The sequence below is a fragment of the Sorghum bicolor genome, chromosome 3 (genome assembly GCF_000003195.3).
Source record: "Sorghum bicolor cultivar BTx623 chromosome 3, Sorghum_bicolor_NCBIv3, whole genome shotgun sequence".
Lineage (NCBI taxonomy): Eukaryota > Viridiplantae > Streptophyta > Magnoliopsida > Poales > Poaceae > Sorghum > Sorghum bicolor.
In genome coordinates this window covers 67,138,775-67,208,864 of record NC_012872.2, presented here as the reverse complement: position 1 = coordinate 67,208,864, position 70,090 = coordinate 67,138,775, and the positions used below count along the sequence as shown (strand labels likewise).

Here is a 70,090-nt window from a genome sequence, read left to right as displayed (position 1 = left end):
ATCCTGACGATCCAAACAAACTCTAGACTTTACGGTTGCCTAACAGAATCACCGTACCTAAAATAACAGATCGTGTTGGGCTTCCTCAACAAGGGAAGTCCTGATGGTCATGGACCAATAGCGAGCATGCAACACAGTTGAATGAGCACAGCATCCAATGTTTGAGGTGTGCCAACCTGATGAAAAGTTAAGCTATAAGATACCGTGATCCATAACTAATTGTCTAATTCAATACTTAGATCACGATGGTAGCGTTATACAGCTAGGCTAGTATGGTTACGTGCACTGTAAAGTTATAGATATGCACAATATCTTGATATTTAGTTGTCCTAGCTACATTTGGTTTGGTTGCTTACATCATGTTGTTGAATCATAGCTGCCTATATGTTCTAGTACAGGGGAGATAAAAAGATTGCACTTTTTTCTGTGCCCATCTCGATCTGTGCAAATCTGTACTACATAATACAATTAAATCTAGCGTACTGATTTAATTGTATTATGTTGTATTATATATGTTTTTGAGCACTATGTAAGTAGCTGGTAAACTATCTTGCACAAGTCTAGACTCTGACATAGGGTCTGTTTGGTTTTCTTTACTAAATTAGCTAAAATTATTTTAGCTACTTGTGGGTGACTAATGGAACTAAACTATTTTAGTTCATTTTAGTCAATGTGTTTGAAACTTTAGCTACTAAAGTGATTAAAGTTTAGCTAGCTAAAATTTAGTAAGTGAAACCAAACAGGGCCATAATCTAATGCAGGCAACTAGTCGGATCTGTATATACTCGGTGGTTAATTGTAAAAGTAAGCATTACACAAACGCCTGCTGTTCCTGTGCTTGCGTCCGCCGTCCGGCACAGCGGCATATTGTGGGACAGAGCCTCAGCCGATTTGGCATCTGAGGCTTCCATCCAATCAACTTTATTTAACAGGCCGTGCTCGTTCTAATATTTTTTTTCATAGGGTCCCTTGAGTCCTGAACAATGTACTTTGGAATCAAAATTTTCCTAAAGAGAACAACCATTAGGTGCTCGAGTTTTGTTGGGAGGTAAGTCAAATTTTGCCCATCAAATCAACAACTAGCAACTGCATCACATGCAATTCCAACCACATATAATTTGAATAACAGTAAGTTTCCGGTGGATTCAAAGGTATTAGCCAATAGCCGCCTGATGATTAGCATTTAGAAAGACCAATATCTGTACCAGTAGTACAATTCTAAAATGCCATGCAAGCCGTTTGTCGAATATTTTGATCTGTCTATTCTGCAGGCTATATTACAGGCCGACGTACGTTGTCCGGATTTGGGCAGCAGTCAGTACCTGAATGTTAAACAAAATTATGTTGTAAGTGAAGGATATACAATTTTTTTTTTAAAAAAAGACTGAAAATAGTTCTTCCATCGGCGACAGCAAAAATGCAAGTTTTTATATATTAATTTAGCTAACAAGCTGATCACTTGTAAATGGAAATGTGAGCATAAGCATAATTAATTTAGTGCTCCTCCATTTTTTTCGACAATTTCCTCCTCCATTTGTTGTTCCCAAATATGTCAATAGTAACTATCTCTAATGGCCTGCATGTCGATTATTGTGGCTTCTGTTGTCTCTTCATATCGCGGTCACGTTCAAACTTGAAATGCACAATAGTTAGGCCTTGTTTAGTTCACCGCAAAAACAAAAAAGTTTTCACATCAAATCTTGCGGCACATGCATTAAGTATTAAATATAGACGAAAACAAAAATAATTACACAGTTTACCTATAAATTATGAGACAAATCTTTTGATCCTAGTTAGTTCATAATTGGACAATATTTGCCACAAACAAACAAAATGCTACAGTAACCAAATCCAAAAAAAATTCACATCTAAACAAGGCCTATGTTTCTCTGAAGTGGAAAAAATGCAGTCGACTTGGTGCAGAAAACTTTCTGACATTGCGAGGAGGCAGATTCATCCAGGACCAAGAACATGTTAGCCATCGTTTGTTGTCCCTTACATATAAAGCAAGTAAAATCCAATTATACGAATAAAAAACCAGAGAGAATGCAACGACTTGCCTCCGATTGTGCATCTCTTCTGCCTGAGTCCATTCCCTGAACTACTCCTACCAAACATGTGTCACCTCTGCACCCTTGTAAGCGAGGCCTAAACCTTTGTGTATGCCTATATATGGAACTAGGCAGATTGCTATACTTATTCAACATTAACGAGAGGAACTGGAAAGGCGTATGGTATGCTACCCACTGTGACCTTTTTTTTTGATTTGCGACGAGTACGACTAGATTAGCACGAATCAGTGTTGGTTGCGATGGGACAAAAAGCTCTAGTGGTTTTTGTGTCGCCAGATTAGAATTCAGATGTGATGCTGCCAACAAACTGTGTTGTGTGATGTCTGGCTTCAGAACAAAGGATCTGACTGAACTACTGAGGTCTCGTCTCTCCCGGGTCTCGCAGTTTGGCGTCGTGCAGTAGTTGGGTACCGACGCACCCAACGGGAAACGCTTTGCTTGAGTTGCAGAATACTATATTATCAGCATTAATCAAAAACCAAATTGCATGGGCTAATTGGCCGGTGCCATGTTGCCGTCAGGACGGATGCTCCCTCGTAGAAGAAGCCGACAGACATGTAAGTGTTGGTCGTTGAGGAAAGGAGAACCGCGAAAGTTACCTGGCAACCTATCGCAAACATGTGTATGGATAGCATCCAACCATCGTGCCTAGGCACAGCAAAATCTTTCGACATGTAAGTGTAAATTAATTGAAGTGGACCTAAAATCTCACTTGCAGCAGGAGCATCACAACAGAACAGAGTGTGGTGTGCCGCACACTGTAAACAATGTAAGGAGAGTACGCGTTCCACCGTCCTCACGCTGCCCTGCTGGTCCCTCCCTCCGCGTGCCACAGGCCTCACTAGTCACCACGGGCGCGGCACGGGACACGGGGGCCGGCAAGCGCCCGGTGCCCTCGAGGCACAACACATGCTCGCACCGGTCACCACCAAGCAACAGCCACCCCCACCCCCACCCCCACCCGGCGAGCAGCGTGTAGTTATCCTGTCGGCTCGTCGTTCACAGCATCTGGAACTGGAAGCCGTCCGCGTCACCCCGGCCTCGCGATGATGGACGGATTCAGGACCACAGAAGCGAGCTCTCTGAAGCCGCCTCTGACGCTAGTCACACACTCACACACACGGGCCGGCCACATACATTGCATGCGATGCGATGCGCCAAGGCCAGGAGGCAGGGGAATACAAAGCCCACATCGCGCTGCAGGGCTCCCGCAGGCAGCCACAATAAGTGCGGCCGGGTTCAAGAGCACAGCTTCCCTCTCGACTGTGTTTTAATGCCTTCCAGTTCATGTACGTACTACCAGATGGGAGGAACAGCACTGAACATCACTTCATCTGCACGGATTACTGCTTCTAACCATCCGTTGAAAACACTATTTTTTTTCCGGATAACACCGATTAAATGGGAGAATAGATTGCAGCAGTAGCAATGAAGCATACTGGACTACTGGAGAGGCCTTTTTCGAAGCTTCAAGCTGCAACCTGGCCACCGATCACCATCATCAGCAGTATCCTAGGTAGATCACCATCATCAGCAGTATCCTAGGTAGATGCTGCGCATACAAGTGAAGCAAACAACGCAGCCGCCCGCAATCACCGTCGCGGCAACCGCAGCCCACAGGTAGTATTATGAACATCTACTGCAACATCTCAATCGCATAGTGACATCAATATGCAGAAGTGACAAGAAACATATAAGGATTTCATCATATGAAGTTCAGAACAAAACAGTATGCTTATATGAGTTCTCATCTCAAGCATCCACCACCTACCTACCTACCTACTGCTCCCTAAAACCCTCCTACTGCCTCCCTAATCGACCTGCTACTAAACCCTACTAGAGTGAGTACAACAGAAGAGACCGGAAACCTATCTACAACTCCCAAAATCAATCTGGAGCAGAGTCCTCTGCCCACCGCCGGTCCGCCGCCGAAGTCACGCGCAGGAGGAGGCCTGGCGGCGCGGCGCGAGCGCGAAGAGCGCCTCCAGGTCCGGCGGCTGGAAGTAGCCGTTCTTGGGCGGGCTGCGCCGCTTCCCGAAGTCCGGCACGGCCTTCCTCGGCGCCGCGGGGCAGGGCAGCGTCGCCGGGATGCGGCACTCCTCCCGCTTCGGCGTCTCCCACCCGCAGCAGCCGTACCCTCCTCCGCCGCCCTTAGCTCCAGCCGCCGCCGCCGCCGCCGCCGCCTTCGTCTCTACGCTCTCCATTGCGAGTAGATTGATTTTTCGAGGGGAAGAAGAAATTTGCTTTCCTTTTTTTGAAACGCGGGATTTGGGAGGGAAGAGACGCGGCCGGCGGAGCATATAAAGGAAAAGGGCAGCTGCGGCGGGAGGATCAGGCTTCGCAAGGATGGAACTGGACGGCTCCGTGCTGAGCAAGGCGGGCTGGAATCGATGACGTGGCGGATCCCGCGCCGTCGGATCCGGGGAGTGGGAATTTAAGCGGGAAAAGGGTGCGCGGAGGGGCGGGAAGCCGCGATGCGCTGTTTCGATTTAAAACTTCTTTCGATGGAGGGCCTGTGTTCTGTGATATCACGGATCGGTCCTTTCTGTACCACAAAGACGAGGGCGTTTCTACGAGTTAGCCCCGTGCGCGAGGGGTCTTTGTGTGAGATTGGACTGGAAGGATATGCCGCATTGGATTCCACTGCGTTACGTGGTCTGTTAGGCGTGCCAGGTGTGTACGGGTAGTGATGGGCGACCGAATACGGTGGGGTCCCCGACTTCGGCGCCGCCCCCCCCCCCCATACCCCATGACCCCACCGCACGCCGTGCGTGGTCTCGGTCTTGGTGGACCGCGGTGCGCAGGCCGGAGGGCCATCGCCCATCAGCGGACGGTCCACGTGAGCCGGGTGCGGGGGCGTGGGTTGGAGCTGCTGGAATGATCCCTTCCGCCTCGGATTCCTGGGCAGCTGGGTCCCGCATCGGGAGATCGAGTGGTGTCTCGTCTCGTCCGTGTGGAAAACTGCGGCGCGGCGCGTTGCTTTGCGTTGACTTGTCGTACTACGCCGCCAACGGCCAGATTACGTGGGCCTTGTAGGCCGTAAATGGACCCTTTCTGCTGTTCGGCCTCTGCGCCATGAATTTCTAAATGGACTAGCCCAGCTTTACAACGATCTCAGGCCATATGCCGCTCGTTCTTCTTGTTTTTTAAAAGCAAACAACAATGCGTCTGTCCCCAAATAAATGTGAAGGAAATACTGTATCTTCCTGTCTGTCCATATATTAAAAAATTTTTACACGAGGCTATATCTACACTGCGCATAGTTTTAGTTTCAGGAATGACAAGCAAAGGTCGAACAGATTTATTTAATCCTTTTGGTCTAACCATAGTTTGCAAGCAGTCATGTCCATGTAGGCTCGACCATATATAGTACTAGTTCATATTATCGTCTGGTCCTAACAAAAAATGTCATGTCGTGGTCCTTCAACTGCGAAAACGATATGTCAAATGCCATGTGCTATCCGTCCTAAAATAACTATCATTTTGGATTTTCGTATCACCAATTTAACTATATTTTATATAAAAAATATGTGTAATATTTATATCTTTAAATCAATTTATTAAAAAACTAAACTCAAAGGTATCATAAATATTAATTTTTTTAATATATATACATAATAAAAATTATTTTTTAAAAATTGAAAATGATAGTTATTTTTGAGACGGAGAGTAGGTTAGTTAATGTCAGTCCTCTAGATCCTGATTCCTGAAGAGTTGAAGTGTGCGGACTCGCATTGACACGCGCCCAGACAAAAAGAAAAAAACGTCAATTTCAGGTCCTGCCGGCATCCAATCGCCTCCATCGATCTTTCCAATGTCTTGCTATTTTTGTCAACCTAGTTCTAAAAAAAATGTATAATATTTTTCAGATTCCTAGTCATATGGATTCGTGCAGCATATGTATGAAATATTAAATATACATAAAAATAACTAATTGTACAGATTATCTGTAATTTATAAGACAAATTTTTTAAATATAGTTAGTTTATGATTAGATAATATTTGTTAAATATAAACAAAAGTGCTACCGTGTCTATTTTATAAAATCTTTTAGAACTAAACAGGGCCCTAATAAAACAAGAAGGCGATAAACAGCCGTAGTTATCCTATGATAAGTTGGAAATAGTTTACTTTTACAGGGACGCACCTGTCAACGGCGTAACGGTGAGACGCCGACGGGACGGACTGGAACCAGCTGCTCTCTCTCTCTCTCTCTTTCTCTGCCTGTCCATCTCGCGGCTCGGTGGTTGACCCGTGGGCGCGCTCGCGCTGATCTCGACCCGACGTGGAGGCTGTGGATCCGTCATCCGTCGGTATCTGCTGAGCCTGAACGGCCGCGACTTCCGGCCACACGTGAGAACACACTAAGCCTGGTTTAGTTTCTCAAAAGTTTTTAAATTTGGTTATAGTAGTATTTTCGTTTTAATTGTTATTTAATTTATAATTATAAATAAATTATATTTAAAAAATCCAGTTTACGTAATTAATTTTTATTTTATTTATATTTAATACTTTATATATGTGCTTAAAGATTCGATATAATGAATGAAAATTTTTAGATGTACAACTAAACAAGGCCTGAGAAGAAAACAACTGACGACTAATGAAGCTGCGCGAGGTGTTGGGGGATGGCTGCATCCTTCCCCCTGGTAACGTCTAAGGATGCCCTTCACCCGAAGAACCTCCGATCTCTAGGGCGTCGGAGGATATCCTCCGCCCAGAGAACCTCCGTGGGGGAGCATGCGGAGGATCCTGGAAAAAGGCTAACGTTGATGACTCGTCTTATCGTGCTAAGTGTGTGCAGGAACAAACAATCGGCGAAGGCCCTCAAGCGGAGAAAGGTGGAACCTCCGATCCTCCCAAGTCCGAGGATGGCTGAGGACGCGGCGGAGGTAAGAAACCCCCGACGCGCCCAGCCTGGGGGGACCTCCGACGAAGAACCGTCGAAGGATCGGCAACCGAGCGAGCCGAGGAACCTCCAGGATAGCTGAGCTGAGGGACCCCCGACGCGCCTGAGCCAAGGAACCTCCGGCACCTGAAGTGCCGAAGGATACGCGACCGGGCGGAGGATCCAAGCCTCCGACAGGCTGAGACCCTAGACAGGGGACACGTGCAGGGTTTGTAATGCAAAATTACACGAGTGACTTGGAGTCGGTAGACTGTAATTGGAGAATATGCTAGGATATTCCCCCACCGTCACGGGGCGTTTTTGTAAATGTCATTAGGTCGGTTTCTGAGCCCTATATAAAGGGTGATGCCGTTATTAATAAAGAGAGAGAGGGCATTCACTGTATTCACCTACTGTTGAGCCTACCGTCCGTTGGAGCTCAAACCTCTCACGGCACCGAGAAGGTTCACAATTCACCGTACTGCTGGGGAGTGCGGAGAGCATCTTCCCAACACGAGGGAACCCGGTGGTATATAGTCCTATGCACGGCTGTCAAATCGGTATGGGCATCACCATCAGGCATGCTTGCGGTTCGATGCACCCGTGCAGCACGGTCAAGAACCAGTCTCAGATGACGGGTGGCCAGTGGTGGCAACGAAAATCGATCCATGGGAGTAGTGATGGGACGACGACGAGCTGAGACGACCCGGCCCGTCGGCTGGCTGAAACGACCCACTTGCTTGAAAAGATTAAATCCTCAAAATTCGAAAGTGAAATTAGGAGGAAATCACAATTTACGCAGAGCTGTGTCATGTGCTACCGTGGGAGACAGTGTTTTGTTTACGCCGGCCGGACAAGGTTCAGCTTCTTCTTCTTTTTTTACGTCCCGAAGACAGTATTTGCAGTTCGTGGTGGCTGTTTCGAACACGTATGTTTGTTTGTGTTTGTTGAGCAAGAATCGCTGTTCACTGATGCAGGGGTTCGTAGGATATATAGTAGGTGTTCCGTGTTCAGGGAGCCCTCTTTGGCGCTGTATAAAAACGACAGGGACTAAATGCGCGCACTTGTCAGCCAAATTGTTCATGTGATGTGTACTTATGGCCTTGTTTAGTTCGTCCTGAAAACCAAAAAATTTTTAAGATTCTCCATCACATCGAATCTTCTGACACATGCATGAAACATTAAACATAGACGAAAATAAAAACTAATTACACAGTTTAGCTGTAAATCACGAGACGAATGTTTTGATCCTAGTTAATCTATGATTGGATAATATCTGTCACAAACAAACGAAAGTGCTACAATATCGAAAACTTTTCACTTTTCGAAACTAAAACAAGCCGCATGTATCCTTCCGGCGGTTGAGCCGATGATGGGTAGAGTTATTAGGGGCACAAAGACCTCACGGTCGTCCTTTTCTGACATTCTCTGTTCACGCTCCACTTGGTCTTCTCTCTTTCTCCTGATCCTGCTGGGTGGACTGCAGGAAGACGGAATTGGCCACCACTGTCCTATTACTTCCCTTGAATTGACCTCCACGCTGACGAAGATGTCTGAAGACGCCCTTGACGAGGAACAAGCCCTATCGATGCATTTGTTCGACTGTAGACTGCAGTCATCTCATTTGTTCCACTGTTAGTGCCGGTTGGTTAAATAAAAAAAACAACAGGTTAGCTGACTTACTATGTAAACGCATGCGTGAACAAGTTGCGGTATGGCCTTCAACCAAATGAAGCGTGCATCTCCAATTGCGCCAGCGCGAGGTGGTGACGCTCGACCTCGCCTGTCTCCTGCCGGCCGCGGCTGTCACCGTCGACGAAGCTGTTGGGTGTTGGCACTTCCCCGGCTGCGGAGGAAGAAGCTGCGGCTGCGGCTGAGAAAGGCCGGGCGGGGGGGCTGCTAGTTTTTGTTTGAGAGATGGTCGTGGTCCGCGCCTCCCCGGCGGGTTGGTTGTCTGGTGAGACCGTGAGAGATGGGACGCGCGGGAACTGGGAAAGGTATATACGGCACGCTGACGCGCGGTCCTGCTCCGAGTTCAGCACATCCACATTCTCTGGATGTCTTTCTATACTGGTACTCAGAATTCAGATTGCTGTGATACTGGTACGGTGTTCTTGTCTTGGGGATCCAACTTGCGTTTTAAATACAGTCGAGTAAAACTTCCGCCTGCCATTCATCGTTAAATGACACTGCAGATTAATTACGTAGAGACTATAGCCTGGCGTTTTAAGATTTCATCATACTCCTATATGCGATTTTGATTTCATAATCCTCAACTCAATGGTACAATCATAGGTTCTCTGCAGAAGGACATTGCATTTCCTGCGGTGTGTCCCACCAGTACGGATCCGCGCATTCAGTGGAGGACGACAGTGATCGTTCCTTTTCGCCTAACTTTAAACTAATCAAATTATTAGTTGGCACTTGCCACATGTTATCAGGAGTGAATGCACGGTGTTGCAGTGTACGGTGGCACTAGTGTACGGTGGCACTTATCATCTGCTAGCGATTGATTTGAGAATTTAGCAGCTTATAATAACACAATCTATACAATAACTGATCGATGCAGACACCAGGGGGGGCAAAAGGGCTGGCGCACCGGTTATTCAAACTTTTTTTTTATTTAAGACATGATAAATTTTAATCACCATTTACAACTCCGTCTGCATTTTTTTTGTCGACCATCCAATCATCCATTGCTGGGGGCAGGGGTGAACGAAAACTGGTCGCTTTTCAATTCTTGTACAACTTGGTTGAATGAAGCAAAATTGCTGACTTGGCAGGGTCATTAAATAAAGGAGTTTTATCAGATGAGAGAGAAGTTTCATCCCCATAAAACTCATATGGCTCGGTTACCTAGTTTATAGTCTTGGTAACAGTATCATGAAACTATACATTGAGACTGAGCTTAGTTCTCTTTGAATTAGCAAAGGAAAAGAGTTGCAATTAACAAATTGATCGTACCTGTCCCCTGCACGTACTGCACTCCAGTCTCCACACCCCCCACCACGAGAGACTGGGCCTTGTTTAGTTGAAATCGACACTGTAGCATTTTCGTTTGTATTTGACAAATATTGTCTAATTATGGACTAATTAGGCTCAAAAGATTCGTCTCGTCAATTCCAACCAAACTGTGCAATTAGTTTTTATTTTCGTCTATATTTAATACTCCATACATACGTCTAAAGATTCGATGTGACGGGAAATGTGAAACATTTTGCAAAATTTTCTGGGAACTAAACAAGGCCCTGGTCCAGAGTGCCGATTTGAACTTTGGGACACGCACGCACCTCGTATCTCAGACAGAAGAATTGCCCTTCCACGTTTCTATATAAAAGGGACTTCCGTCGTCCCATTACTGTGTTACCTTAGATGAGTTGTTAGCTTCCAACCTGTACTTGATGGGAGATGGGGACTATGGGCTGCACCCTGAACCCGGCGCCGCCGACGTGGCCGTCTGGCCCGGCGAGCTCGACGAGCAGCTCATAACCGAGCTCCTCAGCGACGACAGCCTCCTCCTGGGCACCCTGCCGCCGCCGCAGCAGGTCCCCGCCGGCGACGACCCGGAGGAGCAGCACTGCTCGCGTGACACAGGCGGCGCGTCATCTGCTCCCGCCGCGCCGTGCATCAGCGGCGGCGGCACCGCTGCCGAGCACCGGGAGCTGCTTCCGCAGCCGGAGGCGGTGAGCAGGGCCCTGTGCTCGGTGTACACCGGCCCGACGATCCGGGACATCGAGAAAGCGCTGTCGACAACCAGGCCGTACCCTTGGAGTTGGAGCAGCAGCCGCTACAGCCCAACAATGCATCTGTAGGTGCATGCATCTCATGGCTTTTTTGATGAAATCAGGAGGGGTTTCCCCCTACTGCATCGATCCGTGCATGGGTTGAACAAAATCTTGGTGGTAGCTAGATGGCTGATGACGACACATGCATGGTTTTGGTTGAAAATTGAAGTGGCAGGTTGGGAGCGCTGAGTCGAGCGCCGGAGAAGTACACTACGAAGGTGAGGAGCTGCGGCGGCAAGACGCCGAGCGACGGGTACAAGTGGAGGAAGTACGGGCAGAAGTCCATCAAGAACAACCCCCATCCCAGGTGCAGTACCACGATCCACGAGTCTACTAGCTCTACTTCTAAGAGTTTTAGTACACGTTCTTTGTTAAATTTGACCCTTAATCTTTTTTCCCCTTATAAACTACAGCATTTTTCAAAATTGCTCGTGTTGTTCTTGACATATATTCATTGGATCGCAAATAGACCGTCTAATTCGGGGTCATGTATGCACATGCGTGATCTCGCAGGAACATACATATGCAATCATGCCATATAAGTTATGATTTTGTCAAATTGGTCATACCTACCATATGATTGCATCGCTTGTAGTACTGTTACGTACTGCACATCTAGATTTTGTCAACTTATGGCATGATCGTCGATGCAATCATGCAATATGCACGCGATTTTAAACAATGCCGCCGCGCGCAGGTGAACAATACCCGGCACGACCCCAGGGGCGTGTGCGCTCGGCCGCCGGCCGGAGCGGTGCGGCCATACGCTTGCCATGAACTAGCAGTTTCGATGCAGCTGGAGAGCAGAATCGCTGCAGCAGCACACGTTGCGTTGGTCGTGTAGTGTCGGCTTGTGTCACGGTCGATGCATGGAGTACGTGTGTGTGCTAGATATCTCCGATGGTAGACCAGACATGGACACGTTTCTGGATTCTACCGGCCGGTAGCTAGTGCCGGATGCAGACCCTCTCACAGCGGCTGTTCAAGTCATGTCATGCATGAGCTGAGCTGATGACTGGAGATGGCAGATGAGGCCATGAAGGCCTTTGGCAGGGAACCGGGGTATAGACCAAAGTACTGACACGTACGAGAGCAAGAAGAGAAGGACTATACTTGTTGTATATGTCATGGAGTGAAAAGAGGTTGGCAAAAGGAGTAATTATTAGTTAGAGAGAAAGCATTTGTGTGACCGACTCCGATCTATAGTAACTTCTGTTTTTTCAAAGACTCATTTTGTACCAGCTCTTACTCGTTTCACCGGTTAGCTAACTATACTATATACGTCATTAATAGGCTGCTCCTCTATAGTAGTACCTTTTTGTGTGTGACAAACAAATCAGTGTGCTCGCCGCTCATGCATTCATATTGTTCTGCATGATAACAGTATATACGACATGCATGTATACCTTGATATAGCTTATTTCTATATTGGAAGATAGAACTGCACCCTTTGAAGAACCCATCCACACACAAGTCTTTAAGTCGACAAGTATCCTCTTAAACCTCACTTATTCTCGTTTGCATAATAATTCTCTTACCAAACTGCATGCGAAGATTAGTCCTCTCTGCCTCTGCCTTGACTTACCTATTATTTCTTCTATATTTCTTATTCCATCCCAAAAACATATAGTATATATGACAACTTTATACTATACTTATCTAACTCCTTAAGTGCAGAAGCACCTATTGTATGGTCCTCCCTTAGCAGATCAACGACCCTGTCCAAAACACATAATGTAATTCACTGCAAATTGCTTAACATAGACCATATGTAAAGAGAACACATATTACATTCAAACAATGAAGGAGTATACATGGCCAAATCAAGGTGTGGCATGAACCATACCTTGCCATACCGAGCCCTCCACCCTTGAACCCTTAGATCAAGGTATGGCACGCACCATATATGGTACCTTGCCCTCTCGAGCCCTCCGGCCTTGAACCCATGTCTCTTCATCATCACTAAGAGATTTTGCTTCTTTGAATGTCTTTGCATTCTTTGACTCCTTTGTCCCAACTTGTGCACTTGCTCTAGAAGATGCCCTATAGATCAACAGATGCTTTCTGATCAACATTGGTATATGAATCTTGTATTGGCTCAGTAGATTAGCTAGCCTACTGTTGGCTAAGTTACTGCCACTAGCCACAGTCACATATATAGCCTTCTAATGCCCAATAGGAGTAGATTAGCTAGCCTACTGTTGGCTAAGTTACTGCCACTAGTCACAGTCACATATATAGCCTTCTAATGCCCAATAGCAGTAGATGTCAGTTGCATTTCTCAGTCGCAAGCTAGTAATTAAGAAGTTAGAGTGGACTACCCTTCTATATCAAACTGATAGATCCTTGAAATTGGTTATATCCATATAGAGAAAACTAGTTGAAAATATGCGGTTTCAATTCGTAGTACACGTGCCTACCGTCATAGCAAATCTCATAATAAATTGGAATGTGCACAGTAATCTTGCAAACAGAGTAACCAATCCATCCGAAAATCAGGTCAAGAGAAATAGGAACAAATCACTACCATCTGTGAAAATCAAGGCAAACAAACTCATAGTTTTGACAACATCGAGTGACACCATCTTCATCCTTTCCTTGACAAAATGCAGTAGCAGCACCCTTGGGAGGCTAACTGGGATAGGGTTCGAGTTGGGTGCACAGAAACCCTAGCTCGAGTCGATTTATGCTAAAGGGTAGTTAAAATCAGACTATGGGCATCATGTGTCATTTTGAAAAGTTTCTCATTCGGTCGATTAGAAATAGTGTTTTATTAGAAATAGCCATGATTTTTTAATAGTTGGCATCTAGTAAATTTCTATGTTTGCAGTATAAGCTGGCCGACTCCACCTATGTTCAGTGCACTTGAGCAAAATTTGTAAAATAGAAAAAAAGAAGAAAAAAAGAGAAAGAGCTCCGTTTTGGTGGCGAGGCAGCCATGGCGGCATATAATAGCCAGTGCCGGCCCTAAGGGGAGGGCAGCAGGTGCGACGGCTGAGAGCCCTCGCGGGATGGGGGCCTAAGCTTTAGTATATAATACTATATACCTTTTAACTATAGTCCTTATTTATTAGTACATACATATATCTGGAGCAGTGATCTATTACCCAAAAAATTGTGAGCCAAGGAGACGAGCCACCAATACCCGTACACACGCTGCCACACATAGTGATCACGAGTCGCGACTTCTGGACTTCTACTGAGACGGCGAAACAGCGAGGAGAGACGCAGCAACATCGACGATACAATCACCAGTTCACCACACGATCACAAGCTAGTGAATAATACCAAAACCTCTGCGCCCGAACTCTCTTCTTCCAAAATCCAAACGATAGTGGCGACCAACCGATATGGCTCGACGAGGACTACGACATGTGATCTTGGTTATTTCCTTCTACCCTTTTATTTTTTTTATGATTTATGAATCTTGGTTCTGATTCTGAATTAGTTCACGTCCTAATTGTCTAGGCACTAGGTTTTTTGTTTAATTTTTGTCTAGAACTTTGTACTCATATAGTCATATTTTTCTTGTAGTTTAGGTCAGGTGTTAGAATTTTTAAATATTGCCTAAGAAACATTTGGCCGGGACTGTGAAAAGAAATAAAAAAGACAAGAAAAGTAGTTTATCTATATATGATTGAATTGTCTTTCCCTTTATGAATAAAATTAGCTTATATTATTATAAGATTTTATAGTTTTAAAGCGTTGTTGCGATAAATCCGCCAAAGAGGCCTCAAATTTGTAGGATCGGCGCTGATAACAGCCCCCTGGAAACATTGCCTCGTTGATAGAACGTGAGTACTATATGTAGGGCCACTAATAATTCAGAGCACCATCTCGTGGATTATTGGTTATACCAGTGCCTTTGCTAGCAGTAAAGAGAGTACGGAGACACATACTATAAACCATCTCGCCGTTCTGTGGTGCCACTGTGTAAAGACAGTGCAAACTTACTCCATACACAGTAAGACTACTAACAAAGAAAGGTGCTACACTTTCCTGCTGGACCTGCCAAGACCTGGCTTGTCAAATGTTTATTGTTAGATTAGAGAAACAGGCCAGCTGATAGCGACATTCGCGTCGCTTACCGCCTAGAAGCAGAAATAACTGTTCTAGCAGGAGTTCATCATATAGTCCCTCCTTGTCACTGGATCTATCATTATTCAACCCGTTGGACTGACTATCCTCAGGATCAAGCCTTATTTAGTTCCTAAAAATTTTCACCGTCACGTCAAATCTTACGACACAGGGACAAAGTATTAAATATAGATAAAATAAATAAATAATTATACAGTTTATCTGTAATTTACAAGACAAATTTTTTAAGCCTAGTTAGTTCATAGTTAGATAATAATTACCAAATACAAACAAAAGTGTTACATACCTAAAATAAAAAAAAATGCTAACTAAACAAGGCCACCGAACAATAAATAAAGATGTGCACGGCACGGCAACCACTAACAACCATCTACGTCTCATTAACTGGCTCTAAATTAACTAAAAAGGGTTGGTTTCAGTCTTTCAGGATGACCTGTCTTTTCAGGTCCAGGAAACCTGAATGCGTGATGCGTACCACCTGTTTAGCGAGAATAGATTTTGTTTCGGTCACGTTGACGACCGATACTTCCTCCGTTTTCAGAACAAACTCTGATCATTTATAGTTTTATCCTAAGTTAAAAAATATGTAAATCTTTCAGTCATCATCAGTTCCTATAAATTATTGGTAGTATGATTTAACAACATGTAAATTTTCTTGTGAAAGTAATTCTCATGGTGAGTCTAATAAAAGACAGTATTTTTTGATTCCATATTATTCTAAAAAAGCGATGTAAACTACTCGCTGGTCATAAATCTGTGTGCACGCCTGTCTGTGACGCAGGAGCTACTACAAGTGCACGAGCTCCCGGTGCGGCGCGAAGAAGCACGTGGAGAAATCCACGGAAGACCCGGAGATGCTGATGGTCACCTACGAGGGTCCGCACCTGCACGGCCCGCAGCCGCTCTTCCCGCGCCGGCAGTGGCTGTCGATTGACCTGTCCGGCGCTGCGGCGGCGGCGGCTGCGGCCTCGAAGACGAAGCAGCAGCAGGCCAGGGTCTCCTCCTCCTCCTCCCCGGCCGCGTCAGCCGCGCTCGCAACAAGCGACGACGGGGGCGGCGGCTGGCCACCGAGCCAGCAAACGACGACGCGCGGGCGCGACACCGAGGCAGCGCGAGGAGGGCCCACGGCTGCTGCAGGCGAGACGGCGACGCCCGGGCCGCCTCAGATCGGACGCGCGGGTGACGCTGTGTCGACGCAGCCGCGCCTGGTGCTGACCGCGGACTCGTGCGACGACGGCTCGGCCGCCTCCGTGCCGCCGCCGTGGGCTTCTGCGGCGTTTCCTCACTGTGACTCGCCGCCTATGATGACCTGGTCGTGCCCTGACTTCCCCTTCGCCTGGTCCCCTGATGAAGCTCCTCTGCTTCTGTAGAAGCCGGTAACCAAAACCAGCTCAAAAGTCTAGGAATAGGATATATAAAATGGCGATGCATACGTACGTAGATATCTCAAAAGGGATCAAAAGATCAGAGACCCCAGCGGTTTTAGTATATGTATATATATACTGCATGCAAAAATAACCCAAGTGACTCAAGCCCACAGAACACTGACGTGAAGCTACCAAAGTTGGTGCAGCGACAGTGACAAAAGGGCTTACCACTTCTCTAGTTAACCAGACGACGACTATTACTACTAGCTATATTTGTACAGTAAGCTGGGCATCACAAGTGCCAATGTGTGCCTTATCACCAGAAGAAAAGGTTACTTTCCTCTTTTACCCAGACGTTAATCGTAAAACCTCACTGGTTATTCAGGTAACAATTGGTTGGCCGTGCGCCGTGGTTCAACCATCTCCATCAAGCATGTCACCGATCGTTGCTCTCACGGTTACATACCTCTCTACAGTATTTCTTTTGAAAGAAGATTCACTACTCTGTTGTTGTGAAGGAACATATATAATTACGAGTATTAAAGCTGGGTCTTTATTATCCCTGACTAACAAGAGCACAACAAAAAGAGCAGAAGATCCCGCTAAAGAAAGCTGTCCTACTATATTACAAAAGTTAGAGCTTAGAGACATCGATAGCATGTTCCTTGTAGTTAGTAGGTCTCTTCACCTTGTTCACCACCTTTGCAACAGTCTCGTGATCACTCTCCTTGAGTAGATGTATCTAATTTTTGCAGCGTTTAGTTGCAGTTGCTTTGCAACAATTGGCGCAACCATCTACGATGTTTTTCTTCTAGACACATGGGTCATGATTTAGTCTCAGGTTCTCCTTTTTGTTTTTTAGGCTGCGTGCTTTTGCAGGGGCTAGGAGTGAATTCATAATTACTGTATCAATTCGTAATAACTATAAACTAATAAAATTCTTCCTAAAAAAAATCTAATTTCTACAACAAAGACGAAAATATCACCTTAGTTGAGCTATTAGGAAATATCTTTTCCATTGCCATTTTATTCATGGTCTCCAAATTGACCAAGTGAGACCTGCAAAAATAGAAATTCCTAAGCCTTGAGAGAGGTCCCTAACTTTGGGTAGAAAACTCTCAAAATACTACATCCATCCCAAATAATTCAATTTCTAGAGTTGTCTTAATCAAACTTTTATAACTATGAAGAAATTTATATAGAGAAAAACACAAATATCTATGACAAAAAATCATTATTATCATAGCCACTACAGAATATGTTTAAAGTGTATATCCAGTGTCATAGATATTGATATTTTATTTTATTTCATTTTATATAAAAAGTAGGTCAAACTTATAACTAAGATATTTATAAGGGTAGAGTTTGTGTACGTGTGTTCATAGGGGTGAGTGTGCATGTGTTATGAGTGTCTTACTTTGTGTACTGTGTAATTCTAAAAAAAAGATGTTGATTTATTTGGGGACAGAGGAAGTAGTCATTAAACGAGAGAGCAAATCCTTTCTTGTTTAAATCTCCCTTAGTGCATCGGTGATGTTGATCTAAGGTCAGAGCGTGGGCCCAAAGACTAGATGGAAGAAGTGATGCATCCAGCTCACAATGTTGATCCAGAAGCAAAGTGAGGTCGGACACATGCAGAGCAGTAACATATTATGGAGAGAGAACAAAAGAGAAGTAAGCCTGCTGCCCACATCTTAGTTTTCTATTCCTTCCTACCTTGTAGTAAGGCCTTGCTTAGTTCCCAAAAATTTTAGCTTTGGCTACTATAGCATTTTCGTTTGTATTTGGTAATTATTGTCTAATCATTCAAAAGATTCGTCTCGCAAATTATAGATAAATTATACAATTAATTATTTTTATCTATATTTATTGCTCCATGCATGCGTCTAGAGATTTGATATATGACGGAGAATCTTAAAAAAAAAATTAGGAACTAAACCAGGCCTAAGACTACATCCCGGTAAAGGCTTTGTTTATTCCTTCTTACCTCTTCTTACCTCCCATTGAGAGGTCCTTAGGCATGACCAACTAAGAAATATTTGGAAGAGTATAATTAATAAAAGTATATTGCTACGTACAGTAAAGAGAAGAAAGAATGAAAGATGTCATTTTTTGTGACATGCAGTAAAGAGAGGAGGTAGAAGAAATATGTCATTTTTTTGTGTGACAACTACTACCTCATAAGCTACATGAAACCGTCCATAAAACAACTTCATTATACCTGAAAAGTACGGATAATTGCCGTAAAGGCAACATATGATCGCTAGCCGCGCTATGAATGAAAATCAACATCCTCCACAAAGGAAACATCTGGCCCCCCTCCAGTTCACAGTCGCTATAGACGCGCCATGAATCGACTGCTCGCTGCCAACTAACAATGGTACCGTACCAGGTATGAATCCGATAGCTCAGACCAATATACATTACCACTAATCCGTCAACTGTTGGACGCTCATGATGAAACTTGTCCACGTGCTGGTTGTAATACCCAATTTGACGAAACCAGATATGCACTATATATGAGTTTTAGAAGTCAAATCTCACATATAGCTACAAATAAAGGGTAATATCAAAAGACAATGCATAAATTATATAACGTACATAGTATAAAAGAGACAACCTTGATAGCAAACAGCGGATAGACAACTCCGAACTTCGAGTATTAACTTCTCTCTACAGGATCCAACTGTCTGGTTGATCACAAGCCTAAACTTCTCCCGAGGTTTGGGGAAAATAGCAAGAGTGAGTCCATGTCGAACTCCACAAGTATAGCAACTAGATTATATAGATCCCACAATCTCATGATCAATGTGACATAAATAATGTAAAGCATTAAATAATAAATAATGAGCATATTAACACACAAGAATCATCACCCTTAATGTAGATGTCCCCACCGCTCCTGACCGTGAGCTCGGCTAGTATACTAGTTTTAACACTCTGCAGAGGTTGTACATCTTTACCCATGAGTCATGATTTACCCTTTCGCCCGAGGTGATCAGCCTCTTAACCCACTTCCAAGGAAGGTCGGCAGGGATCACTATGAAGCCTTTCAAAAGTTCGTCTAACATGTTAGGGCCGCAAAGTTTCCTTTGCACGCAGATATAGAGCCCCCTTCCGATGGCACAATGACTCGCAGCCTATACACATACAGACAGAGGCCACACTATACCCAAAACGGTTCAGCCCCTCCGCCCTTTCGGGTAACCTCTAACAAGCTAGAAAAGGTCTTCATACTGAGCTAAAGCCAGAGCCATTATAGCCCTCATGGTTGCACTGTTATCCCGGGTGATCACGTACAGACAAATCATCAAGTTGTTAAAAAGTCATTTTTAACATTTATTACTTAACATTAATCTAGTCACAGGATCATGGTCACAGAACATAAAACCCAAATACTATACTTGCCTTAATCCAAATGCTCTTGCATCTCACTGGTCTTACTAGTTGTCCAAGGCTCTAATCTTGATCACTGGAGCACTGTTGATCACCACGAATTGCTCACCGTCTAACGATCATCGATCACACAAACAATCGAAGAAACATACACGAAGCAAACAAGGCTACAATTAGAACAGTACACCAATCATATAAAAACAGTATGAAAAGTTTATAAAATGATTCTACTCATCGCTACGAACTCACAGACGTAAAGATCACGAAAATCGAAGTTAAAACGGAGAAGATATGGCCTAAACAAGCTAGTGTATTTTCTTTGTATTCTAGATTTGTTTTTCTAAAGAAAAACGACAAATATGTATGTGTAACATCATGATGAAATCATCGAGCTAGCAAAGATGACATGGCCGGCTGCTACTTCTGAACTGCATGGAGAATTAGTAGGCAGCGCCATATTGTTCAGTACGTATAAACAGATATCATTTTAAATTACAAAGCAAGTTGCATATTAACCTTAATCAAGTTAATATTTAAGTGTAAATAAAATATGCGACATATAATTAACGTCAACAATCACACATACACTATATATATAACCATTCACCTACACCCTACGGGTGATTCCGTACAGAATTTAATAGGCATACCAAATGAAAGAATATAGATTTAAATAATTAAATGGATAAATCATCGTTAGCTGGAGGTAGGTGATCAGAAGAAAATCGACAATGGATGCAGGCACTAGATAGACGTGCGTGCTGACCTGCTGCTGTTAGATGCCTTTGCTTGCTCGGACATAGATGATGATCGCACATACACATCAGCAAACTGGAGTTCTCTCCGATCAAGTCTGATGACGATTTTGACAATACATGGTGCCAAGGTAATGTCAACGAGACGAGGACTGGAGAAAAATTTAATTTACTACACTAGAGATTTCCCAAACTAGGGGCTTCTCATATGGTAGTTTTGGTGTGTTCAACCTAAGAGGTTGGTATATATATATATATATATATATATAGGGAGAAAAACTCTCCACATCTACATCAAATAACAATATGGTACTAACTGATGTTGCACCATCCACCTCCACTAATAGGTCTAATTAATTATTAAAGCCTATTAGTAAATAAAGGTATAGGCCTGAGAGAGTCCGTGGAAAATTTATGCTCAGATTTTTTTTCTATTTTCGAAATCAATTAATTTCATAGATAAAATAACTATAGAAAAGTCCATAATTATTATTTAAGGCGCAAAAAATACTCTGGAAGCTCCAAAAATTCAGGGAAAATTATCAGAGACATTACGGAATATGAAGAACCCAAATAAAGTATTTGAAGCTCATGATGAGGTAATTTGGGGCATCTAAAAAGGCCAGAAAAAATACCCGAGAAGTTTATAAAGATTGCTTGATGGACGAGAAACTCAAATGAGTGACTTAGGTTTTGAAAGAAAAGATTCTGAGAGATTCTGACCGAAATCTTGAGCTAAGAGACAAGGAATTTGATTGTAGAAAAAGATAAATACGTGCCGAATAAGAAAGGTCGATCTACTAAACGTATTTTAAAATATTTTCTTACTATCAACACACAAAGGAGCAATAAGCAGACATCACCCGAAATCATATGCACCAGCATGTATGCACAACCATGTTGCTAAGCCTTATGATAAATTTTAATCTAATGAAAAATATTAAATACAAAACTAAATTAATTTTCATCTATTTTGAAAGGAGCAAAATTTTAGGATGTTAGACTGGTCTTGTTGCTGCGGCCTGCAGGGATGATCCTTCTGCTCTCCCCATCGATTGTAACTAACCTGTTCGTACACGTGCACATTTCCTTTGCGTACAATGATAATTGTGTGTACTGTAGGCTAAAAGTTGAGAGATGCCGTACCAATAAATTTTCTCAAGTGTTAATCAATCAACTAATCAACTGTAACTCTGACTGTGTTGGATTGCTGCGTCAGCGTCCTGGAACTGAAGCAGAGCAACAAATTCAACAAGGGTCCTTCACTTCAATGATAAACGGTGAATCCACAATCCCAAAAGAACATTGCTATTCCCGTCAACCGCTTGTTCTACATTGATGCTCCAGCTCCATGCTTGCTCTTGCTCACGAAGATCATAGATGTTGGTTAGGTTTCTATGGTGGAACCTACTTATTCATATTCAGGTTTAAGTCTTCGACTTAGCACAAGTGTTTGTATTTTGCTAGATTTATTCTAGAAGTTAACGATGCTATGCTTTTCTTAGTAGACGATATCCTCATCAACAGCGAGCCACCTCTAGTGACTTCGTAAATCTCGAAATTTGTCGACTGGGTCATTCGGAGATGCTTATATGAGTAGGATTTGCGTACATGTGTTTATAGGGATGAGTGTGCGTATGTGTTATGAGTGTTTGCGTTGTACTGTGTAATTCTTTAAAAAGATACTTGCTCTTGCTCATGAGAGTAAAATAATCAAGGCATGCCTATAAAATATAAAAGTATTAAAAGCAAATGTAACTTGCGTCAGAGAGCTGTTACGGATTTGTAGCAGGTTTTGGGCCTCGGTTATCAATGTCTGATGCACAATGGAGGAGCAGGATTGTACGGAGAGGCCCAATTCTCTTGGAACGGGCGTACTGTCGTGTTTGGTCCACGTACGTTGACTTACGCCTCATGGGCTTACGGGCCCAAAACCGAGTCTTATAAGAGCCAGGTCCACGTCCTCTGTCTGAATATTCTCTCTCAAAAAAACCATTCTCTGTCTGAAGCTAATCGCAGCTTAACACCAGCTCGAATCCGATTTTAGTTTAATTTAACCCACGCAATAATCCAAGAGGGTGTTTGATTGGGGATTAAAGTTTAAGTAATACTATAGTATTTTCTTTTTATTTATCAATGTTTAATTATGGACTAACTATATTTAAAGATTTATCTCGTAAATTACTTTCTATCTGTATTGTTAATTTTATAAATAATTTATATTTAATATTTTATATATGGGTGTAAATATTTGATTTGACAGAAGTTAAATTTTACCGTGACAGAAGTTAAACTTTTTTTTGAACATAATGACAGAAGTTAAACTTTACCAAAATCATCCACGCATCCCTGTCAATACGCTCGAGATTGGCGGTGAACCCTTCAACGTGTCCGTTAAACGCGAACAAAATCAAGCGGGGAGCCGCGCCGCGTCCGCCTCCGCCGCCACCATTCCGCCACCCATCCGCCGTCTCGTCGGCTCGTCGCTCTCCCACGCGATCGTCGGAGGATCGGGGGCCGAACCCTAGGACAAACCCTGCCTCCCTTCCAATGCCCTGCGCGCCATCGCCGCCATGAGCCTCTCCTCCCTCTCCCGTGCCCTCCTCGCTCGGTCCGCGCGCTCCTCCCGGCCGCTGCGGCAGGTAGTTCACACGGTTCGCGCCGCACCCCCTCCGTACAGCCATGTTTTTTATGGCGTGTCATCTCTGGTGTTACCCTAGGGTTCTCTGCTCGAGGGGTATGCCGGGCTCCGCGCGGCGCCGGCGCCGCGGTCGACGATCCCTGGTGGCGATGAACGTGGCTTGGGGTTTGCGCGCAGCTACTTGACGTCAGCACTAGGGAGCCGGGCGGCCGCGCCCACCGGGGCGGGAAAGGTCGGAGATTGGAGGTTCCTGCTCGCCAGCTCGCAGTTCCGGCGGTTATTCTCTGATGGGTCCAACAAGGGTGAGCTTTCTTTCTGGGTTTGGGTTGTCATTTGGTCGGCTTATGTTCTGTATATACAATATATAATGTTTTCCTTTCTGCTTTGTTTAGATTATGAGAAGTACCATCCAAAGGAGAAGGAGCAGAAGCCCGAGGGGGACGGGAGTGACAAGTCTGACTCCAAAAGTAAGTAGGGCCAATTTAGTTCGTTCAATTATTGTAGAGCAAGAAAAAAAGTTGTTCTGCGTTTTTGTATTTATTCATTGGTAGCAATTGACCTTACCGAATTCTGAATCTACAATGAGGATTCATACACATATTACGTGTGGTTTGGCGGATTATTTATCATGAAAATGAAAACACAGCAAACATATGGAGAGCTAGATAATGCTGAAATTTCACAATGTTGTTCTACCATAATTACCTGATTGGAAATTGGATAGATATACAAACTGTACTGCAATCAGAAAATTCTTATATTGCTCGCTCACTGCGCACCTCACTCTGGTACCTATGTACAACAGAGGGCGATAACAGTAGCACAAATAGGTATTTTGGTTTTCTTGGGAGGTGATGGTACTTTGCATCCCTTTAGTCTGACATGTTTATCCATTTTGCACCTTGTATACGTACGGGCAGTGCAAGCCATGCACATAACTTGGTTGCATTTTTTTTTATGTTCAGAGGATTCAAATTCAAACAATCAATGGAATTTCCAGGAGGATGTCATGAAAAAATTCCAGGAATTCCTTGCTCCTATACTTCTTCTTGGGCTAATGTTGGCAACCTTACCCAAGGGGTCATCTGTGCAGGAGGTATGATGCTTATTGGCAGACTACTATTTTTCTCGAACACGTAACAGAGTTGCGCATCATTTCATTAAGAGAGAAAGAGGAATAGTACAAAGGAGGGAGAAGAATCCCCCTCCTCAAGGGAAACACTAGACCAGAGCAACTAGCGGCAGACCTACTATTAAACACACTTATAAGTTGCAAGCCATTCTTGATTGTCTGTGGGCGCGTTCTTGTTTGTCCAACCATTCTTTCCAGAAAAAGTTTAGACAAAGTTGTTATCGATTTTGGTGTATAGCTTCTATGATAACAGATAATTAGTTTGAATTCAATTTGAGTGGTGACAGACAGATGCCACTCCCACCTTGAAGTTCAAATATTGAAACTATATCACCTTAGATTCCACTTTTCAAAAAAAAAAAAATCACCTTAGATTCCATAGTTCATACATATGAACTGGATTGTGATTAATTCGCAGTTTGTGATGCTATAGACGATTGAAAAGGGTAAGTGCAATATAAGCCTGTGGAAATGATCTCATCGCATGCTATTGCTTGAAAGCATCATGTGCACAACAGCACAAGTACCTATAAGTATAAGTAAAAAACTGATGACATTCCCATACGGCCATACATAAAATCATTATGACCCAGGCAGCATATCCAGGTGCTTTATTTAGTCTCATATTAATGTGGATTAGTATGATGTTAATTTACTTCTTTATTTCTTGTTAACCAATTGTTAATTTACTTCTTTATTTCTTGTTAACCAATTTATTTGATCAAACTACTGCAGGCTGCTGGCTGCCTTTTCCTGCCTGTTTCCATTACTATGGCTCACAGTTCCTCTAGCTTATTAAACCAACATGAGGATCATTTCTTTTAACTTTTGCAGATAAGCTTCCAAGAATTTAAGAACAAGTTATTGGAACCTGGTTTAGTTGATCACATTGTTGTTGCAAAGAAATCAGTTGCAAAAGTTTATGTCAGGAGTTCACCCTCAAGCAACCAAAGCCAGGATGGTAATATCCATATCACAACCAGTCATCTCCCTGGTACAGGCTCTCCTAGCAAATACAAGTACTACTTCAATATTGGAAGTGTTGACTCCTTTGAAGAGAAGTTAGAAGAGGCCCAACAAGCATTGGGGAGAGATCCGCATGTCTATGTTCCAGTAACTTACACTTCTGAAGTCAATTGGTTCCAGGAGTTGATGAGGTTTGCCCCAACAATTTTGCTTGTTGGATTAGTTTATGTGGCGGGGAAAAAGATGAAAGGCGGAATTAGTATTGGTGGTCCTGGGGGAGGAGCTCGTGGTATTTTTAATATTGGAAAAGCCCAAGTGACAAAGATGGACAAAAATTCAAAAAACAAGGTAGTTTTTGTTTGCTGTTCATTCCATGGCTATTTCAAACTGGCACCTGATACTGCCGTTTTTTGGTAAAGTTTGCACTTTTATAGTGCTAAATCAGGGGTGCAGTTGTTCAGGAGTCATGGCTTGGCTCATCATCATCATCAATGATGCAGAATCACGTATCTGCTAATCCTTATATTTGTTGAATGTTGCAGGTGTTCTTTAAGGACGTAGCTGGCTGTGATGAAGCTAAACAAGAAATAATGGAATTTGTGCATTTCCTGAAAAATCCCAAGAAATATGAAGATCTGGGAGCTAAAATACCAAAGGGTGCTCTTCTTGTGGGCCCCCCTGGTACAGGGAAAACACTCCTTGCTAAAGCTACTGCAGGAGAGTCCGATGTGCCCTTCTTGTCTATTTCTGGCTCAGACTTCATGGAGATGTTTGTTGGTGTCGGACCATCCAGGGTGCGGAATTTATTTCAAGAAGCTCGACAATGTGCACCGAGCATTGTATTCATTGATGAAATTGATGCAATTGGTCGTGCAAGGGATCGTGGTGGATTTTCTGGGGGAAACCATGAGCGTGAAAGCACATTGAACCAGTTGCTTGTAGAGATGGATGGATTTGGAACAACATCTGGAGTTGTTGTTCTTGCTGGTACCAACAGACCTGACATTCTAGATAAGGCTTTGCTCAGACCTGGGAGATTTGACCGTCAGATAAGCATTGATAAACCAGACATAAATGGCCGTGATCAAATATTTCGCATTTATCTTAAAAAACTTAAACTGGACAAGGAGCCATCATTTTATTCTCAAAGATTAGCAGCTTTGACACCTGGGTTTGCGGGGGCAGATATTGCTAATGTTTGTAATGAGGCTGCTTTAATTGCTGCAAGAAGTGAGGATGCCCAAATTACAATTCAGCATTTTGAAGCTGCAATTGACAGGGTCATCGGAGGACTAGAGAAGAAAAATAAGGTAACTTATTTGCCACTTTTCTTGTGCCAATATTTGTTCCCTTATAGGCACATGAAAACATAGATAATTCTTATCTGCAATGCGACCAGAGTTCTTGTACAAGTATTTTGACTACCTTCCGAAAGAGTTACTGGATCCCTTACAATTTCGATTCTGCTGATTAGTTAGGAGCCTGCTTATTTGTTAGCCTGTAGGTTATAATATTAGTTCTGGCTAAGGCACAGTTTGTACTTATATAAAAAAGGCACAGTTTGTGTAGTATGGATAAATATTTTAAACATTTCATGCCATCCTAGGTGTAGATAGTAGGGCACACTTCAAACAGCTCTGAAGAGCGTGGAGATATTAATGCCTGCTATCTGTTTTTTTTATATATACTTTTCTTGAGATGTTTAGGCAACCTTTTTGTTCCCTTTTTTACTTTATCAATCATTGTATTTAATGTAAAACACCTTAATGCATAATATTCAGAAAAAAAAACTAACATTGCAATTCTTTTGTTTCAATATTCAACTTCAAAGGCTTCTAAGGCATGGCTAGTTGAGCTATGGAAATATGCTAATTATAGTGGCATTAAGTAGCAGTAATTGTAACCTTATTGGACTGTTTGCAGGTTATTAGCAAGCTGGAGCGACGGACTGTCGCATATCATGAATCTGGCCATGCCGTTGCTGGATGGTTTTTGGAGCATGCAGAACCACTCCTTAAAGTTACAATTGTTCCTCGTGGAACAGCTGCTTTAGGATTTGCTCAGTATGTCCCAAATGATAGTCTTTTGATGACAAAAGAGCAGCTGTTTGACATGACATGTATGACACTAGGTGGAAGAGCTGCTGAGGAGGTACTCGACATTTATTAGATGTCATATATGTATAAGCAAGTTTTTTTATCTTAATTGCAAGCGATATCTGTTCTATGTTTCAGATTTTGATCGGGAAGATCTCTACTGGTGCTCAAAATGACCTGGAGAAAGTTACCCAGATGACTTATGCTCAAGTTGCAGTATATGGCTTTAGTGAAAAGGTTGGGCTTCTTTCCTTCCCACAAAAGGGTTTTGAAATGAGCAAACCATATAGCAGTCATACTGCATCCATCATTGACACCGAGGTGAGAGAATGGGTGGCCAAGGCGTACCAAAGAACCGTGGACCTGATCAAGACGCACAAGGAGCAGGTTGCACAGATTGCAGAATTGCTGCTTGAGAAGGAGGTTCTCCACCATGATGATCTAGTTCGGGTACTAGGGGAACGCCCATTTAAGACGGCTGAGCCAACAAACTATGATCGTTTCAAACAAGGTTTCCAGGCTGAAGTTGTTGACAAGAGTTCTGAAGTCGCAGATGCTAATCCGTCACCCCTGGGGGTTGTGCCAACATGAATACTGAGAGCTCATATGTGTTAACGTGTATATAGCATTGCCTCTGCCCCCGACTTCTATGCTTATTTGGCATATGAAGCCTGTGTTAATTTTTTATGTCGAGATTTTAGTTCCAGCGCCCGAATCAAAATGCTGTTAACTTTTCACAGATGGGGCATCTATTTTGCTGACTACACGGACAGAATTAGATACACCATTTATCTTGGCTATCTACGATGTGCCTTGTCGCTCTGTGTACGGTTTAAGGAATATTGTAGTTTATCATTTCTTTACTTCACTTTTTTTTATTGAAACAAAATGAATTGATATCGCCTCCTCTTTGTTTGAGGAATTGAGGGTTGGCCTCGTCTATGCATGGATCGGCATAGAATACGGGTGGTCCCATGATTCTTGATGTGCTCGCGGTTGAAATTTGTTTTTTTTACTTTTCATTGTAATGTAATATTTTTTCACTTAAAATAGAGTTTCGTATGACCTTGTGAAACAATGTTTATTTATGTACCGGTAAACAAGCCCAGTTTTGATTCTTAGAAAAAAAATGATTACCTATATAGCAACAATCAAATAGTAGAAAGTTACTGGGACCCCTAAAAAAAGAATGGGAACCGTCAAAGGCAAGGTGAAAACTCGGTTATGAAACCATGAAAAACCAGGAGTAGATTCAGTGGACACAGGGTCTAATCCATCTCCTGCAGCGCGCCACAGCCCACAGCAGCACGTTCCGTTATTAAAAAAAAATTGGGAAAGGAGGGGAGACCTGCGGGCGGGCGTAATATCGAATCTGTTACTCATTTAATATTATTTTTCTTTCAGAATAAATCAGTGAACAATATTTTAAAATATTAAACGCTTTTTCTATATTCTCTCGGAATAAATCCAGCCAATACTTTGAGATATTGGACGCATTTTCTATATTTTATTGTTTCCAATCTTCAACTCAATTGGCGATTTGATTTCGTTGTTGAGGACACCCTTACAAAGGTCTTGTTTAGTTCAAAATATTGTTTGCATAATTTTTCAAATTCTTCGTCAAATTAAATCTTGTGGCACATGCATAGAGCATTAAATATAGATAAAATAAATAACTAATTACACAGTTTGCCTATAATTTGCGAGACGAATCTTTTAAGCTTAATTAGTCTACGATTGGACAATATCTATCAAATACAAACGAAATTGCTATAGTGTCTATTTTTCCTAAATTTTTGGAACTAAACAAGGCCTAACGCGTTCGACCCGGAACTGCTTTTTATGGTAAAGTTGAAGCATGCTTTAGTTTTACTAAAGAGTATTTTATCGTCAGGGACATACACCAAGGCATTCACTTCGGCATAGTCTATGTCAGAAGAACAATTGAAATCCTCGTTTAGTTATGTTTTCATGTCTACCAACCTGTATTTCAGGCAGGCCTTGTTCGTTTGAGTTTATCATGTTTTTCTCTCATAATAAATTAGCCAACAGTACTTTCTGTCATAGCTTATCAACCAAACGAACAAGGCTGCAAAGGATGATCGGTGCTGCTACCAGAATTCACTCGAAATCCGGATTTGCAATTAACGCAAACTAGCACAAATGCTGTGTGTTATTATGAAATACTCCTGCGTCTCGGGATACTAGGCATAACTCTATTTTTGACTTGTACAAGGCGGGAGTATGCGCGCGGGACTGAAGGAATATGCACGCTAATGCAGGCTGCGCACGCATATGTATGTGTGGAAGAAGAAAGAAACCGGCCGCTGTGTTTAACGGCGCGTGACAGGAAAAGCTTGTCCTGCAGAATAGGAAAAAATCCAGGCTTTGCCGACTATCCTCTCTCGAATCCAATTATGTATTTTTTTTTGAACGAACAGAAGGAGCTTACTTAATTACCCCTACTGAGATTTATTGAAAATAAAAACAGAACAAACAATACAAAGCAAGGCTGGAGTTATGTGATTGATGCTGGGTTTAATTTGGACCTGGTAAATGATCCATGAATGTGGAGCAGTGAGAGAACATATAATATACGGAAGAATAAATACCATGGCCAATTTTCTACGTCTATCCTAGTGCAAGAAAAAGCAGGAGGCGAGTTGGGTCAGGCATCCTTCTCCCTCCTTTGGAGACTTGCCGAAAAGAGGAACAGTTCGAAGCCAGCTCGATCCGTGACCAGCTAACCGGCGCAGCTTCAGCGCCACGGATCTCTCTCTCTGTCTGTTCATATCCTTTCCCTAATCATGCGACACGGAGTCACGCCTGGTCACGGAACATAACAGACCACCCTCCGCCGATCGATCCTCCTCCAGCTCTGGTCGCTGTCCTCACTGGCTCCGGCTAATCCCTTGGCATGTAAGGATACATCTGCAACCCTGCAGAGAAATTGTGATCCGCAACAGGGCCACTTGGTGTCGCCTCTGACCTTTTGCTCCGGGGGCAGCTGGAATTCAACCACTCCTGATTTGAACACATTATCTGGGGGGTGGTAGGTGAAGCATGTCCAGCCAACTCCACGGCCGGCCCGGTGAAAATGGCATGTTTGTGTTGTGTGTTGTGTGTGGTTAGCTCAACGTATACCACCCCTCTGTATTGGAAAGTGAAATGTAGAATTTCTTACTAGACACATGTGCCTTTTTTTCTCCCGGCCCCTTGAGTAAATCACACTTAACTGATGTCCATTAATTTAGCGTAAATAAGGTTTCGGCTATTTCTTCCTCCTTTTTCTCTTGAAAAGCAAAAGTTGGCTGGTTCAAGCTAAGTCAATAAGAAATCAATGCAGTGAAACAGCTTTGTTGCCGTACCAAATATTTGATATTTCTATTTCAAATATGAGTAAATTCCGGACTTGATCCATGCTCATTAATTTAGCGTAAATCAGGTTTCGCCTATTTCTTCCTCCTTTAATTTTCTCATGAGAAGCAAAAGTTGGCTGGATCAGTTAGTTTTAACTCCGTTCAAATCAATGCAGTGAAACAGCTTTACTGCCGTACTAAATATTTGATATTTCTATTCCAAATATAATTAATGGTGTGCGTAAGTACATTCGGCGTGTTAACTAAGTCAGGAAAAAGGCTATGTAAGAGGGTGGTCAATAATGTGACATATAAACAGACGAGCGGTTGACTTTAGCTACACTCCGAAGCTACTAGTATAGCAGCTAGTAGTAGCCGTGTTCCGCAAGGAGGGCCCCGCCGGCAGTGTTGCACTGCCTTGAGGCGACCTCGTGATCAATAACCAAACCTGCACCAAACAAAGCATGCATACAGTACTGAACTCAGCACAAACATTTGAACTACAAAGCATGCATGCATAGGTAGCCAAAAAGTTCCAGAAGCGTACAGGCTAATCATCACGTCTCGTGCCTGCACTTGCAACATCTACTATATATATATACACGAACCTCTCTAGGGCATCACTACCACCTCAGACGCAGTGTTCCATTCCAACATTTAGCTAGCCAACAAGGATCATCGGAGCTCGGGCTCAAGTACTTGTTCTTAGCTGACTTCTTCATTGTAGGAAACAATGGCTACCTCCTATCTGCTGCCTTGCTATGTCCTCATCACTGTGCTCGTGCTCTTCTTCTCCGTCGACGTTACGGAAGGGGCCATCAGGGAGTACCAGTTCGATGTAAGCATGCATATATATATATATATATATGTCTGCATGTGTGTATGTGCAACAAAGCAGCATATTGCCTCCATCAATGACTCGCTCATTAGTCGTAGTGTTAGTTACATGCAGTTGCAATCTTAGCAATGCATCTAACAATTAGTTAACGTTGCGACGATAATGCATGCAGGTGCAAATGACGAATGTGACGCGGCTGTGCAGCAGCAAGAGCATCGTGACGGTGAACGGTCAGTTCCCGGGGCCGCCGGTGTTCGCTAGGGAGGGCGACTTCGTCGTCATCCGCGTCGTCAACCACGTCCCCTACAACATGAGCATCCACTGGTAATTAGTAACGTGCACTGCATGCATGCATGCATTGCATGCATGCACCATCGATCTCATCTATCGTGCAGCAGCACGAAACGAATCAATCAACAATGCATATTATTATTGGCTGTGACCGCCGGGCGGCCGGAGCGACTGATCACCGCCGGCGGGCGCGCGTGCGTGTACGTGCAGGCACGGCGTCCGGCAGCTGCGGAGCGGGTGGGCGGACGGGCCGGCGTACATCACGCAATGCCCGATCCAGAGCGGGCAGAGCTACGTGTACAAGTTCACCATCACGGGGCAGCGCGGCACGCTGTGGTGGCACGCGCACATCTCCTGGCTGCGCGCCACCGTCTACGGCGCCATCGTCATCCTGCCCAAGCCCGGCGTCCCTTACCCGTTCCCGGCGCCCTACAAGGAGGTCCCCGTCATCTTCGGCGAGTGGTGGACGGCGGACACGGAGGCGGTGATCAGCCAGGCGCTCCAGACCGGCGGAGGACCCAACGTCTCCGACGCCTTCACCATCAACGGGCTGCCTGGCCCGCTCTACAACTGCTCTGCAAAAGGTTATAGTTGCAATTATTTTCTCCCTTTTTATTTTGGATGGATGCATGCCCAGCCTTTTTGCATGCATGCGACGATCGACTACACCAACAAACATACTACTAGTCAATGAGCTAATTAACGGTCGGCCGATTTGCATTGTTTTATCAAGTAGTACTTAATCATGCATATTAGAATAATAATACTTATGATGTGCATTGCAGACACGTTCAAGCTGAAGGTGAAGCCCGGGAAGACGTACATGCTCCGCATCATCAACGCTGCGCTCAATGACGAGCTCTTCTTCTCCATCGCCGGCCACCCACTCACCGTCGTCGACGTCGACGCGGTCTACATCAAGCCCATCACCGTCGACACCATCCTCATCACCCCCGGGCAGACCACCAACGTGCTCCTCACCACCAAGCCGTCCTACCCCGGCGCCACCTACTACATGCTGGCCGCGCCCTACTCCACCGCCAGGCCGGGCACCTTCGACAACACCACCGTGGCCGGCATCCTCGAGTACGAGGACCCCACGTCCCCTCCCCCGCACGCGGCCTTCAACAAGAACCTCCCGGCGCTGAAGCCGACGCTGCCGCAGATCAACGACACGAGCTTCGTCGCCAACTACACGGCCAAGCTCCGCAGCCTCGCCACCGCGGAGTACCCCGCCGCCGTGCCGCAGGAGGTGGACCGGCGGTTCTTCTTCACGGTCGGGCTGGGCACGCACCCGTGCGCCGTGAACGGGACGTGCCAGGGCCCCACCAACAGCAGCCGGTTCGCGGCGTCCGTGAACAACGTCTCCTTCGTGCTCCCGACGACGGCGCTGCTGCAGTCGCACTTCGCCGGAAAGTCCAAGGGGGTGTACTCGTCCAACTTCCCCGCCGCGCCGCTCGTCCCGTTCAACTACACGGGGACGCCGCCCAACAACACCAACGTGGCCAACGGCACCAAGCTGGTGGTGCTGCCGTACGGCGCCAGCGTGGAGCTGGTGTTGCAGGGCACCAGCATCCTCGGCGCCGAGAGCCACCCGCTGCACCTCCACGGCTTCAACTTCTTCGTGGTCGGCCAAGGGTTCGGCAACTTCGACCCCGCCAAGGACCCGGCCAAGTACAACCTCGTCGACCCCGTCGAGCGGAACACCGTCGGCGTGCCGGCGGCCGGCTGGGTGGCCATCCGGTTCCGCGCAGACAATCCAGGTGAGACGACTGTGTTAAGATCAATCATATAGCGACATACTAACTGCATGCATAGGTCAGCAATAATGATCTGAGCAAGGGAAATAGGGAATGGAAGGTTACTTTGGTTAGGGATAACCCAAGCTTCGTGGAGAAATAATCTTGACCGCGTACGACGTACGTGTCGATCTGTTGCACGTGTGCAGGGGTATGGTTTATGCATTGCCACTTGGAGGTTCACGTCAGCTGGGGCCTGAAAATGGCATGGCTGGTGCTGGACGGAGACCGCCCCAACGAGAAGCTGCTGCCTCCGCCGTCTGATCTCCCCAGGTGCTGAGGCAGACGACACGAGGAATTGCTGCCCGGCCTGCAGGTCGCCATCAACGGCCGTGATCGATTGGGCCCGGCCGGCCGTCTTGGAACAGGGATTGCGTGCTCTCTAATTTGCATAGGATATCTTAATCATCTTTTGGTTGTGCTGGGGTTGGTGTTATGCGATGCTTTCATTAATAGAGGTGTGCTTTTCCGGGTTGAGTCGTCGTCTGGTTAGCTGTGTGAGTGAGAGTCACACGGGCAGGAAGGTTCATACCACTTACTCAGTATAAGGCAAACGCCATGTATTTTTTGATTGTTTATGAGTTACTGTACTACCATCTTTTGTAAATCAGATTCTTGTCGTCGGGGAACTGGATAGTGTATCCAGGCGTGCCTCCCAAATAATATGTTTACGACTATCAGCATTGTTGGAATTTATTTTTGAAAGGAACATTGGAATTTATTGACGGAAAACTGTTATTATCGCCGTTCAAATATCATCACGCTAGTCGGCTAGTGTTTGCCATACCCCACTCCGCGTTTCGAATCGTCTTGTGTTGGATGTCCTATCAATTGTTGTTATAAGTTCTCGCTTATTACTTATATGCCTTATCTATTGTTGCTGTCGCGCTCATCCAATTTGCTACTTTCTCCATGTGTTTGAGTCAAAAATTAATAAACTGAATAAATTGTCAAGATATGCAGTGAAAAATAAGTCCAGAGTCATGTATTGTTTACTCCCTTACTTAAAATAAGTTCATTTCTAGCTTTGTCAAAGACAAAATGTTTTATCATTAACAAAATGTCTAGAGAAAAATATTAACATTCATAACATTAAATATGTGTACTATAAAAGCATATCATTTTTTAAAAGCCCACCAAACAACCCTATGGATATAACACCCTCTAGCTCGCTAGAAGCATGTAGCATAGTAGTTGTGTGTTGTTAACCCATGTGACATACTCCTTCCGTCCCCAAATACTGCTATTTCTAGCAGATTTCAGACAGATTAGTGTGACAAACAAAAGACCATTCTACCCTTAATTAATTTAGGTTCCACTATTTAATCATACACGTTAAGCCATGATTCTCTGGTTCCAACGAGCTGCATTTAATGTCAACTGAATAGACTCAACCAATTACATTCGCCAAAGTACTACTCCCTAGAAGAAATTAAATGAGTTGGTGAACCACGCAAGTTCCGAGGATAATTAAATGGGCTGGTGGACTGAGTATGCTAGTAGAAATAGTAGTATTTGTGGACAAAATTTTATCCTAGAAATAGCAGTATTTAGGGACGGAGAAGCAGTATTTAGGGACGGAGAGAGTATTAGGAGTTGTAGTTGGTAATTTTATTACCTTCTTGAACTTTAGTAGGGTGAGCAATAGCTCATAATACTTGTCGTTCTAAATGTAGCATCTCTTTGTTAACTCTTTTACGTGAATCGAGAATGAAGTGTAAGAGAGATGTTACGCGTATACAGGCCCAATCCACGTGCGGAGCTAGACCATATAAAAAGGTTTTGGATGCAAGGTGTTATACTTCAAACACCTTAACTTCAAAACTAGATAATAAATACCCTGTGGACATTTAAAGTGTTTCTTGAGTGGTTTTGCTGATGTGGTAGTGGGGCCACATGTTCGGTGGTCTCTCTTGCCCTTATACCAAAAGGTCATACTATTGACATTTAAAGTGTGTTTCTTGAGTGGTTTGCTGATGTGGCAGTGGGCCCACATGTTCGGTGGTCTCATACCAGTGACATTGAAAATTTATTTTAAGTTAAGTTATTTCTCCATGACAATGAGTTAAGTAAAATAGTGTTTTAGATAAATGTACACATTTTGATTCAAACATTATAACATATTACATTGATAGTTTATTTTTAAAAACAATTATTTTAGAAAAAAACATACTACTACCTCATAAGTCATAACTCTTTGATAGAGGAAAATGAACATCTTGACTCTAGAGGTGCAAGTTGAAATAACAATGTATGCTATTGTAAATATGAAATAAGTAAGTGATATAGATAGTTATTTTAATAAAATACACAAGAATAGTTTTTTGAATAAAGGGTACAATATGCACTATATTTTCACCATAACATATGGAAAAGAATTGCAAGAACTAATAAGATCAAAATTTGAAAGCCTAGATCTAGATGGATGACTTGACACATGGGTTGCAACAAAAGTTGGCATAACTTGTACTACCATTTCAACTAATAAACAAATACTGAAGACATGGTGGTGCTACAGTGCAAAGAGAAAAATTATATCAAACATATAAAATAATTGATAAGTTTATCATAACTATATATATGGTTATTGTGTTGAAAATGGAGAGAGAGAGAGAGAGAGAGAGAGAGAGAGAAGCAATTTTGATTAGTTGTAAGTACTAAATTTACACAAAACTTCTAGTCTAGTGTTTAAATCTCAAGATCTTATCGTGAGCACGAGTTTGTGGACTAGTGGTAGAAAATAATAGGAAATTAATTGCAATCACATGGGTTTAATTGGTTGCTTGCATTAGATCTTACACAACATAAGCTATACCGACATAAACGTTACAGTGTGTTTGTGTTTCGTAGTTCTGCTCAGACAAGCCGCATTTGATAAAATTGTATTTGGTTCTTTATATTTGTTGCATGTAGTCACCTCTATGTTCTAGTTGAAATCTTAAATTTCCTGTTGAGGTATGGGGATGATAATATTTTTTATTTGTATGTACATCGGCTCATACAAAGTTGTGTTCTCTAATATGACAAAATCTGGTGTACTAACTAATACAACATCGGACCTACATTGAGCATTGTGCAGCATCCTTAATATGTCTAAAACTTTATAGAAAATTATCTATTTTGGGACAGAGATAGTATGAAAATATATGTGAACAAAAATGGTTGTTGTCCTTCACCACTCTTTTCTTGTTCCGTATACTCTAGAGGAAAATACGAGCAAAATAGTCTTGGAAGACTAGTACTACCTATAGGAACCGAAAGAAAAAATTGTTATTTTGATTTACATGTATTAACAATGATTATTTATGATTTTGGAAAAAAAAGCACAAACTTGCATCGAAGAGCCTCAGGTTGGGGAGTAGGGCCGGGAGAGTTGCAAGATCCAATTCCATGCATGTCTTTTACATGTTACTGTTTGTGTTCGCTCCTTCGTTCTTTTTCAGTCAATAAAGTATGTGATGAGGAAACGTTGCATCGCTCAATCGTGTTGGGTCAGGCATCCTTCTCTCCGTTGGGAATTGGGAATTGTACAAGGAAAGAAGACACGCTAAGACACCAACCATGCAGGTAGCAGCACCTACTGGATAGATGGGTGTCTTGCTATCCATGGCAAGGGATCATGCATCCATTCTTAAACACACACACCCTACAGCAACTCGTAGATTCACTGAACTGTAGGTGAAAAACCTGCGTCGACCGATTTCTGAACTTGCAGAAATGGGAACGTAGTAGGAAGCTGCTTACCATGTTGGTGACAGCGACGACATGTTTATTTTTCAATTGAATCAATAGTTAACAAGAGAAAAAAAAATCCCCATTCCAAGAACTATTTGTGGCCCCCGTGAATCATGCATTGTTTGTGTGTGATGTTGTGATTAAGCCGCACAACCTAACTACGAAGTAAACATTTGCAGATAGTATCTAGAAGACCTGCTTTTCTTCTTCTTTTTCTTGGTGCCAAAACCTAGATGGCACTGTCAAAATGCAGGTAAACATGTTTTTTTTCAACATCGAGGCCTGTGTGCAATCAATTTTGCTTTATTAAGTGTGAAGGATGATATGTGATACTAGCTTCAAAAAAAATGGTTTCCAGTTGCTTGTAGAGCATATATTATATCTGTAGATTTTGACACTTGACCTCACTGATTTTGTTCAGGTTCTAAACCAGCAAGTACGGGTTACGACCAATGAACCATTGAACCATATGCATCAACACAGCATTCAATTGTCAATATGCCCAATATATCAAGTGTAGGACTGTCCTACTAGGACAAGATCTTTCTGAGGGACATGTATGCAGAGCAAGCTGTTCTAATTTCGCGGAAAATTGCGCTACAAGATTTTTCACGACGGTTGAGAATTCATAGCACAGTAGCTAGCGGGGTGATTTCCTTCAATTCATCAGTACCAAGGAGACAACGGTTTTTTACTCTTTGTGCATAGAGTTTCCTTTCGGTTTTCGGCAAACTTTTGCACCAGAAAAGGTCCCCGACGGCATGCAAAATCACCAGAATTAAAACTAGCGGCGGCGATCCACTCCAGTGCATGCATGGTCAAAAGGGATGGATCGTTGCCGCATACTTTGGCCACACTCTAAAGCTAGAGCCCTCCAGCAGTCCAGCTAGCTCTCGAGCAGCTCGCCTGCCTGCCCTTGATCGTTCATCTACCGGATCACCAAACTTTTTATAGTTCTGCCCAAGCTGCGTTTCTGTCGACCATGTAGAAAGCCTAAGAAAATGGCGGTGGTAGTTGACATACTACTAGCACATTGCTTGCCATGCCCTATATATGGAGAGGGGCCTCTGGTGGCTGTCCCAACGCACACACACAAACACATTATTCCTCCATCTCCTCGATCGCCTGGCCGGCCGTCTTGGTTGCCCTCTAGAGCTCGAGAGCAACTCAAGATATAGCTAGCTAGCTGCTCATCGGAGTCTAGCTAGAGGTTTAACCATCAGCTAGCTAGCTGGCCATGGCAATCTCCTCTGCTCTTCCCTGCTCCCTCCTCATGGCGGCCCTGATGCTCCTCGCCTCTGCCGTCGAAGTGCAAGGCATCACGAGGCACTACGACTTCAATGTACGTCGTCGTTCGATCGAGTGTACAACATGTCTATATATACATCATGCTATATACGTACATGCTACTGCATAAGATGCATGGACTCATATATATATATATATATATATATATATACTCATGTATTTAATTTGCATGTTCTTCTTGCATGTATATGCGCAGGTGACAATGGCGAACGTGACACGGCTGTGCGCCAGCAAGAGCATCATCACGGTGAACGGGCAGTTCCCCGGCCCCAAGATCGTCGCGAGGGAAGGCGACCGCCTCGTCATCCGCGTGACCAACCACGCCCAGCACAACATCTCGCTGCACTGGTAATTAACTGATCGTGCTCGTACCGGCGTCGTCCATGGAAGTCAAAAGTGCGCGCGTTGGTGCACCACCCACTTCTAATTTAGCAGTTATAGCACCACACAACATACTACACCGTACCAGCAGACGAAGTTAGCTAACTAATTCGAAGCATCTTTTCGTTACATACCAGCTGCATATATATAGTAATAATACTATAATAATCTGCCTCTGATCGAACGATGATGAACACACTGCACGTACGCTTAATTTGCTGCATGCTGATCGTTGCTGCTGCTGCATGCATTGCAGGCACGGCATCCGGCAGCTGCGCACGGGGTGGGCGGACGGGCCGGCGTACATCACGCAGTGCCCGATCCAGACGGGGCAGAGCTACGTGTACAACTACACCATCGTCGGGCAGCGCGGCACGCTGTGGTGGCACGCGCACATCTCCTGGCTGCGCGCCACCGTCTACGGGCCCCTCGTCGTCCTGCCCAAGCTCGGCGTCCCCTACCCGTTCCCGGCGCCGTACAAGGAGGTCCCCGTCATCTTCGGTGAGTTGTGTTGGTCTTGCAGTTGCAGCTAGCCCCGCCGCCGGCCCCGCCCGCCGGCCGGCCGACGTGAACGGCCGAACGCCGGGAGAAAACGACCCCCCGCGCGTTGCGAGCTGTTGTTGGCCTGTAATCGGATCCTGTGCTGATAATTTTGTGCGCGCGCGCGCGGTTATCTGATGGCGAAATTGGATTCGTTTTGGGGTGGTGATGTAGGTGAGTGGTGGCTGGCGGACACGGAGGTGGTGATCCAGCAGGCGCTTCAGCTCGGCGCTGGTCCGAATGTCTCTGACGCCCACACCATCAACGGCCTACCAGGACCGCTCTACAACTGCTCTGCCAAAGGTACGTACATTTTTTTTCTTTGGGTTTTTTTATTCACAGGCGCCTATATACTAATCCCTCGGTTTCAAATTATAAGTCATTCCAAGAATCTTTGAGAGTCAAAGCATTTTTAAATTTAACTAAAAATATAAAGAGAAATATAAAGATTTATGTTATAAAATAAGTACACTATGAAAATATAACTAACAAAGAATCTAATGATACTTAGTTGGTACCATAAATGTTATTATTTTGCTATATAAATTTGGTCAAACTTGAAAAACTTTAACTCTCCAAAATTTTTGGAATTACTTATAATTTAGGACGGAGGGAGTATATAAGAGAGCTAGTGTTGCTGTGTTTTGAAGGATGATCTAGCTAGGCGTTAGTGCTTGTAGTAGTATATCCTAAAAATTCTCGAAACAAAACAAAAACAAAAGGACAGACGAACGAGGGGGTTACGTACCGGTCGAGTCTTCCTAGTCTAGTCCTAACAGATCGAAAGCGACAAAGGTGACGTTCACGGGCGCGCTGTTTTTCCATTTCCCAAGCATGCATGTCTAAGTTTTCAAACGCAACCATAATCAAAAGAGGCCTCGTTTTCACGAAGGATGGGTTGTTCAAATCACCAAAGGTGAGAGAAGATTCCGAGTTCCTTTCTGGAAACGGGATCTTTCAATGTGTGGGAATGTTCGCACGACGTCGCTGTCATGGGATCCAGTCCCACTCGTACTTGACCTAACCCATCCGGTGGACTTAAGCAACCTAGCTTGCCGGCAGTCGGTGGGTCCCTGGGGACCGGTGTTATTACGTAAACAAAATCTTTGTTACGCCTCCAGCAGATAGGTGTGCTTTCCCATTCCGTCCATCACGTCGATCGCCGTCGTCGATGTCTGTCGTCTATTCCGAAACGTTCCACTCACTCACTCACACTGTCTGTGGCCTGCATGCATGCATGTACTGTGGCACGCGCGAATTGAACGCCCGCAGACACGTTCAAGCTGAAGGTGAAGCCAGGGAAGACGTACATGCTCCGCCTCATCAACGCGGCGCTCAACGACGAGCTCTTTTTCTCCATCGCCAACCACTCGCTCACCGTCGTTGAGGTCGACGCCGTCTACGTCAAGCCCTTCACCGTCGACACCCTGGTGATCGCCCCGGGCCAGACCACCAACGTGCTCCTCGCCGCGAAGCCGTTCTACCCGGCCGCCAACTACTACATGACCGCCAGGACCTACTCCACCGGCCGGCCGGCCACCTTCGACAACACCACCGTCGCCGGCATCCTCGAGTACGAGTACCCCGACGCGCCCTCCGCCGCGGCGAGCTTCAACAAGGCCCTGCCGCTCTACAGGCCGGCGCTGCCGCAGCTCAACGACACCAGCTTCGTCGGCAACTTCACGGCCAAGCTCCTCAGCCTCGCGACGCCGGAGTACCCGGCGGCGGTGCCGCAGACGGTGGACAAGCGGTTCTTCTTCACGGTGGGGCTGGGCACGCACCCGTGCCCGGCCAACACCACGTGCCAGGGCCCCACCAACACGACGCAGTTCGCGGCGTCCGTGAACAACGTCTCCTTCGTGCTCCCGACCAAGGCGCTGCTGCACTCGCACTTCGCCGGCCTGTCCAGCGGCGTCTACGAGTCGGACTTCCCCGTGGCGCCGCTGGCGCCGTTCAACTACACGGGGACGCCGCCCAACAACACCAACGTGGCCAACGGGACCAAGCTGATGGTCATCCCGTACGGCACCAACGTGGAGCTGGTGATGCAGGGCACCAGCATCCTCGGCATCGAGAGCCACCCGCTGCACCTGCACGGATTCAACTTCTTCGTCGTCGGCCAAGGCTACGGCAACTACGACCCGGTGAACGACCCGCCCAAGTTCAACCTCGTCGACCCCGTCGAGCGCAACACCGTCGGCGTGCCGGCCGGCGGCTGGGTGGCCATACGCTTCCTTGCCGACAACCCCGGTAAGATTTACATATATATTCTGATCGATTAACAGGTCCAGGAAACAAAGCTCTGCAAGCGTGCCTTTTTCTTACATACACATGCGCGTACGTGCTCTGTGAATGTGCAGGGGTATGGTTCATGCATTGCCATTTGGAGGTGCACACAACATGGGGCCTCAGGATGGCATGGTTGGTGCTTGACGGCAGCCTCCCGCACCAGAAGCTGCTCCCGCCGCCGTCCGATCTTCCCAAATGCTGATTAGACTCCCTCCCTCAGCTCTCTATCTCTCTCCTGCGCCGGTCGCTTCAAAGGGAATTGTGAATTAGACTTGATCACAAATGTTGATTTTTTGTTTGTTTACTTTCTTCATTGCCAATTGCAATTCTTTCAGCTTCCATTTAAACTAGTCCGTTCCTAGCTGACCTGGACTTTTTGTAATCTTTTCTTCTATTTGTTTGCCACCCTCTGTAATGACAAAATGTTTTTGGGAGAATAAAGAATGGCGTGACTTGCACCAGATCCATAGAATTTCTCATCTGTCTCTGCATTGTTCCAGCTGGTTATATTTATTTCGAGGTGGCTTCTTTAGGATAGAAGAGACAAGTGTTATTTAAGTAAGAAAAAACACTCATCATGGGCCACTTTCTGTAATATTATTATCAAACTCTTGAAAGGTGCTAATGACCTTTCAAAGATATAATATGGAAAATGACCCATTTTATAATTTTATAAATTTTCTATAAGTGACTCACCTATAGGAAGGGTCCGGAGTATAACACTGTCAATTTTGTAGTACTTGTTAATCCCTTGTGAATATCAACAAATAAATTAGTAAATTTGAAGTCGATATAGTGATTTGGCTACTGAAAGAAGCACGGAACCAATCAATTTAAAGGGGCATACACGCTGAACAAATAGATGCATGTAACCAAAGCGTTACCCTCGCAGAGCAAAACCAACATATGCTAATCCCCCTCCCTTACAACAGGCTAAATATTGTTGGCATCTTCATCCTTTCATAATGATGGCGCGCAAATCAACATCTATAAGAATGACATAATTTTAACAGAGAGAGCCAGATTTCAATAAAGCAGACTAGTTTTTAGTCTAAATCTGTCCTGACCGCTTCACAGCCTGATGGGGGCAAAAACTTCAGCTCTGCCTCTTGCCATAAATAACATCTTTTTCAACCTAAATTTTGCATAGAGAAAGTGGAGATGTCTGTATCGGGGGTTTAAATAGCTGCGTCCATATGAATAAGAGCACGCTAAGATCATAAAATTAGTGAGATTTCATTAAAGTTTCATACACATTAAGACCGGTCTCAATGGACAGTGTCACTGTACGATTTCACATACCAACACGTTATCAAGATTGAAATGAAACCATCTATGAAATAACCCTAGTAGTGAAACATTTCACTTTGTTGTTTCCAAGGCTAAGCAAAGCATTTAATTGTTGTAAAATGATTGGATCACATGTAAGATGGTGAAACGATCTGGCCCTCAGTGGGGATTTCATCCTATTTCATCGCGTGGGAAACAACGCCCGCACAGTTTCACTATGGTGAAACTACTTCCTTCTCTCTCCTCTTCGTTTCATGCAAAAAATGCAGTTTTGCTGACATGACGCTCTAATAAATGTGCATGACATCCTGGTGAAACTCCCACTGAGACTGGCCTAAATATGCTGACATGACACTTTATTAATGAAGAGAGAAATGATATGAGTTTCATGTGAGCAGAGATAGTTTCATAGGATGAAACTCTTCTGCACCGTTTTTAAAATACAAGTGTTTTGGAAAATGGGTCATAAAACCGCCATTTGAGACTGGCCTAAGAACTCACTGTTTTGTTTTTTCTAAATACATAATTTTTGTTATACACTAAGCTATACACTATGTCAAAATACATAGTACAAACAATATATCTAGAACCACCAAAATATCTTATAATTTAGAACAGATGGAGTATTTGTTTATCAAAGTTACTAAAACTAATTTGTTGTAAAGTTCATGAAGTATTCTACACTTAGACTATTGTTTATTATTTCTTGGTTTTAGTATGACTCTTTCCTTTTTTTCATATGGAGAATCAATATAACAATATGTGTTAATTCATAACTATAATGCTGGGGTTGTTTCAATCTCAAATTTTACAAAAAAAATGTCTTCCATAAAACTTGCTTTATCTTAACCACCTCTAAAATCTTGTTTGGATCATCCAACAGACTCCCGTGCAAGGAAAAAGCAATTTCTACAAAACCGAAAACGCTTATTAAGAAAAACAACTTTCGAGCATTTTCTAATGATACTGGATACAATTTGGATTGGAGTGAATATCTTTTCCCATCATATCCTGCTTTTGTGGCCGATAGGATCCAAACACATCTCTAACAAAAAATCACGCTAACTGGCATACCTAAGCATCTCCAACAACTTGGTAAAATTCACTTGTCAAATCTTGAGTTATAACAAGTTGCTAATTTGTTTACCAAAAGAAAAAAGGATGTGTCTCCGATAAGTTGCTATTCTCACTTGGTAAAAATAGAGAATAACAGATGGGACCCGCTCACTTGGTAAAAGAATATGTGTCTCCAACAAGTTGCGCTCGGGATAGCAACTTGGGATAGCAACTTGACAAATCTCGGCAGTAGAAAACTCTGGATAGCAACTTGGGAAATTTAGCAAGTTGAGATAAGGAGTTGTTGGAGGAGGATTTTTATGCTTTTAGCAAATTTGGTAGGATAGTATGTTGAAATACCAAGTTGTTGGAGATGCTTATTTTCCTAAAAACATAATTAAACACATTTAACTAAAAGCTATTTATATTTTAGAGATCCAAACAACCACTACGAGTGATTGGAAGGCTAAGTTGCACAATCATACCATTTGATCGTGAAACTGATCTTATATCAGCTGGTTGTGTTCCTTGTGGTGGAACTTATCCACCTATATTCAAGTTTCCGACTTGATATGGGTGCTCACATTTTTTTTGGATTTATTGCAAGATTTAATGGCGCTATGCTTTCTGTGGGTGACTTCGTCAATCTCGATATTTGCCGGTCCAACTCGGTTCTTCGGAGGTGCTCATAGGGATAGGGTGTGCGCTCGTGTTTGTGAACATCTGCGTCTATAATTGGGTCTCGCAAAAAAATCATACCATTTGATCTTCAACATGAGAAGGATAATATCTTGAATGATGCATAATAAGAAAATAAATTAATAAACTAAACAGCTAAAAAAAGCTACTCCATAAGTCATGAAATATAAGGGATCTAAGTTTTGCCCTAAGTCAAACTATGCAAAGTTTAATCAAACTTATAAAGAAGGGTATTACATCAAAAATATAAATTATGAAAATATATTTCATAAAATATTCAATGATACTAATTTGATGTCTTAACTATTATTCTTCTCTTCTGTAATTTTGGTCAATGTTAACATAGTTTGACCTAGGACAAACTTAAATCCCTTGTATTTCAGAGGGAGTATGTTATCAGGTGCTATGATGACCTTTCAATAATGGCATGACTTCCACCAAATTCATAAAATTTCATGTGTTTTCTTTTTTCCAAGTTATTTATTTCAGAGGTGGTTTCTCACGGTAAAAGATGAAAGTACTCCTCTATCCCTAAACGTTTGTTGTCATAATTTGTGTGCCGACAACTTTGACTCGATTTATAAAAACACGTGCAAATTTTTTATCTCCAAATAAATTTATTAAAAAATAGATTTAAATGTCTATTCAATGATACTAATTGTGTATCATAAATATTATTTTTTTAATATATATTTTGTCAAAGTTGTTTTTTAGGAAGCGAAAATGACAGACATTTAGGGATGGAGGGAGTATTATTTAAGGAGGAAACACAATGAGCACGTGGCCTCTTACTCTATCATTGAACTCTTGAAAGGTGCTAATGACCTTACAAGGGATTAATGCAGAAAATGACCCGTAGACTTCAGTATCAATAATTAAAACGAGTGTATATCTTGTCGTGTGATCAAGACTCTTCCCTATTGGAATGGGTCACGAGTATAAGGCGGGTTACGAAACAAATTAAGCCTGGGTCCTCAGAGACATTGCAAGGGTCCCACATGACGTGCTAATGGGACGACGTTTTTTATTGTCAATATATTTTTTGACAAATCCACTTAGACGAAGGTGTTTCGGTTTTTATGGCCGAAATCAACTCGAGCAGTATGTTGTCATTTGAAGAATTACCTGAAGAACTATAGATCAGGAGTATATGCGAGAATTCAAGCAGGCAACTTTCGTCCTGTTACCTAAAAAAACAAGGAATCGTTAAGTTAAAGGAACGGCTATGTGTGTGATCCGAATTTCTTGTTTAGGCTAGAAGGGAGAGCTGTCTCTAATATAAAATTTGAATCTGAAAAGTAGTTCTTCACCACCAAGCGTCCAAGCCGTATTCACGACTCAGCCAACTCCGCAAAGGCGCAAAGCTTCGATTCAGTGTAATTAATTCAGAAGAGATTGACAGCGAGGTGAAAGAATACTTCCCGACTACTTCAGCAGTACTACTAACTTTCCACAGCATTTAGTGAACGAATAGTGTTTTTATGTTACAACATTTTAGCCTAAGCATAAGCATAAACCAAATATCAGAAGACAGTATTATCTAAGGCTGGTATTAATTTCAAATGGAAATATATTTTGGAGATTCTTTTTTTCATCTTTGCGTTACAACCAGATCATATCCTTTGCAGCACAGATCCAACCCAATCGGTTCGTGACTGCATTTTTATCTTTTAAAATTAATAAACAAGGCAAGGTAGAATCATTGCATTTTGTTCTACAAAAAGTTGAATCATTTAAATCATAGAAAAAAACCTAATATGTTTCGAATTTCAGTGTCAGTAATTTTATGAAGCCGAGTGGTTTCGTTCCAGAGACATTCAGCAGAGTCAAGGTCATATGAAGGGCTGAAAAGGCCGTAGGGGTTATTTTTTCAGCCCAACTGAAGGTCCTCCAATCCAATCAAGCAAACCAGCCTGTAATGCATGTAGGCCCAACTATCAAGGGTGGCGTGGCCCATGTCATCCAAAAGTCCTATTCGTTCGTTGCTTCCGTTCGTGTGAAACTGTGAAAAAAAAAAAAGTGAACAGAAACGTGCGACAGCGAGAGCGTATTGCAATTTGCAGTGCCTGTAGGCTGTAGTTCGTGCGTCTGTGCCAGCATGCTCCGCACGCTTACTTGTCATAGCCAAATTGGCAACCTAGTTACCAAGTGTCACTTCTTTTTTGCACAGCGCTTACATAGTGACATGGACATTTGGAAATATCGCATTTCACTTTCAATCAAGGACGGCTGGGGCGAGCAAGAACGACATGGCACATTCTTCCCCACACTGACCTTACCCAAGCGAGGCTTCTAGTTTCCCTGGATGGGATGCCGACAGTGCAATGACACGTAGAATATACTCACTAGTTATTTTGTTATAGTTTTTATATGCCCTTTTTGCTTCCTCATTCTCCTATGGGCAGACAGAGCTCCGCAACTTATTAAGCCTAACTTGTCAACCGAGGGCACATCATGTTCGAGAATCAGAGGGGCTTCACGTGGCATGACCACTGCTTGCTTTTTTCACCAATTTTTATTCAAATTCAATAATAATAAAATTATCATAGTCGATTTTCAAGGACTGATAAACGTATTTTTATGAAACAAGAGGGGTTGGGAGTTTGGGACCCCTAATGGAGATTTATTAAATAAAAAATAACATAAAATAAAGAGTGTTGTTATAAAGCATGTTCAAGAGACAAAAAATGTCAAAGAAAATGCTAAAATTACACAAAGCCTTCTAGCCATAAATCTATAAGTGGATTGAGTGTTGCTTTTGCTCTTAGAATAACGAACATGTTCTTTCTGAAAGACAAACTTCCATGTTTGGACTAAATGAGAGATGTTCTTGAAGATGATGTCGTTTCACATTATCCATATAGCCCAACACATCGTGATCATTATTTCCATGAAGAAAGGTTGATTTATCTGCTCTTTGATGCTTTCCATAATGACCAAAATATCATCAGTGTTTTGACAAAAATATTCAAGCTAAACCAGCTGGCTTAGGCAAAAGGACAGTGAAAAAGAAGGTGAAGATCTTCCCCAGTACTTAGCATGCGGAAAAACACAGTTATAATCTGGGAGATGCATGTTTCTCCATCTCAAGAGGGATCATAGTGCTCAATCAATCCTTAATAATGAACCAAAAGAACTTTCTTTTGTTCTGACAAGCTGATTTCCCTAACCAGCTGTAAACTCTGCGAACAGAACGATGACTCAGGTAATAAACGTTTTTGCTCACATCAAAGAACTTGATGACATGTCTTTAAACTAAGTCATTGAAGAGATGTGTCACACTGAATAGATGAGGCTCAAATAATGGTCGAGATTAGTCACATTCTTCCCCATTCACCTTAACCCACACATAGTGTCGGTTGGAAATGCTAGGGTTTGAAGAAGGTAATAATAGTATATTTGATCGATAGAACACTCTTAGTTGACTGTATTTTTAATATTTATAAGGTGAGGTAGAATTATCCCACTTGGAATTGTTTACAAGTGGAGTTATACACGAAACCTCAAGTTCACCTCAAACTTCCTGCTTGTATTTGCCAGAGAGGTCACAATCAGCTCTTTTTGGTCATCATTATGCCCTTTCTCCCCCCAGTTTTTAGATGAAATTGTGGATCTAAAATCATAACATCACGACAAAAACAAACTGAGTACGATACTACAACAGAATACATCAGCTATATTTTGTTCCAAAGGCAATATTCACATATACGTCCTTCGTCTAAAAAATATAACTCTTGCTTTCCAAGAAGTCAAATAATATCAAATTTAACTAAATAAATATAAAAATATACTAACATTTATAATGCATAAGAAATATCGCTATCACTAGACAGAGCATGAAATATATTTGCATAATAAATACATTTGAAAATACAAATAATATTTTTTACGTATAAATCTACTAGTTGAACTTAAGATTCTTTTTTACTCATCGGGAAACTAGATTTATATATTTTTAAAGATAGAGGGAGCATCAACTTCCTGCCACAAGCTGAGTACTTCGAGTATGTTCCACGTAGTGCAGGATTGGTATATTATGCACCGTCACCTGTGCCCATGTTTCGAGTTCGAGCACATCTTTGCCTACATATATACAATGAGTTCACGACAACGAACCAGAACAGGGCCACATGCCCATGTATATATATAATAAACAAATATATAAGTAGAAATCACGAAATCTAGTGGAATCGTAGAAAACTCTGCCTGTCGCACAAGAATCTCCTGTTTGATTCGCCCGCTCGTGGCCGGGGCAGCAGATGTGATCCCTCCGCAATCTTCAGGTTCACTGAACTTGAATGCCTCCGCTGACCTAGTGTGAACGGCATATTATTTGGCGCACCAGCACGGCGCCCAGGGCGTCTGCGCCAGCACTCCTACGTCGGTAGCCGCTATCCGGCGCCGTGGCCTGCGCCCGGTTCTTTCCCGCCAGCGACGACGTCGACCTGCCTTGTCCCTAACCGCTATCGCCCAGCTGCCGTAACTTTCTGACGCGATAAGTGTTGCGTTGGATTCTTCTTGGTGTGTAGTTGCTGCAAGCCACATCTATATACCACCAATATGTCTGTGGTGTTTTTTTCTTTCAAAGAAGAAAGAAAAAGATTGTCCGGTGTACTGTATTTACGAGGATTTAAACATTCGTTCGCTGCACTACCCGTCGCTGTTAGGATTTTTGGGGGGTTTTCTTCGCCGATCTTGTTCTCCACTGTTAATGACGAGAGACGGAGAGAGGTCACAGCGGCGATGCAATACGGCAGAGGTGGAGCCGGCGATGCATACGGCAGAGGTTGGCTGCTCCAGTTCGGCAGATACGCTGGCATTTTCACATTTAAAAGTGACGTCTGATGTCCGCTGTGGGCGATCGATCGGCATCCGCGACATGCCAAAACCCAAACCTCACTTGCCATCTCCGTGTCGATATGAGGAGATCGCCGGCTGCCGGGCAACGCTCTAGACGTTCCAACGATGGCCATGTAATGTCAGTTTGATGTGAGTAGCGATTTGGACCTTTCTAGCTGAGATGTTGTCTTCTTTTGCAGTTTGCGCGACGTGTGGTCTTGTGGTTCCAGATACAATCATGCACGGCCGCCATCACTGCATTTCAGCTTCGAGAGAAGCAGATAGCTGCAAGTCTGAACACACCCAAATGGTCAGTTTCCTCACAGCCTTGTTTAGTTCCCAAAAATTTTGCAAAACTTTTCAGATTTCCCGTCACATCGAATCTTTAGACGTATGCATGGAGTATTAAATATAAATGAAAATAAAAACTAATTATACAGTTTGGTCGGAATTGACGAGACGAATCTTTTGAGCCTAGTTAGTCTATAATTAGACAATATTTGTCAAATACAAACGAAAGTGCTACTATTCACATTTTGCAAAAAATTTTGGAAGTAAACAAGGCCAGTCTTGTGTTTTGTTGCACCAATACAGGAGAGTTACAGAACCAGCTAGCTCTGCTCACCTGCTCAGAGAAGGACTGGAAGGTTGATAGTGCCACGATGGCATCACTTGCCTAACTCGGCACTGGCCAGTAGCTCATGGAGGTGCACGAAAGTTTGTAGAACCAAACAAACCCAAAACTTTGACAGCACTGGTTAATGGGGAACAAATATAATACAAGATTCCATAAAACTGATCCATGCATGAAACAATCCTAGGTCTACCGCGTAACTAATATACCTAAGCCTGCTGCTCCATCAAAGAATGCACTAACTGTTCCTGTCCAAAGCTAAACCATAACGGCCATAACCTAACTTGCAGGGACCCTTGATCGCATCATCACTATATAGTAAGTAGTTCAAATAGCATAGCATAGCTATATGTTGCAGTCCAGGAACAATCAGCCCAAGCATCCACGAACAGGTCTCCATTGACAGTGCTCTGCGGTCATGTAAGCACAAGGAGCTAGGAAGAAGATTTGTGATCCGGCTTCCACGTTGAGAGCGCCAGTATGATGCGCCCTTTCCACCCTTGCAGTAACCACCTGTTGTCTTCGTCGATGATGAAGTCCTTATGGTAGCACCTAACCTTCTCCCGAGCACGCTTCATGATGTCCTGGTTGATTGGGAGCTGCTTGAACCCAGCTCTCTGATTCCTCACCTGCCATTGCTTGTATGTCTCAGGCCTCTCCATCCTTTCCAGACCCTCGCAGGAGATTACATTGATTGCCTCTCGACCGAACAGAGCTGACTCAATAAGCAGCCTCTGCTCATTGTCCCCCGGAATGTTTGTCTCCAGCATATCATAGATAGCAGAGTAGTGGTATAATGCCTCCCGGAAGCGAGACACGAAGAATGGTGCATTGTAAGAGCCATTGACGATCCCATGAATGAACAAATGTGGGTTCATCTTCCTGATTGTGTTCAAGACCATGTTCCTTGGACTCTCAGCAACCACGCTCTCGTCCATCAGTGTCTTGAATTTGAACATGCTGTTGACAATCAGCAGCTCATCCTTCTCAATGTGGAGATCCTCTATCTGAACCGCCTCAAACCTAGATGGAATGGCTCGGAACTCGAAGGGCACATTGAAGGTCTGAGCATAATCTTTTAGATACCTTCCTGTCTCCTCTATGCGCTCTGCTGGGCGAAAACCAGGCTGTGGTGTGTCAATTCCAGTAATCCGGAGTCTTGGAGGGCCACCACGCCTGGTAGAGAGCCGTTGAATGAGGCACGGCCACTGAAAGCCATAGTATATACCGTAGTCGACAATGTGAACTTTCTTCGCCTTCTCCACAGCATTCATAATGGTTTGATTGGCAAAGAAATGAGAGATCTTCTTGAATGGGCAAGCTGCCAAATAAAGCTGGTAGGCTTTCAGCACATCTGTGCAGGGAAACCTCGTCATTATAACAGACTTGTAAATCTGACTTCCATTACCAGCAAGCCTCGCCTCAAGGCCATTGGCGAAGCAGTGCGCCAAACGTTGGTCACCATCACCATTGGGCGATGCATGCTGTCTGATCTGCTTCAGGAGCTCCGTTGCACCACGTCGATCATCGGTGGCCACAGACTGAGCACAATGGACGAGGAGAGTCTCCAAGTCAACCACCTCCTTCTTCTTCGGTTGTTTCTTGCCACGGCCCTTGCCATGTCCGGACCCTTTTCCATGAACCCCATGCGAATTCTTTGCGACGTCATGCTGCAGGGCTTCACGCAGCTCCTTGACGCCTTTTGAACACATCTCACCATTGCACAACAAGACCTTGTCCATCATCTCACGCACAAGGTGATCAGTGTCAATAGCTGGTGCTGAATGTTTACTGCACCTCCCTTCCTCTGCATCCAAGTCATCACCATAGAAATGCTTCTTTCCTCTGTGAATTGCTGCATCAACATCAGCCTTCTCTGTCTTGACCTCTGCAAACCTGTTCTCCCCTTTGATGTTAGCCAACAAGCTTGTAACAGATGCTGGCTTCTCAAGATCAATCACCAGCTTACTCTCATCAGGCAGAAACTTGCTGGCTTCTTCAAGCCCGCGGCAGAACTGCATAACCTGCTGGCTCTGCACCGCAAAATCGGTGATGCCAACATCCGGCATGACACCAGGAGAACTCAGCAACGACTCAAAGCCATCTGATAATGTAACACCGCTGCCGTTGGATGACGCGAATGACGACGACTGCGAGAGCAGGTTGCTCTGCTGCAGCTGGTAGAATTCCGTCGAGTCGTACGGCCACGCGCCGCCTGCTTCCACCACGCTGCTCTCAGGGCTTAGATCCTGATACAGCTGTGGCGGCTGCAGGAACGCGGCCGACGGGAAGTCAAGCGCCGGCGTCAGCACGGCGGCGAAGGCATCCGACGCCGCCGTGGCGGTGGCGCAGGTGCAGGAGCCCGCGCTGTAGCAGGAGTTGCCGACACTGCTGCCGTCGGGGCTGTCAACCGCGCTGCCGCCGGAGCTCGAGGGCCGTTCGGTGAGGATCTCGAGGAACGGCTTCTCGGCGGCGAGCAGCGCGGGGTGCTCCGGGTAGTGCTCGAACTTATCGTCGATGTCCTCGGCCATGAGCATGCGGTTGATGTAGCCCAGCACGATGTCCGAGAACGCCTCCGAATCGTCCGGCTGCGCCACCGAGGGCGGCGGCGACGCGCGGCGGTCGGTGCGGGCGGGCGGAACCACAGTAGTGGGCGCGACATTCAGATAGCTGCCGCCGCCAACGCCGCCCGCGGCCGAAGCAACCCCATCGGGCGACAGGAACAGCAGCGACTCGAGCTCCTCCGCCGTGAACCCATTTGCGGCGGCGGCGATTTGGGGGTAGATTGGCATGTGGCCGTCGCGCTTGGATCCCGGTAGCAGCGCGCACGGCTCGTGCAGGCCAGCGTCCATGACCATCGATGTGGACTCCGCGCCCCAAAACCAGCGGCGCGGCGCATAAAAATGCACTGGTGCCCACGACCTGGCGAACGCACAGAAAATACAACGACAAGAATCAGAACCGGAGGCAAAGGAGAGATATCATATCAGATATCCATGTCCACGAGTTGAAACGCGCTGACTAATCCGACGGATCAGTGGGAGTACGCAGCGCACTCGTGGAGTGGAGATGCGGGAGGTCGTCAAGGGCGAGGGGCGCGTACCTGCGTGCGACTCGAACCGGGAGGGAGGCGAGAGAAAGAAGAGAGACCCGAGACGCGCGAGACGGGGAAGGATAAGAGGAAAGGCGGAGCGCAGAGACCAGAGAGAGGTGGGACGTGAACCAGCAGTGTGTTTCCGGAGGCGCAGAGGTAGCCGGACGCGGGCTTTTGTATCAACACATGGATCGCGGGCAGGAATGTCGACACCCAGGCCCGCCGCCCGCGCGTCAGGGGCACGGGCCCGTGCGCCCCGTCCACGCTCTGCGGCGTGCGATCTCACGCGGGACGGCGCCGATAGGCCTCGGTGCACGGGGTCGGTTCACGGAGGGGCGTGCCCGTGCCGCGCTACGTCGGAAGTTTCCTGGAAGCGGGCTATAGGGCCTGCGCAGTGATGATCTGGAGCGGATGGACTGTGTGTCTGTGGACCGACTGTGACTGGTGGGTTAATAGTCGTCGGAGGCCGGGCCAGCAGCAACAGGAAGCAGCGTTGTGGTGTGCCGTGAGTCGGTCTTTGGGCATTTTGACTACCTTGACAGCCCAGCGACCTTAAAAATGATTTACATTGCCATCGTTTCGCGATTAGGGACCGGGTGGTCCCACGTGTCGGCCGGCTCAGCTGCGCAGATCGCACGTGCATTTAGCATCTCCACGACTCTTTCCCCTTCTCTGGCTCGGGACTGGCTCTCCCTCCGCGCGGAAATTTCACGGTCTTTGCGGCCGGTAACTGATGGGTGATGGCATCATGTGCCGTGCAGTGCAGATGGAGATGGAAAATCTTGCCAGATTTTTGTCACCCGTGTGATTGCCTGATTTGCGGCAGGGTGCATGTGGGGGGGCTGGGGCGCTGGGCACCGGCGCATGGACCGGGTCCGCCGGCGGACTGGGCCGGGCTACCTTGGTCTCCAAGTTCTTCTCTTTCACGGCCACGTGGTGGTCCCGAGCTATCCACGCCGCCTCCACAGACGAGCGCGAGGCCAGTGTGTGGGCAAGGGTCGCAGCCGACCGACACGTCAGCGAGTGGGCGGCGGTGCAGGGGGCCCACGCCACGTCGTCCTACACTCATCACTTGCGCACGGCAGCACAGCGGTGGGCCCGTGAGCGGCGCACTGTTTACTCTACTGGTGTACCCTGACCGGCTACTAGCAGCATGTGGATAGCTGCTATTTGCCGCAAAAGAACATGGCATGCAACGTCCCCGAGTCCCGCCCGATCCAGGCAAATACAGTGCGAGGAGCACAGTAGTGACACATGCAAGGCAGGCCACACCCCTACTAGGCTACTAGCAACAACGACGCCGAGAGGGAACCAAGGAAGGTAGTAATCTTGCTGCACTGATTCCATTAAATAAATCTACCGGAGACTTTGACTCTTTCTCCCCGTAATCTCGCTAGAGATTGTGGTCACCCGTTGCCGAATATTTATGTATGATTCCAACTGCATCACATGCATGCATGCACGCAGTGTACTGGGCCACAACCACAAAGGATTCCTCATTACATTGGAAACGGCTGACATGAATAACATTTACTCCCTTGGTCCTATAATGTGATTTTTTATTTAAAATTTAATGTGCTAATAGCAACTCCAACAGTTTTGCAAAATCTAATTTGGCAAATGTTGTTATTTGTCAACTCCCAAAACGATATGGGAAGAGAATAAAAAAGACATCTTCAAGTGTTTGGCAATTTTGACTTGGCAAAAACAAAATTCTAGTGGTTCTGAAGATCAACGAAGAAACATCAGGTTGTCAGCTTGCTATAAAAGCACGCGCATGCAGAATGTCAAGCCTATTCTAGGTGTGCATAAATGTCAAGAAAGGAAGAGAATTTGCCAACTTGCTATAAATGCTAAACCCAATTGCCAAACTGTTGGATAGGAGATTTTGAGAGTTTTAGCAAAAAAACAAGAATGCCAAACCTATTTGCAGAATTGTTGGAGATGCTCTAACATTTGACCCAAAAAAATACTCCCTCCATCCCAAATTGTAAGTCATTCCAAGAATCTTGAAGAGTCAAACTATCCTAAGTTTGACCAAATTTATATGATAAAATTATTATTATGATGATACCAACTAAGTATCATTAGATTCTTTTTTAATTATATTTTCATAGTATACTCACTTTATGTTACAAATCTTAGTATTTCTCTCTATAATTTTGGTCAAATTTGAAAATGCTTTGACTCTCCAAGATTCTTGGAATAACAATTTAGAATGGAATGAGTATTTAGCTTTTCCTCTAATCACAAGATGCTTACATTTTGGAGTAACTTTTATAAGAGATGTAGTTTGTTCTACTATTATTGATCTCTTCAACAAATCCTATACCTATAGGTTCACTTATTTTCGGATGGATAAACACTTAACTTGAATCTTTCTCCCCTCCCCCCAACTAAGAAGTTCCCAAAAACAAGTTGGCCTTGTTTGGGAGGGTTTCTCCAAAGCGGCTCTAGTTTCTTTTTTCTTCTACTGAAAAAACGACTTCAAACGGCTCTCTGGTTCCTAATAGAAAAAAAAGTCTCCAAATGGTTCCTCCTACTAAATTGTTTGGTATGGCTTCTCTGGAAGAGCCGGAGCTGCAGATGAATGCGAAGTTAAACTCCAAACAGGATATAAGACAGGAATGTAAAGAAAATCTTACTACTCATGATGACCTTCGCTCCTGAGCAAGAAAGATGACATGAGTTTTGTAATCACAACATATATGTGGGCATTCATATGTTTACACACAATCATCTTCATGAACGCACGCACGCACGTCTTACTCTTACCTCATGACCACTTCAGAAAGACTATACCGACCGATTTAGAAATTGATCAAATCACTACAGCTGTCTCATTGTCAATGAGTGTGTCTATCTTGAAATAATACATCTTCAAATTCTGAAATAAATACAGAAAATAAAAAGCACCAACATCAAGTTGTCGAAAATTTAAATCCCGGTGGACAGTCCACCACAACCTATATATCATGTGAGCTACGCTTAGAGACAACATGGACTTGTTATGTCGGGAACTGCCTTGAGTGGATGTTCAAACATGACAATACAATTTATACCTATAACTAAATAGACAAGGCAGAGTACATATACTGTTTCTCACCACTAAAGTGTCGAGGGTTTGTCGGATCATTGCATCTCGCGCAAAAAAACTGCATGGAGTAATTATACCCTTTTCCTTTCGACAGCGACGGCAAATAATGCGTATTGGCCAGTGGGATATGTGTGTACCTCAAGAAAGTTAGAAATCATGTTCGCCAGTGCCAGCCATCGCCGTCCACAGGGAACAAACGTCAATTTACTTATTTACATACCTTCACATTCAGGGCGTGACGCATATATAGATCCACCGCGTAAAATACACCGATTAATGCACACGTTGACAGATCATCACGGTGAATTGTGAGACGAGATAAGTTAAATAATAATGTATGTGATTGATGGATCCCTCAACTGTGATCTTTTTCTCGGCGTTGCGTTTGTCGTCGTCTGCTTATAGAGTCCTTGTTACTACACTATGTTTGTGTGTCCCTCTCACCCTTTAAATTTTCAGCCACTTTTTGTTGTTGTTTGCTAATTACTTATTCTTTGATGATTAATCTAATAATTATCATAGCATCAATCATGATAAAGTTGATAACGTTAACGTTTGATCAATCACCTAGAGGCTAGAGCCTAGAGGAAGCTATAAAAATGATATTGATATGACCAATAATTATTTAATTTAATTTGCTCCTTCCATTGCATCGGCAGAACTTGCGTGGTTCATTCTGAATAAGCGAAGCTAGTCAAGCTACTATATATAGCTACGTGCTTGACTTCGGCTTGTTCTGTTTAACTGGTCAATCAACATGATAGCTTTGTTTTGTGCAGAAAATAAGAGATAAACCTCCAGCATGGAAGGCCACAAAACTGGTCAACCACACACATGCAGAATTTGTGCATTCCGTTTGAGGGCCCGGCGCGTATGTACTAGAGAACCATGTATATTTGCTTCCTATTTTTGCTGTCTCTCTTAGCTCAACGTTGTTGATAAAAAAAAGTCGCTATCACGTCTCGGACTCACCTGAAACAGCTAGCTCCCATGCACCAATTCGTGCACCGTGCACGGTAAGTACAGTGGGAACGCATGTTTCACCAATTTCCAAACCTATACATGCATAATTTAACTCAACAAACCTCAATTAGCATATATCGATCCAGCTTCCGGCCGGTTTATTATATATCATGATAAACACAGCCTCGTACCTCCATGCACGTCCCAGGAAACCTCCCGGTCGAGTAAACAAACGTATCCATGCATCATTATGCACCTAACCAAACATCATCATATCAGCACCACTGATGCGTACCCGACCCAATATATAATACAGTACTACCAATACTTGTAACAACTGACTATGCATCAAGCAATTGTACTTAGCGGCAAAGCACCCCCGTTCCGATGTTCAATATATGTTTATATACTACTGCTCCTAATAATAGGACGCACCAAACAGCGTCCAGGTTCATTGCATTCGTACTCAACAAGCTTTGAGCGGTGCGTCTTTTTGGTTGGGTGAGTAGCACCTTGACCTGTGTGAGCTGCCTGTCGCGTTTGACTTGGCTTGCATGCGGCGCAGCTTCGGGTCTCCGGGGAGGAGTGCATGGCCCTGAGCACGTATTCCGATATGACGATATATCTACGAGTATGATCCTACTGCGTGGATTGTGGATACAAACCCTAAAAATATTCTCTGTTGTTTTCCATTTCAAACTGTTGACCTTGACCAATGACCATCGCTGCATTACACGGCGCCGCGCCATGACAAACCACGAGGAATATAACCCAAAAAACTTCACTGGTTCAGCCTGATACTACTGCAGATCTATTTTTCTCTACATTTAGATTTCATCAGGCCAATTGCTTCATCACTACTCCAGTGTGTTAAGCAGTTGACTGCATTAATTCTGTCCGTTTCCTCAAAAAGGTCCAAATGTATACTCCTATAGTACAAATATTGTGGCCTTGTTTAATTCGCGAAAAAATTTAGGTTTTGCTAATGTAGCATTTTTAGATTTATTTGACAATTATTATTCAACTAGGTTAATGCCCGTACGTTGTTACGGGTTTTAAAATCCACATACTCTATGTTTCTTCCATAATTTTTAGTTGTAGAGATAAATATTCATTAACAAAATTTTATCTAAATATATCCATGTGTAATCTTGTTTTGATGGATTTGTTATGAGAAATTTAATGGTGCAATCAAATTTAATTTATATCTTCGGTTTAAAAGTTATGGCTTTTTTAAATTCGTTAAAATAATTTTGCATGTATGAGTGAGTGGGTCTAGGTTGATGGGATAGCCTATCATGGCTAAAAGAGATGGGAGTTGTGGCTTCACCATGAGTGTGGTAGATGGGTCCTTTTCATAATTTTTAGTTGTAGAGATTATAGACTAACTAGGCTCAAAAGATTCGTCTTGCAAATTATAGATAAACTGTGCAATTAGCTATTTTTATCTATATTTAATATTTTATACATATGCCGCAAGATTCGATGTGATAGGAAATCTTGAAAATTTTTGGGAACTAAACAAGGCCTTAGTTCCTGAGAATTTTTTTTTTAAAAAAACTAGATTTTCAGTCATATCGAATATTACGGCACATGCACGAAGCATTAAATATATATTATAAAATAACTAATTGTCCAGTTCGCCTATAGTTTGCAAGACGAATCTTTTGAGCCTAATTAGTCTATGATTGAACAATACTCTCCCCATCCTAAATTATAAGACATTTCAAAAAACATGAAGAGTCAAAGCATCTCAAGTTTGACCAAATTTATATGATAAAATAATAACATTTATCATGTCAACTAAGTATTATTAAATTTCTCATTAATTATATTTTCATAAGATACTTATTTGATGTCATAAATTTTTATATTTTATCAATAATGTTTTATCAAACTTGAGATCTTTGACTCTCCAAGATTCTTAAAATGTCTTATAATTTGGAATTGTGGGAGTATTGTCAAATACAAACGAAAGTGCTATAGTGTCTATTTTGCAAATATTTTTACAACTACATAAGGCCTATGTTAGTAAAAGTTTTGCTCGTGCAGTCATCAAGGAACTCCATCTCAAATTAATTTTACAGTTTCTTAGCTTAAATTTATCAGCCAAGTTTGCTATAGTGTTTTTTCTTATAAAAATTAGTGAACAATATTTTAAATCATCGGCTTATCAGCCTAGGCTGTTAGTGAAAACAAGTTATCTAGAAGACTCGCATTTCTGTACTGGCCGAGTCGCTGTCTGCTTCTTCGTCCCTAGTCCAGGCGTACAGGCACGGCGGCTGCCTGCTGCCCGGGCCATTTTGCCCGTTGGCCGTTGCCATACAGGCCATGATGGGATTCATACCACATGTTTTGCTTCTAGAAGGTCGTCAGCGTGTTGGCCAGAACTGTAAAAGCGAGTGAGCTAGCTCGGACATCGCTCTCGCATTAATTAACGGATATGGCCATGCAGGGCATCCTAGATTGATACGGTATCGGTATGTGCTGCCACGGGAGGGACGAGAGGGACATGTGCCTGTGCGCGCTCGGATCGAGAAGACGCTGCAAGGAATCGATTGAACTGAAAACCATCCAGCAGGTGCTACTATTGGTATTCTGATTATGGAAATTTGACATTATTATCTGCAAAAATGGCAGAACATGACATTAAGCGCATGGGCGGAGCCAAGGCCCGGCCACCTGGGCCAGTGGCCGGGCTCCTCCGTTGGATGCTGCAGACATAAATATTTAGTCATAGCTTAAAACAAAAAACAAAAAATAAAGCTCAGATCCTACTAAAAAACAAAAGCTACTTCAAATAAAACTAAAAAAGAAGCTACATACAGAGATGAGGTAGGGAGCAGACGTGCTAAAGACTCAGTGATTATTTTAGTTTAAAATTTAAAACTTGGTTGTCTAATTTTGCTTGTATATTATATAATTATTATGTGTCCTATTTTACATAGCTTTGTTAGGCACTAACAATGCAACATTAAAAACCGTAGATAAATCTTGGAATATATTTTCATAATATTTATTTGGCAATCTAAATATTGCTAATATTTTGTATAAAGCTAGCTAAATTTAAGAAAGTTTGGCCAACATGCATCTCGTAGCGTCTTTCTTTTCGTGATGGAGGGAGTATTCCTATTGGATAGTTTTTGCACAATATCTTTTTTCCAATAATATATCTTTTCTCTTACTCGTCTATTTATCACATCTTTTCATGTTTTAGTTCACATGTAGAAATTGTTTTTATTTAAAAATAATTTTATTATTTTTTAATTGCATTGTCACATCATTTTTTTAATTAATTGATATCCTAATTGACGAACATAGAACCATGTGTTTTGTACGTTGGGAGTGACCTTACTACTAGCATGGTGTTTTATCTCGCCCAGGCTCTATGAAATTCCTAGCTCCGCCACTGATTAAGCGCTTTGCCAGTACGTAGTATATCAGGAATTCAGGATTGATGGATGGAAGCTCCTGTGGTCAATGATACTTTCATCATTTGATATTAACAGTTTAACGCTCTCCCACGGTCGGATTATCTCCTGAAACGCAGTCCTGTTCGTTTGAGCTTAAGCCTGGTTTAGATAAAAAAAGTTTTTAGATTTTAACATTGTAGCAATTTCGTTTGTATTTGGTAATTATTGTCAAACTATAGACTAACTAGGTTCAAAAGATTCGTCTCACAAACTACAAACAAATTGTACAATTAATTATTTTTTTATCTATATTTAATACTCCATGCATGTGCCATAAGATTTGATGTGATGAAGAATCTTGAAAAGTTTTAGATTTTATGGTGAACTAAACAAGGTCTTATCTATCGAATATGTTAGTCATTTAGATGTATTTTTTCTCTCACAACTACTCACACATTCCTACGCAAAAAAAAAATGTTGAAATCACACATCTCACAACCGCAGTTTTATCTGACCAAAGTTAAGCGTAGTCTGTTGCCATTATTATCTTTTAGTCTCATTCTTTTTTTTTTACAGTGGATTTTAGTCTCTTTCTTGAAACGACTCCTTGTACAGGCGCCTCACGAGATACGTACGGACCATATGTGGCCGCTCCCCGCTAAGCCCAAACACGAGCGGACCGGAAAGGCCACGCGACTCCAAGGCGTCAGGCCCATGTAAAAACCCATCCTTAAGGCCCACGTAGAAATAGACGAGTCGCAGGACCATTCGCTCTCTGTCGTGGGTTGCTGACATGACGGCCCCATAGCAAGCGGACCCACATGTCAGAAAGTCACGGCAGATGGGAGGGAGTGACTCATCCCCCACTTCATCGTCGCCTTTCTACTCGCGGCCGCGGGAGCTCGTCGTCTCTTATCGCCAGCCAAAACCTCACCCGAGAGGCGGAGATTGCGTGGCCGGCGAACTAAACCCTGCCGGCCTACCCCCAGCCGCCATTCGTCGCGGGTCCATGGGGCCCTCGCCCATGGTGGCGCGGGCAGCGGGCGGCTGCTCCACGGCGGCGCTCGCCTTCTTCCGCCTCCACCCCCTCCGACGCGCCGTCCGCCCAGCCGCCGCTTTCTCTGGAGGGTGCTCCTCTGGCCTCCACGGCGGCTGCCGGAGCCGCCTGGCGCATAGTATTGTGGACTCCGTTCTGGATGAGCTCCGCTACCGCCGGCGCGTCCGGGTCTCGGCAAAGTAATTCTCACCGCACACTTAAAACTCTCTGTATATCGCTGGTACCATGTCTGGAGCCAGTGCATTGCTTGAGCTGCATGTATGCGTGTGCTTGTGCCGCTAGATACTGACTTCTGCTGAACTAATATTTATGATAATAGTAGCATTGATCCTTATTGAACTGCGAATGCTTTATTTGAACACTGAAACAGTTAAACTAACTTTGGTGGGGCAATGGTTGAACCCCTGAATTTCTGTCAGGACATTTGACCTTATGCATTATGAGTGGCTGCACACTCAAACTCCTGATCTCCCTCCCCCCTCTGTTGGTGCATGAGGAACTTGTGGTTAACTATTGCATCATAACTGGATTACTATTCGGGTTTCTTCAAAAGTTTATGCAATGGGCATTATTATTTCTACAATTACGTCCGTGACAGAATTCCAGAAAGCATATAACGATGTATGTTAGTAGCTGGGATTATAATGAGGTAATTTAGGCCAGTCTTAGCGGGACTTTTAGCCAAGTTTCATCTGCATTTAATAGGTTGCCACTGCATTTCTAATGGCTTGGGAAAGTTTTTAGAAGAGACAGAAGAGTTCGAGTTTAATGTAGAAACTCTCTTGGCTTGGCTTCTAACTCTAAATGAGTATGTAACAATAGAATGAAACCATTGAGGGTGGTTGTTTCATCCATATTTCATTGCATTCTATCTAACATGGCATTCTTGGAAACAACATTACGAAACTCTCCACTAGAATGGCCTCAGCCAGCTAATCCAATGTCAATGTCATTTTATGTGGGTACTATACAATGATGCTACCCATGACATGGTGTTTTCTCCTCTTCTTACTTTGTTCTGCAAGATGTTTATCATATCTGAAATGATTCATATGGTGATATGGCTATTAAAATTTGTTATCACTATTTCATTTCTTCTAACAATAAAAGCTCACTGAAACTTACTGTTAGAATTTCTTATTCTACTTCAGGATAGGATTGCAGGGCACAAAGGAATTGCCTGACAATAAGATAGACAAGAGAACTTTACAGAAAGGATTGCTGCTTGAATTTCAGAAAGATTCCGAGAGATCTTTGCTTGCTGTTGTTGAAAGGCCTGATGGAAAGAAAAACTGGATGGTGACTGATCAGGTCCTTTTTGAGTGGATAGCTATAACTTGTCCAGTAGATTATCCAGTTTAGTTAATATATACCTGAACATACATGCATTATTGTTGTTCTTGTGGATTCTCTAGTGACATGACTTTTACTTCTGTACAGAATGGTATCTTGTCTTCGATAAAGCCCCAACAGGTTACATATGTTGTACCTGGCATCATGAATTTTGACTATTCAAGAATAGATGAGTTTCTTGAGAAAACGCAAGATCTTTTGGTAAGTACTGCTGCATGAGCTGTACATGTGTATAATGTGCTTCAGGATGATCATATTGTCTATTAACAGGACCCAACTGTTTTGGAATGTGCTTGGATGGAGCTGTCTGAGAAGGATAAATCAATAACAGTTGAGGAATTTGCAGAGGTCAGAGGTTCTCCAATTTTCTGATTTCCTAATTTTTTCCTCCCCTACTCATATTTGGTTCTTGTGATGTCCTCAGATAGTGTATGGTACCAAGGAGTCTCTGGAAAGCTACTGTGCACATCTCTTATTATCAAGGGATGTAGTATATTTTGTGAAGGTAGAGAGCAGAGATTACTCCATGTACCAACCTCGTTCACCTGCTCAGGTATATTTTCTAAATATATGTGTGACTAACATCATGTTAATATTTTAGATGATTTTGGCAAGTAAGATGGCACATCTTTTATTGTAGCATCATCTCAGGGGTCTGTGTCTAGTTGATCTTGTGATAGCTTAAGTTTTATGTCCATGGGCTAATCGTCGACTAATCGTCCTCGAAATATATGGCCTCGAAATAATAACAAATATATTGTCGACTAATCATCCTGATCGGTACCTGTAGTGCAGTAAATTATATACTAACTTTAATTCTTCCTAGAAGAAACATATTTCGAGGGCATATATTTGTTTTCATCTATTCATCTGGATTCACAATTGAGTGCTATCTACTATGTAACGTCCAATATTGTAACCTGGCATGTTTCTTTAAATACATATTTTGACATGTATATTTAATGACCGCAGATTTCCTTAAATTACTCTTATTGCTTAATGTCTGCATTGTTGCATTGGTCGGTAGACTTATTCTCTTTTATCTGGTAGTAGGTAGAGGAACTCCTACGGCGGAAGCTTGCTAAAGAGGCAGCTGAGAAGGAATTGGAAGAATTTGTCCACTTACTCAAGTCTGCCAAAGAATTGCCTGTGGAGTCCAAGCCTCCTAAAACGTCATGGTTGGGGGAAGAAAAAGTCAGGCAAAAAATTGAGGCTCTTCAAGCATATGCAGTTGATGCATGTGACGACGAACAAAGAAGACTAGCAGGAAATGTAATACATCGGATCTCACTATCTTTTTTTACCATACTCAATATCGTATTTAAGTATTCAATTTGCTTACAATATGATGGTCTGTTGAATTTCCAGAAACGAGAAACCTAATTTATAATAAAATTATCTTAATTAGTATTAATTTGTTCATAACAGTCTGTAGTCTAAACAATTTTTAGTTTATACTCCCTCTGTCCAGAAAAGAATGCAATTCTAGCACAGTAACAATTTAAAATATCTCAAATTTGGCTAACTATATATAAAAGAGTCTAAATAGTTATGATACTAAATAAACATCATTAGATTTGTCATGAGATATATTTTCATAATATACTTATTTGGCATCATAAGTATTAATACTTTTACCTATACATTTGGTCAAACTTTGGGCACTTCAACCAAGAATGCACCTAGAATTGCATTCTTTTCTGGACAAAGGTAGTACCATTATTTATTGAATGGAGTTGTTATTATTTATTGAATGGAGTTGTTAAGTTTTCCATCTTTGGATGTTTGTGAAATTGGTCTTTTATGTGGTGGCAGATTCTCAAAGCTATGGGATTCACAAGGACATCATCAGCTGCTCTAAAGCTCCTTATAAATGTTGGATACTTCCCTGTGCATGTCAATCTCGACCTTTTCAGGTATGATGTCCGTATAAGGTACACGGATGAAGTTTTGTCAGCTGCAGAGGAGCTTCTGGTGGACAGCCCTGATGCAGACATGGTATAGTTTGTTACTACTGGATGCTTCCACTCTATATATACGCACACATATGTTTCCTCATTTCGATGTTTTATCTTTTCAGCATATCAGGAAGGATCTTTCGACTTTGAAAGTGTACGCCATTGATGTGGACGAGGCTGATGAAGTATGTTTTTGTTTCTTGTACCATAGCATCTTTCCACAGAGAATGAATTGTTAGTTACCACCAATAAATCTATTAAACATTTGGAATTCTTGGTGACTCAGCTTGATGATGCATTGAGCGCAACTAGGCTTCCTGATGGTAGGATAAAGGTCTGGATACATGTTGCTGACCCAACATGCTTGGTCAAACCTCGTAGCATCATTGATAGGTCATTGCTGCTCTTCTGTTCTATCCTTTCTATCACTGCATGTGGTATTTGTTATAAAACCATGTCTCTTGTCAACAGGGAGGCAATGCACAGAGGAACCTCAATCTTTCTACCAACTGCTACCATTCCGATGTTCCCAGAGAGGCTTGCCATGAATGCTATGAGCTTGCAGCAGGGTAAAGAATGCAAATCTGTAACTGTATCTGTTATTTTAAACTCAGATGGGAGGTAATTTTCCACATAACAACCCCTCCCCTCCTTGCTGATTTCTGAGTCAGTTCTTTTCTTTCTAGTTTCCCTTGAGATTGGCTTTTCTTTGTTTCTTAAAAGGAATTTCGTAAGAGTGTTATCCATTCATTGACATTCCACATTCCATTTGTGCTGTGAATAGTATTGCAGAATATACTCTAGAGAACTCAGTCATCAAACCTACCTATATGTTGACATATGAGAGTGCAACTGAATTGCTTTACATGAACCTGGAAGAAGAGGAAGAACTAAGGATTCTTCAAGAAGCTGCTTCCATTCGTGCTCAGTGGCGTCATAGCCAGGTATGTGCAATATCGGCTTTTCTACTGATCTATAATGCATCATTGCACAGGTCACTTATGGCATGTAAATTGTTAGAATAGGCGCCTATGGGCTGGCCACATGGGCCTTGGCGCCCACGCCTGGTGTGGCTGAGCTGCCTCTAGGGACTTATGGTAGATGACTACAGATTAGGCAAGGATCACCGTTGATTGGGTGTATTCTATAAACCCTACTTGATCCTTGCCTATATATTGCACTCCTCTGTATTCTATCAATCTATCGATAGTTTCCCTGTGCCATATCTCACTTACAGAAATGAAAGCACCACTCAAAGTACGTATAAGTCTTGGAACGATAACACTTTAACATGACATAGATGCTGTTTGGACAATCCCCTGACGTGTTTCCTGGGGAAAACAAACCAAATTTTACTCTTACACATTTCACTAGCTGACAATAAGGTATATTAGAAAGTAGATTCCTAAAATTTGCTGGATGTTTTCAATTGTCCATCGGCAGTATTTATTTTCTTATTTTGGTTCTCACTTCAACCAGTAATGCCACTTTTGTCAAAAGTTTGTATTTCTGGGAAACTGCTTGCTGCATTTTGTCCCCCCAAAAGTTGACTTTTAAGCCTGCAGGGTTCAATAGACACTGCGATGATAGAGCCACGTATCAAGGTGTCAAATCCTGATGATCCTGAACCAAATATCAATCTATATGTTGAAGATCAAGCCAATCCAGCAATGCAGCTTGTATCTGAAATGATGATACTTTGTGGCGAGGCAGTGGCTGCTTTTGGTTCTGACAACAACCTCCCTTTGCCATATAGAGGTCATCCCCAGTCCAACACAGCAGTGTCAGTGTTCTCTCATCTACCTGAGGGGCCTGCAAGGAGCTTTGCCAATATCAGTGTGCTCCGTGCTGCAGAAATGGATTTTCAAAAACCTGTACCACATGGTGTACTTGGTATTCCTGGTTACGTGCAGTTCACCTCTCCTATTCGAAGATATGTTGATCTGCTAGCTCATTATCAGGTAAATATGCTATAATCAGGAAAAGTTTAATAGCATAATCAGGAAAAGTTTTATAGCATGCAAGAAATTTGGAAGTTGTGCATTTTTACTTTGATGTGTCCAGCTTTCTGATAGTGTCATCAAATTCATTATTTAATCATTGTACCTTGATCCAAAGAATATATCAACAGTTTGACTTAATTTCAAATATTATGGGAAACTAAATTGTAGGTAAAAGCTTTTCTTAGAGGTGATTCTCCACCATATTCAGCTGGTGATCTAGAAGGAATGACATTTATTGCGAGCATGCATGTTAAAGTAGCTAGGAGGCTTCATAGCAACAGCTTGCGGTACTGGCTGTTGGAATACTTGAGGCGACAACCAAAGGGGAGGAAGTACAGAGCACTGATTCTGAAGTTTATCAAGGATCGTATGGGAGCTCTGCTTTTGGTGGAGGTGAACTAACGTTATCCTTATGATAAGTTTCTACTTGCTGTTTCAGGTTTTCATATAAAACTATTTTTTGCTTTCACCAATATAGAATTTGGAGCAGCATATGCTCCAAGTAACTTTTGTCCTAAATTGCTCTGGGTTTACCAGTCTGGCTGATCCCAGATGATGTATGCCACTTCTGGTTGATTTGTGGTCTTTTCTTTAATTCCGAGAACTTTGTTGCTGACTGGTTTCTGGTAAATTTGTAGCGCATACAATCCAAATCGATTATTTCCCCATTTGAAATAATAAAAACTTTGTTCTACCTTTTGAATGGGGTGACCAAAAACACACGCTGTGAAATAGGGGGAAAAGGACATGGTATACCTGTTAGTGGTAGTCAGTCACTTTACTGAGCTTATTGTACATAATTGAAGCACTACTGCCATTGTACTTCAGTCTGATTTGGATTTTGTACTTCATAATTTTTGGTAACTACTTATTAAGCAAGTAATTCTAGCCAAACTTATTGAAACTGGCTAAAGAGAAGCAAATGACACCCTTCTCCCATTAGAACCAATAATGAAGATAGCCAATGAGTAGTATCCAACCTCTTGCAGTCGGAGTCCTAGGATCACCTTGGATGCTCTTGAGTTCCAGAGCTTCTGGACAGTTCTAGGAAAACTGGTTTTTACTTGCAGCGACATAACTGAGCTATTAGTTCTGCTGGTTGTATTGTGAATCAAATAGCTGTAGCCTGTCTCCGTTTGTTTTCCATTTTCCTCTCACGAGTAACGTTCTTCCAATGCTAATAGCTAATGCCACTTACAGGTTGGGATGCAAATTACAACGACAATTTCACGTGGGAAAGTGGGAGATGAAGTTAGTGTTACTGTGGAAACAGCTCATCCACGTGACGATATCTTATCAGTCAGAGAGGTTGTAGAGGACACCGAGGATTCTGAGTAAATGCATGTGACAATATCTTATCCGGCAGAGAGGTTATAGAGGACACCATGGATTCCGAGTAAATGCATGCGAAGCTCATTCCTCGCACTTCAATCTTAGAGCACTCAGCAGGTACTACATGGAAGTGAGATGAGAGACGCAATTTTTGCGGTTTTCTGTTCCTCGTCGTTTACTGCTGTTCATTTTTGTGGGAGTGGTATAGGCGATTTGTTGCCATGGAAAATATCTGCTGATTTCTCAGCGAGACCATGCCCTTCAACTCTTTGGTCAAGTTAGTGACTTGCTACAAATGGTGAAGTGCTAGGGTATTGGTCTTGGTACCATAACTCATTCCATTTCGAAGACGGAATGATGAAAGCATAGATGGACATCATTGATAATACAATCTGACAGTAAGATTCTTTTGAGGTAGGTTCTCTTCGTGACGAACAATGTTCCAAGTGCTGATAATTGGGAATTCTGTATAGCTGAACATGCATGAAGCATTGTTATTCCTGAATTTGGTACCACTGACGGTGTCGGCAGCACATTCATTTCTTGCACCATTTCTGCTATATCTGAACCACTGAGGTGGATACTCGATGTATAGAATAGTAATAATACTAAATAACATTTCCTTATATTTCCCCAAGTATTTAATTGTAATATACTAGTTTGGACACTACAGGGGTTGTTGAGCAACTTTATAAGGAGCCCTCAAATCAAGGCCCCTACTATGGCTTTGAGTACTCTCCTATACTTTTGTTGGCCCAACAAATTTCTTCTACTCCAGCAGCAGTCCCCAAACAAAGCCTCCAAAATCCATATTAGTAGGGATCCATGAAGTCATTGAGTCAAGCCTTTCTTTCCCTCAGCCTCCTGTCCACACATATATGGCCGCACATGGCTAGCCTGGGCAAGAGAGGTAGGAGCTTTGCTCGCTCGAGCTCGCCCCTGCGTGCTGGGAGGGAGATCCATGCCGGCTCGAGCTTGCTGGGGAGATCTGTCAGAGGAAGGGAGATCCGACAGGGACAAAGGGTCACAGAGAGGGAGATCTGTCTGGGAGGAGCAAGGGAGCCTCCACAGCTGGAGTGGCGTGTTCGCGGTAGCAGTTCGCGGGACCAGGTCTTCGATATGGAGGAAGAAGGTGCGGCCATGGCTCCTGTGCTCTGTACTCGCCATGGCTCCTGTGGCCATGGCTCTCGTGCTCGCTGGAGGTAGGCACTTGCTGGAGAGACGAGCTCGTGCCATGGCCGGGACGAGCTCTCCCCGTGGCAAGGGCTATGCCAGGGACAAGGCGGCGCCGAGGGGAGGAGACCACGCTGAGGTAATGGTTGCGCAGGTGGGGACCGGTCAGGGGAAATTTGGGGCTGGGTCGAGAGCCAACAAGAATTGAGACTGGTGGGAGGATTTTGTTGGCCCAACAAATTTAGGGTTCGTAGTACGGGTCCTGCTGGAGTTGGATTTTTGATATGGCTACCCATTTTTAGCTATTGAGGCTTAAGTCGGGCCCCTGGTGGAGTTGCTCTTATTGAGCACTTCCTTAGGGATGGCTAGATGTTTCTAGAGTGCAGGGTGCTA

The 70,090-nt window shown here is 43.5% G+C and overlaps 7 protein-coding genes across 8 annotated transcripts; 5 read left to right on the top strand and 2 right to left on the bottom strand.

Annotated features, from left to right (window-relative positions):
* Positions 3,745 to 4,365, bottom strand: LOC8058894 (cyclin-dependent protein kinase inhibitor SMR4). The gene has a single exon (XM_002456576.2). It carries the CDS (start codon positions 4,274 to 4,276, stop codon positions 4,007 to 4,009), a length of 270 nt encoding a protein of 89 aa, XP_002456621.1. The 5' UTR covers positions 4,277 to 4,365; the 3' UTR covers positions 3,745 to 4,006.
* LOC8058893 (WRKY transcription factor WRKY62) lies at positions 10,281 to 16,576 on the top strand. Its single transcript, XM_002458704.2, has 3 exons — positions 10,281 to 10,768; positions 10,915 to 11,052; positions 15,625 to 16,576. The coding sequence occupies exons 1-3, from the start codon at positions 10,362 to 10,364 to the stop codon at positions 16,211 to 16,213; spliced, it is 1,134 nt and encodes a 377-aa protein (XP_002458749.1). The 5' UTR covers positions 10,281 to 10,361; the 3' UTR covers positions 16,214 to 16,576.
* Positions 22,749 to 28,097, top strand: LOC8058892 (ATP-dependent zinc metalloprotease FTSH 3, mitochondrial). Its single transcript, XM_002458703.2, has 8 exons — positions 22,749 to 23,003; positions 23,082 to 23,304; positions 23,395 to 23,469; positions 23,968 to 24,098; positions 24,969 to 25,448; positions 25,643 to 26,410; positions 27,024 to 27,251; positions 27,335 to 28,097. Exons 1-8 carry the CDS (start codon positions 22,935 to 22,937, stop codon positions 27,785 to 27,787), a joined length of 2,427 nt encoding a protein of 808 aa, XP_002458748.1. The 5' UTR covers positions 22,749 to 22,934; the 3' UTR covers positions 27,788 to 28,097.
* Positions 31,160 to 34,208, top strand: LOC8058891 (laccase-13). Its single transcript, XM_002458702.2, has 5 exons — positions 31,160 to 31,393; positions 31,566 to 31,717; positions 31,895 to 32,268; positions 32,470 to 33,447; positions 33,633 to 34,208. Exons 1-5 carry the CDS (start codon positions 31,289 to 31,291, stop codon positions 33,761 to 33,763), a joined length of 1,740 nt encoding a protein of 579 aa, XP_002458747.1. The 5' UTR covers positions 31,160 to 31,288; the 3' UTR covers positions 33,764 to 34,208.
* On the top strand, positions 38,194 to 42,203 carry LOC8060080 (laccase-4). The gene is made up of 6 exons (XM_002458701.2): positions 38,194 to 38,560; positions 38,723 to 38,874; positions 39,164 to 39,408; positions 39,622 to 39,750; positions 40,720 to 41,697; positions 41,808 to 42,203. Exons 1-6 carry the CDS (start codon positions 38,456 to 38,458, stop codon positions 41,936 to 41,938), a joined length of 1,740 nt encoding a protein of 579 aa, XP_002458746.1. The 5' UTR covers positions 38,194 to 38,455; the 3' UTR covers positions 41,939 to 42,203.
* LOC8058890 (scarecrow-like protein 9) lies at positions 50,354 to 53,514 on the bottom strand. Its single transcript, XM_002456575.2, has 2 exons — positions 53,358 to 53,514; positions 50,354 to 53,176 (listed from the first exon to the last, which is right to left on the bottom strand). The coding sequence occupies exon 2, from the start codon at positions 53,110 to 53,112 to the stop codon at positions 50,689 to 50,691; it is 2,424 nt and encodes an 807-aa protein (XP_002456620.1). The 5' UTR covers positions 53,113 to 53,176; positions 53,358 to 53,514; the 3' UTR covers positions 50,354 to 50,688.
* Positions 61,696 to 69,191, top strand: LOC8059664 (ribonuclease II, chloroplastic/mitochondrial). 2 transcript variants are annotated; one of them, XM_021456545.1, is made up of 14 exons: positions 61,696 to 62,057; positions 63,030 to 63,234; positions 63,319 to 63,432; positions 63,502 to 63,579; positions 63,656 to 63,784; positions 64,285 to 64,503; positions 65,047 to 65,229; positions 65,312 to 65,374; positions 65,476 to 65,582; positions 65,661 to 65,810; positions 65,974 to 66,133; positions 66,755 to 67,150; positions 67,361 to 67,585; positions 68,393 to 69,191. In XM_021456545.1, the coding sequence occupies exons 1-14, from the start codon at positions 61,831 to 61,833 to the stop codon at positions 68,528 to 68,530; spliced, it is 2,394 nt and encodes a 797-aa protein (XP_021312220.1). In that variant the 5' UTR covers positions 61,696 to 61,830; the 3' UTR covers positions 68,531 to 69,191. The 2 variants fall into 2 exon arrangements, with proteins under 2 accessions (XP_021312220.1, XP_021312221.1); XM_021456546.1 differs by having other exon boundaries at positions 61,697 to 62,057; positions 63,030 to 63,189.

What these genes read in the sequence shown, in the direction of transcription:
- LOC8058894 (XM_002456576.2), bottom strand. Translation starts at nt 4,276, where the DNA reads ATGGAGAGCGTAGAGACGAAGGCGGCGGCGGCGGCGGCGGCGGCTGGA.
- LOC8058893 (XM_002458704.2), top strand. Translation starts at nt 10,362, where the DNA reads ATGGGAGATGGGGACTATGGGCTGCACCCTGAACCCGGCGCCGCCGAC. An exon ending in TACAGCCCAACAATGCATCT is followed by an intron (nt 10,769 to 10,914) that starts GTAGGTGCATGC and finishes TGAAAATTGAAG; the next exon opens with TGGCAGGTTGGGAGCGCTGA. An exon ending in AAGAACAACCCCCATCCCAG is followed by an intron (nt 11,053 to 15,624) that starts GTGCAGTACCAC and finishes TCTGTGACGCAG; the next exon opens with GAGCTACTACAAGTGCACGA.
- LOC8058892 (XM_002458703.2), top strand. Translation starts at nt 22,935, where the DNA reads ATGAGCCTCTCCTCCCTCTCCCGTGCCCTCCTCGCTCGGTCCGCGCGC. An exon ending in CCTCCCGGCCGCTGCGGCAG is followed by an intron (nt 23,004 to 23,081) that starts GTAGTTCACACG and finishes GTGTTACCCTAG; the next exon opens with GGTTCTCTGCTCGAGGGGTA. An exon ending in GTGGAAGAGCTGCTGAGGAG is followed by an intron (nt 27,252 to 27,334) that starts GTACTCGACATT and finishes TCTATGTTTCAG; the next exon opens with ATTTTGATCGGGAAGATCTC.
- LOC8058891 (XM_002458702.2), top strand. Translation starts at nt 31,289, where the DNA reads ATGGCTACCTCCTATCTGCTGCCTTGCTATGTCCTCATCACTGTGCTC. An exon ending in TCAGGGAGTACCAGTTCGAT is followed by an intron (nt 31,394 to 31,565) that starts GTAAGCATGCAT and finishes TAATGCATGCAG; the next exon opens with GTGCAAATGACGAATGTGAC. An exon ending in GTTCCGCGCAGACAATCCAG is followed by an intron (nt 33,448 to 33,632) that starts GTGAGACGACTG and finishes GCACGTGTGCAG; the next exon opens with GGGTATGGTTTATGCATTGC.
- LOC8060080 (XM_002458701.2), top strand. Translation starts at nt 38,456, where the DNA reads ATGGCAATCTCCTCTGCTCTTCCCTGCTCCCTCCTCATGGCGGCCCTG. An exon ending in CGAGGCACTACGACTTCAAT is followed by an intron (nt 38,561 to 38,722) that starts GTACGTCGTCGT and finishes GTATATGCGCAG; the next exon opens with GTGACAATGGCGAACGTGAC. An exon ending in CTTCCTTGCCGACAACCCCG is followed by an intron (nt 41,698 to 41,807) that starts GTAAGATTTACA and finishes GTGAATGTGCAG; the next exon opens with GGGTATGGTTCATGCATTGC.
- LOC8058890 (XM_002456575.2), bottom strand. Translation starts at nt 53,112, where the DNA reads ATGGTCATGGACGCTGGCCTGCACGAGCCGTGCGCGCTGCTACCGGGA.
- LOC8059664 (XM_021456545.1), top strand. Translation starts at nt 61,831, where the DNA reads ATGGGGCCCTCGCCCATGGTGGCGCGGGCAGCGGGCGGCTGCTCCACG. An exon ending in ATTTTAAACTCAGATGGGAG is followed by an intron (nt 65,811 to 65,973) that starts GTAATTTTCCAC and finishes TGCTGTGAATAG; the next exon opens with TATTGCAGAATATACTCTAG. An exon ending in CTCAGTGGCGTCATAGCCAG is followed by an intron (nt 66,134 to 66,754) that starts GTATGTGCAATA and finishes TTAAGCCTGCAG; the next exon opens with GGTTCAATAGACACTGCGAT.